Source organism: Puntigrus tetrazona, chromosome 4 (genome assembly GCF_018831695.1).
Source record: "Puntigrus tetrazona isolate hp1 chromosome 4, ASM1883169v1, whole genome shotgun sequence".
Taxonomy (NCBI): Eukaryota; Metazoa; Chordata; class Actinopteri; order Cypriniformes; family Cyprinidae; genus Puntigrus; species Puntigrus tetrazona.
In genome coordinates, this window is record NC_056702.1 from 16,367,114 (window position 1) to 16,428,061 (window position 60,948).

At 38.3% G+C, this 60,948-nt stretch overlaps 3 protein-coding genes across 10 annotated transcripts; all 3 read left to right on the plus strand.

Moving 5' to 3' along the window:
- The first annotated feature begins 7,462 nt into the window (after positions 1-7,462).
- Positions 7,463-10,828, plus strand: LOC122342595 (tripartite motif-containing protein 16-like). The gene is given in 7 exon segments (XM_043236533.1): positions 7,463-8,130; positions 8,387-8,482; positions 8,564-8,797; positions 9,247-9,406; positions 9,937-9,984; positions 10,090-10,128; positions 10,131-10,828. Coding segments are annotated over 7 exon segments (1,638 nt in total). The 5' UTR covers positions 7,463-7,551; the 3' UTR covers positions 10,613-10,828.
- Positions 10,829-11,519: 691 nt separating this feature from the next.
- On the plus strand, positions 11,520-31,386 carry LOC122342597 (RAB3A interacting protein (rabin3)). Of its 7 annotated transcripts, none has more exons than XM_043236536.1 (13): positions 11,520-11,818; positions 16,454-16,559; positions 17,183-17,480; positions 18,800-18,962; positions 20,473-20,568; positions 23,502-23,579; positions 24,204-24,407; positions 26,403-26,531; positions 27,490-27,602; positions 28,072-28,092; positions 28,324-28,423; positions 29,062-29,131; positions 30,872-31,386. In XM_043236536.1, the coding sequence occupies exons 3-13, from the start codon at positions 17,218-17,220 to the stop codon at positions 30,952-30,954; spliced, it is 1,320 nt and encodes a 439-aa protein (XP_043092471.1). In that variant the 5' UTR covers positions 11,520-11,818; positions 16,454-16,559; positions 17,183-17,217; the 3' UTR covers positions 30,955-31,386. The 7 variants fall into 7 exon arrangements, with proteins under 7 accessions (XP_043092471.1, XP_043092474.1, XP_043092470.1 ...); XM_043236539.1 differs by having other exon boundaries at positions 11,521-11,818; positions 17,210-17,480; positions 24,204-24,389; XM_043236535.1 differs by having other exon boundaries at positions 11,522-11,818; positions 17,210-17,480.
- Positions 31,387-31,518: 132 nt separating this feature from the next.
- Positions 31,519-60,073, plus strand: LOC122342594 (myelin regulatory factor-like protein). Of its 2 annotated transcripts, none has more exons than XM_043236532.1 (26): positions 31,519-33,350; positions 33,768-33,865; positions 35,099-35,186; positions 35,293-35,354; positions 35,440-35,809; positions 35,895-35,998; positions 38,129-38,276; positions 38,522-38,717; positions 38,799-38,875; positions 38,960-39,070; positions 42,406-42,496; positions 42,620-42,820; positions 42,978-43,086; positions 43,171-43,280; positions 43,376-43,536; positions 44,106-44,172; positions 44,242-44,330; positions 53,730-53,792; positions 53,981-54,036; positions 54,141-54,326; positions 54,409-54,456; positions 54,590-54,674; positions 55,158-55,232; positions 58,022-58,130; positions 58,350-58,424; positions 59,520-60,073. In XM_043236532.1, exons 2-26 carry the CDS (start codon positions 33,820-33,822, stop codon positions 59,604-59,606), a joined length of 2,814 nt encoding a protein of 937 aa, XP_043092467.1. In that variant the 5' UTR covers positions 31,519-33,350; positions 33,768-33,819; the 3' UTR covers positions 59,607-60,073. The 2 variants fall into 2 exon arrangements, with proteins under 2 accessions (XP_043092467.1, XP_043092465.1); XM_043236530.1 differs by lacking the exon at positions 31,519-33,350 and adding an exon at positions 34,114-34,186.
- Positions 60,074-60,948: the final 875 nt, after the last annotated feature.

The following is a 60,948-nucleotide window of genomic DNA, read 5'->3' on the forward strand; positions in this document are numbered from 1 at the left end:
GATCTGTCATTAAGTAAACTAGAACATTTACATTTACATTTAGTCATTTAGCAGACGCCTTTATCCAAAGCGACGTACAAATGAGGTAGGCATATAGAAGCAAATTAATATCAGTAAAAGGGCAGTAGTGCATAAGTGCTCTTGAGTGGGGTCTTGTCTTACCTAACGCAGACACAAGGCTTTTTTTTATTTTATTTTTTTTATTAAACAAGAAAAGGATAGGAAGGAGCAGGAGAAGAAGAAGAGAGTGCTATCAATGTTGGGTCAAGTGCAAACGAAAAAGATGAGTTTTGAGTTGGTTTTTGAAGACTGCTAGTGACTCTGCTGCCCTAGTGGTAATGGGCAGATCGTTCCACCAGCGAGGAACAGACCAGGTGAAGGTGCGCAAGAGTGATTTTGCACCTTTTTGTGAAGGCACTGCAAGACGCCTTTCGTTTGCAGAGCGTAGGCACCTGGAGGGAACATATGATTCAATTAGTGAGTGTAAGTGCGAGGGAGCGGAGCCTGTGATTGTCCTGTAGGCCAGCATCAGGGATTTGAATTTGATGCGGGCATCTATAGGAAGCCAGTGTAAACTAATGAAGAGGGGTGTGACGTGGGCCCTCCTTGGTTCATTGAAGACCACCCTAGCCGCTGCATTCTGGACCATCTGAAGAGGTCTGGTTGTAGAGGCTGGGAGGCCAGCAAGGAGGGCGTTGCAGTAATCCAGTCTACTCAGGACTAGTGCCTGGACGAGGATCTGTGTAGCGTGTTCTGATAAGTACGGTCTGATTTTCCTGATGTTGTACAGCACAAACCTACAAGATCGAGCAGTTTTTGAAATGTGCTCAGTGAAAGTTAGCTGGTCGTCAATGATCACTCCAAGGTTCCTAGCTGACCTAGACGAGGATACAGTAGCCGAGCCTAGCTGAAAAGATAGTTTGTGCTGTATGTTGGGATTGGCGGAAAAAACGAGGAGCTCTGTTTTTGTGAGGTTTAACTGCAGGTGATGATCCTTCATCCAGACTGAGATGTCGTTTAGGCACGCAGAAATACGTGCAGAAACAGTGGGATCGTCTGGTTGAAAGGAGAGATGGAGTTGAGTGTCGTCAGCATAGCAGTGATAAGAGAAGCCATGCTTCAGAATGACAGAACCCAGTGATGTCATGTAGATGGAAAAAAGCAGTGGCCCAAGTACTGAGCCCTGAGGCACTCCAGTATTGAGGTGATGAGACTCTGAGACATCACCCCTCCATGATACCCTGAAAGACCTACCAGAGAGGTAGGACTCAAACCACCGAAGGGCTGTTCCAGAGACACCCATCTGCCTGAGGGTTGATAGGAGAATGTTATGGTTTACAGTGTCAAAAGCAGCAGACAGGTCCAACAGGATAAGCACTGAAGATTTTGATTGTGCTCTTGACCGTCTCAGTGCATCAATGACCGATAGAAGTGCAGTTTCTGTGGAGTGGCCGCTTTTGAAACCTGATTGGTTGCTGTCCAGGAGATTGTTTTGTGAGAGATGGGAGGAGATTTGGTTAAAGACAACACGCTCTAGTGTCTTAGCCATAGCCTTAGAACACACAGCACTAAATGTGCTCGCTGCTGGATTAAAGGATCCACACTATAAACTGGAGAAACTTGCGTAAGATCTTTCTGAAAGTCACACACCTGCAGGAAATCACAAACAAATATTCATTGGACACCTGATTATTAAATAATAATGCAAATAATATAAAAAAATATGCTAAACATTGATTCCAATGATCTGACACACTACAAGATAATTGGGCTAATTTGGGGCTGATTTCTCAGTTTCAGACAATCAGACTATTTTAAAATAAGTGTTTTCTGTTTTAATATATGTTAGTGATCATAATAAGTAAAAAGGCTCATTTAATGATTCTAGGCTTTGCTTTTTTAACATAAATGAAAACACAGCATTGGTTCTGACACTTCTCACACTTTTCCCCCAAAATTCTCTTTCAGAATTTTTCTTCAGAAGAACACCCCTTTAAACACATGAACAGAACAGAGAGGGCTTAAATCCTGACAGACAGAACATGATATTGTTTATATTTTATATTCCTGTGATTAATAATTATTCCAGGGATCAGTGTCACATGATCCTCCAGAAATCACTCGGATATGCTGATTAGCTTCTCAAGAAACATTTATCATTATTTAATAACTTAATCACAGTTGTGTTGCTTAATATATTGGTGTAAATCATTATGCGCTTTTTTATCCAGGGTTCTTTTAATTGATAGAAACTTCAAATAAACAGCATTCATATGAAATAGAAACATTTTGATCAATTTATTGCATAATAATTGTTTTTTAATTAATTATTAACAAATCAATTAATCAAATAGTGTATAGAAATACATCTGCAAGTTATAAACAACATTCAAATATTTTAAGTGCCTAATGTCATAAAAATGTGTTGAGTGGGTTTTGGTATACTCACAAAAAAAGGATTCCTGTATTATTTATTAATTAAAATTAAAATTAAAATGAACATATAGAGCTGGTCTTAGTATAGCCTTCATGTACTATTAATTAAGTGTATCTTTCTGATTATCTAAGCTGTGTATCCTTTTTAGAGACTGAAGAGTGTTATTCTACAGGTTATGGAAGTCTAGTGTGACAGGTGAAGGTTGTGCTGTTCTGGCTTCGGCTCTGAGATCAAATCCCTCACACCTGAAACATCTGGATCTGATCCAGAATAATATTGGAAACACAGGACTAAGTCTGCTCTTTGCTGGACTAAAGGGGCCTCACTGTAAACTAGAAGAACTATTGTAAGATTGTTTAAATTGTCAGCATCCTCTGTTTATGGTAAATAATGAAAAAATATATTTCTCTTATGTCACTCTGACAGAATGAACAGTGTCATTGATCTTTACAGATTGACTGATTGTGGTGGCACAAGCGAAGGTTATGCTGCTCTGGATTCAGCTCTAAGATCCAACCTAAGAGAACTTTGTCTGTCTGGAAATAAACTAAGATACTCTGATGTAAAGCTGCTCTCTGCTGGACTTGAGGATCCTCAGTGTAATATGGAGAAACTTTGGTAAATAATCTTTCTTAAATTCACACTATTTCTAATCTCTCTTCTATTATATGTGCTTAACTGCTTGCGATTGATGCATGTCATGTTGCGTGGCCCCACAGAATGCGCTTTGGTGTTGATAAAAATGCGAAGCGAGCAGAGGAATAGAAAAATGTACAGGATAATGGCAGCTAAACTGCTCTTAACTGCTCTGAAATGTGCCTGTATTTAAAGAGAAAAAACTATGGAAAAGCAACGCAATCAAATAAAAAATCCTGTGAGAAACTACTACTGCATGTCTGATATTTATATCTGATATAATCTGCTGTTCATTGTTTTCAGAGAGCGTTTACTATTAACAGTCCACTGGTTTTATACTGTCAATAGTCAAAAAGAGCTTTATTAGTATGTTTACACAAACAAGGAATTTTACTTAATGACAGGAGATTCCAGGGCAGATGAAAGTGCAAAATATGCAGCAAGCATAGAAATTACACAGTAGGAATGGATTATAACAGAGAAAAAGATCAGTCCTTTGATATCAAAACACACTACACAACACCCATCAAGTTGGGAGGAAGTCTCTCACTGTCATTTGTGCCTACAGGGCGAGTGGCAGTGCAGAGTACCCGGTCTTTTTGGGGTCTCTGGCGTTCTCTGACGTTCTGCTGGGGGACATCAATGCTAACATGGGGGCAATGCTAGTGACACCTGGAGGGGCACCCCTCTGATCTGAACACGAGTGATGTTCTATTGTTGGACTTCTGCTCTAGTCATAGTTTGTCCATGAAGAAAACCATGTTCAAACATAAGGGTGTCCGTCAGTACACCCTATGGCAGAGGTTGATGATCGACTTTGTGGTTGTTTCATCTGCCAACACTGTATACAGTGTTCTATACACTCTTTAAAAAGGGAGACCGAAGGGTGTGCTCCAACTATAGGGGGATCACACTCCTCAGCCTCCCGGGGAAAGTCTATTTGTAAGAGGTAAGAGGAAAGCCTCTTGTCTCTGCTTTTTGTGGATGATGTTGTCCTGTGGGCTGCATCTAGCCAGGACCTACAGCGTGCACGAAAGTGGTTTGCACCCGAGTGTGAAGTGGCTGGGATGAGAATCAGCACCTCCTAGTCTGAGGCCATGGTTCTCAGCCGGACAAGGGTGGATTGCCCCCTTCAGGTTGGTGGGGTGTTCCTCCCTCAAGGGGAGGAATTTAAGTATTTTGGTGTCTTGTTCACGAGTGAGAGAATGAGAGATCAGCAGGAGGATGCAGCTTCTGCAGTAATTCGGTCGATGTAGCGGTCCGTCGTGGTGAAGAAGGAGCTGAGCTGCAAGGCGAAGCTCTCGATTTACCGGTCGATCTATGTTCCTACTCTCACCTATGGTCATGAGCTCTGGGTCATAGCCGAAAGGATGAGATCCCAGATACATGTGTTTCCTCCATAGGGTGGCTAGGCGCTCCCTTAGAGATAGGGTGAGGGTGATAGCTCAGTCACTTGAGAGGAGCTCAGAGTAGACCCGCTGCTCCTTCACATTGAGTGAACAGCATATTTACATGGCCATTCCAACGAGAAATGAAAATAGTTTCACAGCCTCAAGTGTTCCCTGGTGGTGGAATGGCCTACCCAATGTGACCCGAGCAGCTGTGAGTCTTTAGTCATCTTTAAGAAACAGCTAAAGACACATCCCTGCCATATACACTAGAATTATTTACTATTTTATATTCTACTATTTTAATAATAATAATCAGAATCAAAGTGACATTATTTGTTTTTTGTTGGTTTGATTGCTTCTATTGTTTTCATTTGTCGCTTTGGATAAAATCATCCTGCTAAATGACTGAATGTAAATGTTAAAGTAAATAGTAATTAATTTTGAATCAGTTTTTTATGCCACAATTGTATTTACATTTAAAAAGAAGCTGTATATAGTTATAATAATGTATAGTTGTTCTCCAGTTTGCATCACAGTCTGGGGTCATTGTTGGGTCTGGGTGCCCCTTTAAGGTTCTTTACCGCCGAAGTCACTCTTGTTAAAATAAAGACACAACATTTTGTTCAATTTAAGAGCTCGCAAGTGGCGTCTTCAGTTGCAAGCGAGAGCAAAACCGTCCAGTCTGCCTTGGTTTGCATCTGCAAGTCCCACCAGAAAACCTCCTTTTTATTGTGAAAAGATAAGAAAACACACCATGTCACAAAGTGGAGCATCATATCATCATAACGTGAATTGTCCAAGGTTGAGTTCTGAGATTAAGACTGTCTTCCCAAAACTTGCAAGAAAGCGGCCTTGGTATGCGATAAGTGGGAACTGAGTCCAAGATATGAGAGAACAAACAATCCTTGAAGATATGCACACACATCTGCTCTGGAAATTTCCATCAGGCAGTCACTTAATGTCAACATTAAATAATAGAACATCATAGAAAATCATGTTTCATCTAACGGTCATACAAAGGCATAAATAAGCAGTAATTGTTCCTGATTCACTGAATTGTTGAAAAATAATACACAAAAGAGGTGGAGCAGTTCTAATAATAATTAAGTGACCCATTATCAATTATTTATCAATTGCATTATTTTATTTCTGGAGTCATTCAAATTATGTTTTCATAACTGTGTTAAGATTTTGAAGGATAAAGATAGAATTATGACATTTATTAATATCAAAATGAACAACCTCTAATTCTTTTCAGGCTGTATAATTGTGGTTTGACAGAGGAATGTTGTATCGCTCTGGCTTCAACATCAAAACCCTCACATTTGAGACAACTGGATATATCTGGAAATGAACTGAAAGACTCGGATGTGAAGTGTCTCTCTGATCTGAAGGATGATCCACTTTATAAACTAGAGACACTTCTGTAAGCAATTACTATTATTATTGCAAATAACTGATTAATTTAGGGAACTTGAGGAAATAAGATGCTGAAACAATGTATCTTGAGCAGAATGCATTTAGATTAACAAAGTTATGTGCTTCACAAATTGATTCAATCAAATTAGAATTCTATTAATTGAATTTGTGACATTAATAAAGCAGTGATGTCACATACATATCCATACACACTGTGCTTTACTTACAGGTTTTAGATGTTAATCTGACCTTCCCTGGATCTGCTGATGGTGAATAAAGGCACTGAGGACATGTAAACAGAATCAACAGATACAAACCTCTAGTGATGGATAATTGTGTTTGCGTAATGACTCAATCCTTTAAACACAGCAAACAAAAGAAAAAATCTTTAAATGGTGTAAAAAAACAGATGCAATGAAATGGAAACCTTTAAAAACAAGCAAGACATACCAATCTAAAATTAACAATTTTTAATGTTGAATTTAGTTTTTACTGATTATTTAGCTTAATAAGGTACTGAAAAAAATATCTGAATTTGATGCTTTATCATACTGGCCTCAATATGAACTCAATATGGAAAAAGACACAAAACTGAGAGAAAATATATAGCCCAGGGCATTTCTGACAGTGTTGAGTTGTTGGAAAACAGACACATCAAATCACATTGTATTCTGTAAAGAAATTGTATTCTGTAAAAGTAATTTAAAATGTCTACCCACAAACCCTAGCACCTTTAGCAATACAATTGATTGTAAATGAGAATTGTTGACATCTAGCTACCACAATTTCTTGCACTCAGGCTGTTTGGTGTGACTTGCTTGAACTCTTCAAAGTTGTGAGTTTGGTTTGAAGTCATGATTTATTGGCTCACAAATCTGCCCGGAATGAAGCATAATTAACGTGAAACATTGGGCAGTCATGGACTAATTGTTAGAAAGTCACAGGTTCAATTCTCGTAGTGGAAGAAGTTGAAGGTGGGGATTGTGAATGAACAGCAGTTTTTCATTCTCAGTACTTTGACTGAGGTGCCCTTGAGCAAGGCACCAAACCCCCAACTGTTCCTCGAGCACTGGAGCAATAGCTGACCACTGCTCAGGGAGTGTGTTCTCTATGGTGCAGATGTCTTCTTCAAAAGTTTATTGGATTTGATAATTTTCTAGGGGAAACTGTCAATTAGATACAATTGACAAGCCATACAATTTAAGCATCACTAATAAATTCACATTTAAAAAAAGGCCTTTTCAATTCACTTTAGCATTACAACTCATTAATATTTGATATGCGCCCCCTTTGTTTCCACTTCAGCCTCTGTTGAGGTGTAGAGAAGCACCTGTCTGCAGCGCATTCATGTTACATAAGGGGAAAACATTCATAAATAATGAAATTAACTGTAATTCTTTTATACAATCTGGTTTTCTGCCCTACAGTATAAATAAAAATTATTACTGCAGTTTCTAGTATGTCTTGTGTCTGTGTAAGTCTATTTTATGGGGTCTGTCTGAGACTGACATCTAGTGGACATCTAGGGACTTTGCAGACTTGCAGATAAACCAGTTTTACACGTCATTGAAACACAGCACCAGGAAACAGGAAATTATTTTAAGGAAGTAACCTTAAGTGTAACTGAGTTGTTGCCTTTCTCACTCTGCATATAGCCTAATCAGTAACATGACAGAAGCCAGAATTTCAGTGGATGAAAATGAGTTTATCTGTCCAGTGTGTTTGGAACTCCTGAAGGATCCAGTTGCCATTCCGTGTGGACACAGTTACTGTAAGAGCTGTATTACAGGCTGCTGGGACCAGGAGGACCAGATGAGAGTCTACAGCTGTCCTCAGTGCAGACAGACCTTCAGCCCAAGACCTACTTTAGGTAAAAACACCATCCTGGCTGAAGTGGTGGAGAGACTGAAGAAGACTAAAATTCCTGCTGACTGTTACGCTGGAGCTGGAGATGTGGAGTGTGACGTCTGTACTGGAAAAAAATACAAAGCTGTCACATCCTGTCTTGCATGTCTGAGCTCTTACTGTCAAACCCATCTTGAACAACATGAGAGCTTCTTTAAAGAGAAGAAACACACTTTAACTGAGGTCACCGGACGACTTCAGGAGATGATCTGCCATGAACATGACAAACAGCTGGACATGTACTGTATTACTGACCAACAATGCATTTGTGTACTGTGTACAAAATATGAGCATAAAAATCACAACACTGAATCTGCTGCATCCCAAAGGACAAAGAAACAGGTATGAACTAGTTGATATTTGAACAGTTCAAGTGTTCAGAGCCCAAATCAAATATGTTAAAGGTGTCTAACCTGGGGTCTTGACATCCTACAGTTTTGACTAAGTGGTCATAAAACACATTTTATGTTAATTCATAATCCCATTTCAGAAAAATCAATCATTTTGACTCACCATTAATACTGAATTAATATCAGTTGTTTCATTATGATTTCGTGATAGTTGTTTTACCATTTACTGTCCTTTATTTGACCTAAAGACACAGGTAAAGAACATGCAGACAACCTTCCATCAGAGAATCCAGCAGAGAAAGAAAGATCTTAACCAATTGAGAGAAGATGTGGAGTCTTATAAGGTGCGTGTAAAACAGATAAGATAACGAAAGGCCTCACGTCCACTGAAGCCCACTGTGTGATTGTGATTTGTTTACTAACAGCGCTCTGCAAAGACAGCAGTAGAGCACAGTGAGAGGATCTTCACTGAGCTCATACGCTCCATAGAGAAAATGAGCTCTGACGTCACACAGCAGATCAGAGGTCGGGAAAAGGCTGCAGTGATTCGAGCTGAAGGACGATTGGAGCAACTGGAGCAGGAGATTGCGGATCTTAAGAGAAAACACACTGAGCTGGAACATCTTTCACATACACAGAATCACATTCATTTCCTGCAGGTAACCAAGATCTAGAAGAACTTCCTGCTATGATAGAAGACCAAAGCAGAATGAGCTGCTGACTGGAGGTGAAGTTGTCTATTACAAATGCTTTAGTGGACTGAAACCAAACAAAACCTGATGTTGAAACAGTGCTCTTAAAGTTCTTGTGAGGTTTAAGGACATTGCCACTGACCAACGAAAAGACATAAATAATGATCACTATATAGATTTTAAACTGATTTTCCATTGCAAATCTACTTGGCCTGTTACATGGACATTTATGTTCCAAGCAGATGTTTTATTATCTAAACTACACACATGTAGTGTTTAGTAAATGCTAAAACTTGTGACCCTAATTTCACATAATGAAGATTAGAAGTGCTGGACTGTGGTGAATTATAACACAAATCTGATGGTAATGCAGGTTATTAGATAAAGTGTGCTGATGAATTGTATCTGTTTACTAGAGTTTCCAGTCTCTCTCAGCACCACTTGAATCTACAGACGTACCCACAATTCCCTTCAGTTCTCTCTTTTCCTTTGATGGCATGCAAAAATCCATCTGTCAACTCAGGGACAAACTTGAGGATGTCTTCAAGGAGGAACTTAAAAAGATCTCTGAAACAGGTAAAGATTTGGAGATTCATCTTGAGTTCAAAAAGGTTAGTTCAAAGGGTTACTCTCACTGATCTTTGGAATACAGATTAAAATATTTTTGATGGAATCTGAGAGCTCTCTGACCCTGGATAGGCAAGAATGTTCCCAGGTCTAGAAACATAGTAAGGATATAAAAAAAGAGTTTTAAAAATGCTATATTTAGCAATATACAAAGCAAAGAGAATATCTTTTGTGCGCAAAAAAACAACATCTTTGTTTAACATCTTTGTTGAGACATTGATGTAACATGGGCTATTTTACCAATGACCGTACTACGTTTCTGGCCCTGGCAACATTGCATTTGCATTGCTGTCTATGGGAGGGTTAAAAAGCTCTTAGATTTAATCAAACATATATAAATGTGTGTTCCAAAGTTGAATAAAGGTCTTACAGGTTTTGAACAACAGGATGGTGAGTAATTAATAAAATAATTTTTATTTTGGAGTGAACGAACCCCTTAACACGACAATGACACTGTTCATGTCTGTTGATTTCCATAGTCACGTCCACCAACATGATTCCCTGGACCAGGAATGATTTTCTTCACTGTAAGTCAATAAGAAAACATGCAGAATTTCTCACTGAGCATTAAATGTATTAAAAGATGAAACAGATTCATAATCGTTGCTTCGTATGTGTTTTCTCTCTATTAGATTCTCATCAGCTCACTCTGGACACAAACACAGTGAGCAATTCTTCTGCTTAACTGAGAATAAGAGAGTGATTACAGTTACTGACACGGCACAGCCGTATCCTGATCACCCAGACAGATTTGACGTGTGTCAGGTGTTGTGTAAAGAGAGTGTATGTAGACGCAGTTACTGGGAGCTTGAGTGGAGTGGGATGTGTGTGTGTGTATCAGTCTCATATAAGAGCATCAGCAGGAAGGGAGAGGGCATTGAATGTGTGTTTGGAGGTAATGAGCAGTCTTGGAGTTTGTTCTGCTCTCCTTCCAAATGCTTGTTCTGGCACAATAACTTAAAGACTGTTCTCCCTGCAGTGCCCAGCCATAGAATAGGGGTATATGTGGATCACAGCGCAGGAACTCTGTCCTTCTACAATATCTCTGACACAATGAGCCTAATCCACACAGTCCAGACCACATTCACTCAGCCACTTTATCCGGGGTTCTGGGTTTATTATGAATCATCAGCAAAACTTTGTGATATTTCATGATAAAAGAGTAACGGTGATATGGTATAGCCACTTATTTTCTTTTCATTACATTCATACTACGGCTTAGTATTTGTTATTAAAATGACATTTCAGAAAAGTCTAAATGTCGTGTGATAAATATGCACGTGCTTTTCTCAAGTTCTCTGTGTGTCAACAAAAATCATTTGGGTTTTTTTTATTCTTTATTATCGAATAAAACTTTTTAATTATTAAAAATTCCTTTCTGTTGAAATTATTACACACTGGCTTTAATAAAAAAAAAAAAAGAAAAAGAAATTAATTTTCCATTGTTGGGTGTAAATACAGGTTAAATGGTAGCTCTATTGTTGTAATGCTGTTAAATCAGACAATAAATATAAATATAAGTGGAGCCATGATTCTGGTGTTAACTTAAAACTGTGGGTTTTACAAGGGATTAGGTGTTTGTGTCGTTTTCAGTGCAAAATTACCACTAATTAAAAAGCCAATGTTGTCCAAAACCTCACTTTTCTATATCTTAATTTTACGTTTTAAAGTAACCCACTACGCTGCTGCCCAAATGATAATCCCAAACAAACGGCCACTGCGTCGAAATATTTATTTTATTATTATTATTATTGTATTTAAATTTAATCAGTAACTTTTGTTTTATAGTTTTAGGTCATTAATATCTTTTCACGTTTTGTCACAGAAGCGGTTTAACCGCGCTTGCGTGAGCCGGTCTGAGCCTCCGCCTAATCTGACAGGACCGTCGGTACTATGGCGAACGCCTGGCTAAACGAAATCATTAGGCCTTTCTGATTGGCTGAAAGGCAGGCGTTAGTAGGCGGGCCCGGTGCAGCAGACGAATGAGCGAAGCTAAGCACCGTCTTATAAATATTAATTAGATTACGTGCCCGGCCCCCGAACGAAAGTACCTGAGAAGCGTCAGCGCGATCTGATTAATATTCACGAGCGAAACCGTCACAATAGTAGGAATCGTATTTTTCAACAGCACAATCATGAAGTGGGATGGTGGCAGCCGGTGGCTCTGTTGTGTCTTTGTCTGGCCATGGTTACTGTCGTTAGCCGAAGACTAGTCCGTTACGAGAAAAAACATGCGTCGTGAGAGGAGAAGCGCGAGCTGTGTGACCGTGCAAGCGTTAATGTATCACTGTTAATCGTATCCGTGCATTTTCTTGAAGGAGGAGCGGGATACATGACGGACGCACAATCCCTTCGGGACATGTGAGTATACTTGCATTAGACAGCCATCTTGCGCTTTTAACAGCGATTGTTGCTTTTTATTCACTGCGTCGACCCCAAACGAAACGTATTATGTCATTATGTTAATGAGGGTTTAATGCATTATTCATAAGGAGCTCGTATCTATGGCACGGTGGCGCGGATCACACTCGCGGTGCTCTAATTACAACGAGTCTTCAGGGCTGTTGAAAGCATAAATATAAAAATATGACAGTTTGTTTCCAGCAAACACGCACGTGTGAAGACAGCAGGGGTATTTTTATAATAACATGTTGTTGGTTCCGCATCCAGGACTTCTGGTCCACCCTACTCTGAAATCCTAATATAACCTCATGACAGCATGTATGCATTATACTACAGTCTACTAGATTTATTAGCTATATGGAGCTGCTGAAAGCTGCATATAGCTGCACCCCGACTTAAAACAATGAGCCCTGTGTAGTAAACAGCATGTGGGGGTCGAATGCCTTCAGGTCAGGCTGATATCTGATCCATGCCCCGGTGACAGTGGAGTCATTGTGCACTTACTATAACCTACTGTAATGTCCACCGCATCTCACATAGAAACCACAGCTCAAAGGCGTTAGCTCTCCGGGTAGTTTAGGAACACACAGCAGATCCTAAGTGTTTTCGGACGGATCTGCAGAACCTTGGGCCTGCTCCTGGGAGATGTTTCCTCACCAAAGCTCGGCTGTTCATGAGGAAGTTCACGTGCCAACAGAGAATCAAGCATATGTCTTACATTTCACCATAGAAATTTTGTGCCTCTGCCGGAGGTTTGGGCGTCGTGGGTGCTCCCGACTAGTTAAGCATGGTGCTCGAAACGCTATGGACATGGGTTCAGTTCCCAGAGAACTCGCGTTGTAAAGTTGCCCTAGATAGTGTTTGTTAAATAAATGTTAATAGTGGCCAATGTAGTAATGGCTTGTAATGGTCAACCAACCTTTATCCAAAAGTTAAGCAGTTTATACAGGTTTTTATTTATTTATTTAAACTTTCATTTATTGTTAGCGTGCTGACCTTAAACTGGAAGACTGTTAGGTACCATTAGCACAGAGCGTGTTTTACATTCAACTTTTCTATTGTTTTCCTATGTAAAGATGTGCAGTTTGACTAGAGTGCTTTTTTGCATCCTTTTTAGAGCGTCAACATTCAAATTAAAGACTTGCTCATGGATTTGTGTGAAAATGTGTTCCCTGCGTCTCGTGATTTAAGTGCAAAAGCACTGTCTGTGCGAACGGCCCCTAAAACTGTCCGTTTAAGGCAGTGCTGCTATAGACGCAGATATTTAGTAACTCTTATATTTCCGACCCTTTAAGTTAAAGCAGTCGAGTTTTTATTAATGTATCTCAAGACTGTTTCATTCGCCTGTTTGTTTCCATTATTGATTGATTGGTTGATTTATGGACTGCATGAAAGTGCCTTTTGTAAACGCCAAGAATGCCCCATTATTTGGGCCGCTTTAACAAAGAAGGGAAAAAACAAACAGAAAATTACACTGAATGCAAAAGGAGGCTTAAGATGGTTTTAGCTTATTAGATCCTGAACCCATGTGTGATGAGATGCACATTGAGAACGCTGGAAAAGAATGTGTCTCACGGACTTGCAATGTTAACATATCGTGGTGAAAATATAGTCGTACATAAAATATCATGCTTGTATGAAATCAGCAAAAAAAAGCCTATTTAAAAGTTTTACGTAAAGTCAGTATTACAGAAAACATATTGCTGGAGTGTTAGTGTCACGTTATTTGAAGAAAACTGTTGCAATTTTTATATTAACATGCATGCGGTTCTTGTTTTGCTTTGATCCAGATGGTCCAGAGTTGCCCGAAGGGTTTTATTTTAGCGTATCTCTATTAAACACCCCTAAACAATGAGTCAGATCCAGGATCAAGTCTAATTATACAGTGCTTTCGTGAACCCACGGCTAGTCTGTTTTTAATATACTGGCGTATCCCTGACATCGCTGCGCGTTACCATGAGGGTTGCTAGCGCGTCAGTGGCGGTTGCCGGGATGCTCCTGTGCGTTCGCAAGGGCATTTGGGGTACTTTACGTGCAATTGACGTGGGTCTGTGCAGTTTCTATGTTCCTACACACAAGCCACCTGAACAGTAACCAACATTAAGCTCCTCAACCAGGACTGGGCAATATAATGCACAATATTATCATGCGTCAGTAAAGCCGTAAACCTCCATCACCAGGCAGTTACTACCCAACAAGCAACGCAAATATCACGTTCAGATTCGCAGGTGATTCATTCGCGGTACTGAACCCGTAGCTTGTTGAGCCGCACACACTCGGACGCAAACAGCCACATCGTTAATTTAGTCTCAGCGTTACAAATACTGTCTGTGTCCGTCTTCTGGAGAGATGAACTCCTCTATTGTGCGGTCAGACGTGTTCATCTGACATTGGTTACCATAGAGGATGACCTAATGCCACCCCGTGACGATAATAAACAGACCCTGTTAGTGTGACTTGCATATGCTCCACGGTCGCTACATGTGACACCACCAGAAGATGTGAGGGAAGCTAACTAACTAACATTTATCTGATAACTTTGACCGTTAGTTCTTCAAGGGCCAGATTCATGACAAGCTTAAGAAAGAAGTTAAAGGATTTTTGCTATATAAATGAAGGAGCGTTGTTTACAATATTGATCATCGTTTTAAAGATTTTTATAGTTGTAAATTCGTATTAGGAGCAACGTTAAAAGGTCATTGATGCGATTGATAGTTTTTCTGTATTGTTATTGTTGTTGGTCACTGAATGGTTTTTCTGAGGTAACGCAACATTAAGTTTACAATCTGCTTCACTGGCGTCTTTCAGAGATTGATGGATTGAGACAGGATATGGATTTCGATGTAGAAGTTGTACTGTATCTTTAACATACCTCCTGCTGTTCATTCATATATTCGCTGCTATGTGACTTATTTTGCTTATTGCGATTTAATGGATAGGATGCACTCTGCAATGTTCTGTTCATTCATGTCATCCTATATGTTCGTGATTAATAATGAAAAGGTGAAAAAAGCTAAGTGTCTTAAAATCATTAACATATGAAAATTAAAAGGATGGGTATGAACTGATGGAATATTTACCATCTAGAATGACGGAAAATGCAGAGGTCTAATGCGACCTTTGTTGCGATTGTAGAAATTTATATGAGAAAGGCCTCATTTGGTCCTCAAAATCAGAAAAATATCCTGGAAAATCAAAACCATGCAGAATTCTTGAACTGATGTATGCATTACTATAGAGTGCTTCCAGCATTTATGTACATCATCTGATATTGTTTCATTTCAAGAACATCCTTATAACTAATTATAATCAAAATACAGGTTACCACCAGAAACCAATTACCAATGTTTAAAGTACCCTTATTATGGGTTATGAAAAGTTCATTTTTTTGGTTTTGGAAGTCCCAGACAACAGGTAGTTTATACATGCAAGGTCAAAAACCACTTTTATTTTCATTTCATTTTTACCATATTTGTTTAAAGAATCGATTTGTTCAACGATGAAGCCGTTTAATTTCTGCCCTTTCGCATTTTTCACTGGTGTGAAGTGTTTCAAATTCGAAAAAGGAATCCGGTCACGTAATGATGAAGGCCGCCATTGTCCACAGAGCGACACATGATCCATTTGAGAGATCATAAACCCTCGTGTTACAGATAATTTAGCAATTTTCCACTGTTGAAAGTAAGAGCTTGCGTAGATAAGGTGGACTGGTTCCAGCCCCTGAAAGACTCAATATTTGATGAGTGAACAGATCCAACCTATCAGATATCCCTTCGGTTTATTAGTGTTCACGAGTACAACGCACACCCAGAGTTTGAACGGTAATGCCTGGATATATGCTTATGCGCGTAACGATATCTAAATACCGAGTTTTTCTTGATTCGTGGCATACTTGATTGGTGGAAACGTTTTAGTTTCAAACAGTTTGTCTTGATCTTACACCTTTACCAACCTTACATGGAGAAGCATCAAGAATTACTTATCCCCGCGTTCGTTATTCGATAGTATTTAAACGCATCAATCGTCGAAGATGACCGATGAATGTCCAGAGTGAGCGGGACCAGAATCTCTCTGCGTCGCAAAATTTCATCACTGCATTCCCATACTTCCTTCCGTGTCATGGTTGTGTAATTCCTCTAATCATTTACTCGTCCTCACACTCCAAGCCAGGAAGACTTTCACGTGTCTTTGAAACACAAATGAAGGTGTTTTAATTAGAACGTGACATGAGATTTCTGTTTCTCCATTGTAATAGTAACCCATGTGAATTGAGGCGATTAGAGACATTATTCTATTTATCAAACGAAGTTATACATTTTGTTACTCATACAGCATAAACGTTCATCAAATGCGGTAAACGGAATCTTTTCTAAATTAGAGTTAAAATTTCGTTTTAATAAAACAAATTGTGCTTTGAAGATGAACAGAAGTCTTATTAGTTTAAATCAACATGAAGGCTATTATAAAATTGATGAAAGAATGTTTATTTAAATCCGAGCAGTGTAATTTACCTTCATATTTCTTTTATTATCCTGCTATTATTTCTGAGACTTATTCATCTCTGGTTTTTATTCCCGTTTTGTGAGCCTGTAGGTGAAGACAAATCAGGAACCAGACGTGGTTTTATGAGGAGAAAAGTTTGTTCTGCGCTTCCTGTTGACTTGAGTTCTAAAGCTTTACACATCACTTCACCACAATGGTATGTTCACATTTCTCTGCTGTTGTAATAATGTGTAATATCATCTCTTAATATTTAATATTTTACTGGTAATATCTTTTACAGTATTTCTAAACTTGAAATGTTTGCAGTTTTTTTTAATGTTAGTTCACAGTGTCTTAACTGATGTTATCTAACACAGCTTTTGACCTTAAAATGTTCTAGTAAAATTTAGATTATATGAAATATGTGAACCGGTGGAGATTTTGGACTATCGACTTTGCAAGTACCCTTGTTAACAGTAATTTAGGTCTGAAGTGAAAGCCAACGCCTGAAAAGAAAACGTGTAACAGTATATTGAATGATCCAGGCAGCTCTTAAAGTGACAGCATTCTAATATTCCTGCTGTCTGTCAATCATACAACAGAAGGGAGTAAATATCTGTTATAACTTTAATATGGAATAAATATATACTTAATGTACACCGTGGAGAGTATGCAGTGTTTTTTTTACATTTGATTGCTTTATAATGTACGTAGAATTTGTTCTGCTGTAGACTTTTTACTTGTATCATGAAATAAACCATGAATTACCATGAAATAAACTAAAACAAATCTATTAGAACTTTTATTAGGTTTTTGCTTTTATTTCCTCTCGTAATTCAGTTGCCTATCCTCCTGATGTTTGCACAGATCACTGTATGAAGATATCTGCGGCTATGGCCAGTGAACCACTCGAAGGGTTCCATGAGGTGAACCTGGCGTCACCCACCACCCCGGATCTTCATGGCGTTATAGACCCAAGCCCACCAAAGCACAATGCTCCCCCCAGCACACTGTACCGCACACACTCTTTGACCTCTAGCCAGAATGCGCCCAACGCTCTCAGAGCCGATCAGCTGCCCACCCAGCCCGTGTACTCGACCTCCTGTCACCTGGGCACGGAGGACACCCTCAATGGCAGGTAAGACTCCGGGAACAGCAGGTCAATCATAAGCGGCGTCTACACTCAAGGTTGCTAGGCCTGAGAAACAAAACCAGCTCGATCACTATTAAGAACAAGCCCAACACACATTTTTTTTTTCCACTCAGTGAGGGGTCTCCTTCATCAATTCAGTGAAAAGACGTGGACTTAGCAAAATTGTCTATGCTGCATGTATTTTGACAATCTTCAACAGTCAGTTGATTTTAATAACCAACTAATATATATATTACACTTTAGTTTTTTGCCCCTACTTTTCATGAGCCAAGCTCAAAAATCTGATGTTTTTTGGACCACATCTGACACAGATCAGAATTTGATGCACACTCTCTCTTTCTGGCTGCAATATAAGAAAGAGTGAAAAATTTAAGGGGGTCTGAATACTTTCCGTACCAACTGTATGTATATATATATATATATATATATATATATATGCATGTTGTATGTGTGCATACACCTCGCTACAAAGCTCTGTGCCTTTTTTCTTCTCTGGAACAAAAAAACAAATCGCTAAATAAAACATCGGTTGTTGTTTTTTTTTTACCAGTATTGTTAAAAATATCTTCTTTGTATGCTTCAGTGTAGAAAGTTATGTTGTACAGGAGTGGAATGATCAAGTGAATGTCATTTTGCGATGTGACCAAAATACAAAAGTGACTTGACACTGTGTCCCAACCTCATTTTTGTTTCCTGCCAAAAGCCAAAAATAGTATCAAAAAGGAAGTATTTTGTATTATTCTGAGGAGATGCCATCAAAATTTTGTGCTTTAGCAGCGGTACATGATATACAGTACTTGTCAATGATTATATTGTCAGCTATTGAATAAAAATAATAATTATTATTTTTATTTATTTAATTGTAATGTATAAAATGCTGTTTATTCCTGTGGTGGCTGTACATGATTACTTCAGTCGTCAGTGTCACATGATCCTAATATGCTGATTATTTTTTATGAATTTAATTCAAATACGTTTTTCAACTTTCTATTCAGCAATTAACCCTGAAAAGAAAAACCAAACAAATCTACAGAATATTAAGCAGCTGGCACCAATATAACTGAGCAGCAAATTGGTATATATTAGCGTATATGTTAAATAATATATAATAATTGTGTACATTAGAAATCATAATTTTTTTTGTTTTGTGATGGAGTTTGTCATCATGAAATCCAAATGGACAATTCTTATCTTTATGAAAGGTTATCTATAAAATATCCATCGCCAGTTACACTCAAAGCTCTTTTGAGACTGAAGAGAAAGTTTCATCAAATCGAATCAAATCGATGTCTGTGTTTCCACAGTGGAAACGATGATGCAGTGGATGGCAACGTCCCGTCAACTGATGGAGAGGACGTTCTGGGCTTGAGCACGGACAGTCTGTCTCGTCTCAGGAGTCCGTCGGTTATGGAGGTCCGAGAAAAAGGCTACGAGAAGCTAAAGGAGGAGCTTGCCAAGGCACAACGGGTGAGACGCCAAACCGATGGCCTTCACTGATCTGATCTTTTATTAACATTTATTCATTTAACAGATTATTCATTAACCAATCGATCATTTAGTCCCAGCTGTTCGGTCGATGCACGCAGCGAACAAAACTTCGCTAAACATTATTTGCAGCGTGCCTGCTATCCAGTGAATAAGATACTTGCTATTTGGGATTTGAAACAAAGTCTCGACTCACAAATTCGGTCAAAATTATTATCAACTCTTCAATGCAGCAGCGCGTATTGCACATTAAAGGGTTAAGGCCCAACGATAACAATAAAGATAACGATATTAACGTAATATCAGCGCACAAGCCTTTGTCGCTTTAATTTCTCGAGCTCATGAGAACAAGGATGGATTCTGATTGGCCGTCAACGTTTATATTGTTCATCAGCTGGAAAAAAAAACGTTATCGTTTTGGTGTCGATTTTGCTATTCGTTATTATTAAAAACCGATTTTTAGAACTATATCTTTATAGTCATCTTCATCGTTATTGCGCTTTATGGAGATATCATGTCATATCGTCACCTCTCTCTATTTTTTTTTTTTTTTACACGCACAATGTTCAGCGGAGAAAGTTTATTAGGTTATTAGTTTGAGTTCTGGACTGGACCGGAAAGATTTATGTCAGACTAATGATTTACATGACATTTTCCAACGAGATAGCGACAAATCATTGACGTACGTTTAATTCTGATAATCGCACATGACGAAAGGGGGACTCGATTCAATAAATTGGTTGTTGATTGGACGGGGGAGCATCCGAACGTGAGCTTACAGTTGATTATAAGAAAAACGTGGGTTTTATTCAAACTAAATAGTAGGAGTCCGCTATAGATCACCAGAGAGAAGTCTGTCGTTTCATTAGAAAATGAAGTGATTTATTTATTTATTTATTTTTAGAGCGCTTCTACATTAACAAAACTTTAGATTAATACACATATCTTGCATTTTCGAAATACATTTTTGTTCATTTTATGCCCACTTTAAATTGTTGTCTCATTGACTGAAGTTTTCTTACATTCTATTTTTAAAATGCCATTTTTTCATGTAAAGGCAATTTGAGTGTCACACAATCCTTCAGAAATTGTCTTGATTTGGAGCTTAATTATGCTTATTATTTTGTCTTTACTGGTTGATTTGTTTTACCTTTTTTTACATTTCTAAACAGCAGTTTATTTGAATAATAAAATTTATTTAATGCTGAATAAAATAGTTGCATATAATGTACTGCAAACAAACAAACATATATACTGACCCCGATCCATATTACCGTCTTTTTGTTTTTTTTATACCCAAAAAGAAACCATGAATTTATTTATTTCTTCCAGTAGCACTTATACGTTTATTTTTTAAAACGACACTATAGCGTGTGTTGTGTCATCCACCCTTTTACATTGACGTCGTGGCTTAAACGAGCCATACATTCCCTGTTTTTCTGTTCTGTTTTTCATTTGTGTATTCTGTTCATGTCATTGCATGTGTCTGAAGGAGCTTAAGTTAAAAGACGAGGAGTGTGAGAGGCTTTCTAAAGTGAGAGACCAGCTGGGGCAGGAGCTGGAGGAACTCACTGCTAGCCTTTTTGAGGTTTGTTTGGTTTCTTCTGCCAAATGACAGAGCAGATCTGTTGTGTGTCTGGAAGCACTTGATCGTCCGGAGTTATTCTAAACACTCAGCACCGTGACGGCTCAACTCAAACAGGCGGTATATTTCTCTTAACCGTATTAAATGCATTCATCGTCTGTTTTTTTATTATTTAACAATAACGCCTTAAAATGAATCGTATCTAATTATAAGGTTGAGTTCACTGTTTTAATATTCGTATTTAATGTGAAATGTTGGGGAAAATGTAAAGATAAGCTACAATGGAAGCCGACCGCCAGTAGGTGGCAGCAAATCTTTATTAATGAGTCTTCGAAGCACGCGAACGTTTTTGTTCAGACGGCTGATTCCTTCGAGAATGAAGCAAGTTCCTGTCCTCGTGAACGGACAACTGAATCGTTGACTCAAAATTGTAACTCAAAACAGTTTTAATAGTAATAGTAAATTTTCAAATTTGCAGTGGTTTTCGGGGAAAACTTCGCTCAGTTGGCCGTGCCGCGGCTGTATGCTAAAAATGTACCTTTTGTATTATTTTTATATGTTTCTTCTGTGCGCAGTTGCATTCATTTGTTTTGATTTCTACACAAAATCCTCTCACGTAGGCAGATCACACACACGATTGCAATTTAAAAGAAAATATTATATTATAGAATGTAATTTATTCACGTGATTGCAATTAAAAAAAAGTCATTACTCCAGTCACATAGTAATTCTACGCTAATTTCACGCTCGAGAAACATATTATTATATTGCACATTTATTATTATTATTATCAACAGTTTTGTTTTTATTTGAAATTGAAAGCTTTTCTAGTATATACGGACATGAAAGTATTAATTTCTTTCAAACTTGGCATAAAAAAATTGATTAGTGGCGTGTATTTGTTAAAACTCTTTAGATAGTTATTTATGTACTTTAGAAAAATGAACTGGAATTCACAAACGGGGTTCACAAAGAATGGAACATACTAAATTTGCTGTATAAAAGCAGCCAATGGACGAAGGCACATTCAGAACAGTATCGATTATATATAGTATAGCAAATGATAGTCCATAAAAACACACCCAATGAATATGCCTCTATAAAGCGCGTGTGCTATCAGGATACTCCCAGCGTTGACCTTTCAGCAAACTTATGTAACAATCCCAGAAATTGATATTGAGATTGTTATCTAGCCAAAATGATTTACTGCATATTTTGCTTTTAGGGTTCGATGGTAATTAGAGCACAGCCCGTGTTAGTCCAGTTCTCATCGCTTTAGCTGTTTTTAAAATTAAAAGTGAGGAAAAAACCCATTTAGCCTTGTTTTAGCATTTAACATGTTCTGCCTTTTTCAAAACAGATTTAAAAAAAAAGGATTATGTTGTAGAATAAAATGTGACCCTGGTCCATAAAACCAGTCATAAGTATATAGATAGACATAATCATAAAGCCGAAGAAAGAAACGATGATATAGTTTGTTAGGATAGGAAAATATGTGACGGCTATCAATTAGACAACTATCAACATCTGGAAAAAAAAATCTTCTCAAATTAAGTTCTATTTATTTACTGCAAGAAATACTAAAGCAGCACTAAATATCTTCGTGGAACATGATCTTTACTTAATATTCTAATCATTTTTGGCGTTTAAGAAAAAAATCATTTTGACCCATAAAATGTATTGTTGGCTATTAAAAAACAAAACATAAAAACATTTCCAGAAAAGTTAGGACATGTTGTTAAATGCGAAATCTAAAATCATCTTCAAAAAAATATTTTTTCCAATATTTAATTAACTCCAATAACTTAATTGTATTTTGTACATATAAAAAAAATTAGATGTTTTTCTTTTATTTAACGACTGCAACGAACTCCGAAAAAAGTCGGGAAAGAGAAATTTTAGCAACTGCGTTACATCACCTTGGATTTTAATCGCATTTTTTTGTTTTTGAATTGAGAATGTTAATTTCTCCAGTTTTGAAAATGACTTAAGGCCCTTGCACACTGACTCCAAAATTTCCGTACGTGTTTTTTTTTGTTTGTTCGTTTTTCACCGTCCTTTCCTTTTCAAAATGCTTGCTACGGATGTGAAAATGCAGAAAATCGAACCCGATCCAATTGGTTTTATTACGGCCAGAAGTTTCGGAGGCAGTTTGTAAACTGCTGTTGTACATGCATGTAGAAGCGTTATTAAATATATTAAAGAGTTTTTCACTGTATTTATATTTTTTTCATAACGTATAGATAACAATCACGTTATTATAGGCTAATTGGATTTATAGATCAGATGAAGGAATCTGAAACAAACGATTTCAAGTATCAGTGAGATTAATGGAAATTGTCCGTTAATATGTATTATATATAATATTAATAAAGAATGTGCAGATTTATGACACAGCCGATAGAAAACTGATGAGAATATTGCTTCAGAATAAATCATAATTGCAAAACACACACACACATACATATATGAGATATATATATATATCATTTCTGAGAACTTATTAAATTGACCAATTTATTAAAGAATCTTACTTAATTCAACAAGTGTCCACCTCCAAATATTGAGCTGAAGCTTCTCTTATCGTGTGGACGTACATATGAATAATACATACATATATGAACAAATACGAATCCAGATGTGCTGAGTGTTTAGGTAACCTGCTCTGAAGTTTCACTTCCCCTTCTCTGTTACGCATTTCATACTGTCCTCATTTTCTTTTTTTCCTTTTTCATGTATTACTTTCTGTTTCCCCTTATCTTTTCTGTTAGTCAAAGTCCTTAAGTGTCCTCATCCTTTCGTAGCGCTGCTCTGCCAGGTGCCTCTGGTCTGGTCTGGTCTGGTCTGGTCTGGTGTGCTAGAAGTGTCTCTTGGTGTGGGCTATTCTCAGATGAGTCCGTGTTTAATGTGGATCTGATCTGTGATGTTGCCAACAGGAGGCTCATAAGATGGTGCATGAAGCAAACCTGAAGCAAGCCACTGCTGAAAAACAACTGAAGGAGGCACTGGGAAAAGTGAGCTACGAGACACGAGACAGCACTTTCTCCACGATCACAAATAAAGCAGCTAAACGGGAGATTGTAGTCAAGTTCAGAGAAGAACAAATTTACAACAAGCGAACCATTCAAATTTGTGGTTTGATTGTTTTTACCGAAGCATGAACCTCAGCAAAATGTGTCCCAGTATTAAATATTACCAATAAAATATTTAGAGTAACTCCTTTTGTCAATCTAGATTCTGTATACTGATCTGGACCACAACCGTAGAAATGGATTGAAATTGAAAAAATGTGAAATTGTAAGCGATTTAGTTCACTTTGCTGGTCATCTTTAGCTTTTTTAAAATCTAACAAATGTGACCCTCCAGACTCAAAAGTCTCAAAATCAAATTTTTATATAACAAGCATTAAAGTTTGATTTCAACCATTGCCTTACTTGATCAATATTAAATATATAAAAGTTACATTTTCATTTTTTACCGTATTTTTTTGTTGTAGGTTTTTACAGAAAGGGTCACAAATTACACAATTAATCAAATAAGGCTTTTTTCAGTATTTTGTGAATCTTTGCTTTTATGAATACCTGATTTGAAACCCCTGGTAAGTCTGAAATCTCACCGGTCGTTCCCTTTGGTTTCAGATTGATGTTCTGCAAGCCGAAGTAGCTGCTTTGAAGACTCTGGTCCTCTCGACGTCTCCCACATCCCCATGTAGAGAAATGCCCCCCGGACCCAAAGCCCCATTTAAGAAAGGCCACGCTCGCAACAAGAGCACGAGCAGCGCCATGTTAGGCAGCCAGCAGGAGGTCGCAGTGACGCAGCCCATTGTACGTGAGTGTAAAGAGGTTTGTATCTAGTGGTGAACATCCATTTGTCTAGCATCACTTCCGCACCTACAGAAATTCCCCATATTCCCCTGTGTTTGTTTCATGTCAGCCCCGATGTCGAGCAAATGTATTTTAGGAGTTCATATGTCGCTGAAGCTCTCTAGCACATATTTCTGACTAAACGCTGAACTGAATATGATGGCCAAATAACACATTTTTTATACTTCGTTTATAAGCATTTCTAATAGAAGGAAAGTAACAAATAACACATTTTAAAAGTAACCAAAATGGTACAACATGAGCAACAGTTAATAACTTCTACAGTTTAAAGTTCCTACATATTATAAGAAATAAAATAAACCTAAGAATAAAACATATACTGTAGTAGATGGTCTTCATATTTGAAAATGTTGCATTGAAAACAAATACTTGAAATTTAACAAATAAAGGGAGACCAACGATAGAGAAGCACTGACCTCTCAGTCACATACCTAATAGAGGTGGACTGAAGTTGATTGCAATAATTCACCCTTGAAGAAATAAAAGCATGCATATGATAACATCATTAGCGTTTTCATTTTTGCATTGGCCCACATTAACTTATAGTTAGTACTAAACACGGCTACTTTCATTTTATCTTATTTAAGTTGAAGAAATTCTACAGCTGTTTATATATCGGTCTCACTTTGATAATCCTGGAAGCAGGTTAATGCAAAACTATCATTGACCTTCAAAGGAAAATAAAACTTTGTGTCATCATCATAACAGTGATAAGTGACATTGTGTTTTCGACAAATAGGACCTAGAGGTAACATATATGGAAAAACAAGATGGGACCTAGAATAAAGCCTTGAGGAACCCCAAAAACACTCAATAAGCGTAATTTCACAGTTCTAAGGCTTTTTCAGAAGCATTTACACCACGGTGTACTTAAAACATAATAGAACTATACCATTTACTAAATTGTTCGTTAAAGCTGACAAAAGACTGTGATCATCAACATCCAAAACCTAAAAAAAAAGAAAGAAATGTATCCTAAAATGTCCACAAGTTGAAAAAGAGAGTTCAAAATTTGAGTAGTAAACACAGCCAGAACACAGATAGAAACGGTTCACAGATAGAAATACTTCTAATAGTCTCAATCTTCAAATTTGAAATATTTTTCTAATAGTCTCAAACAAAAAAAAAAGAAGGCCAAATCAATAACACTTTATTTTAAGTGGTTCTTGTTACATGTAATTATGCACAGTTTATTGTTATTATAATAGTAAGTGCATGTGACCCTAAGCCAAACCCTAATCCTAACCAGATAGTAAGTACATGTAGTTTATTGATATTTATCTGTATTTAAATGTATAATTACACTGTAAAAATGACACCTTAAAGAAAAGCTTAACCGTCAAGTCAAATGTATTTGTAAAGCTCTTTTCATAACACAATGTTTCAAAGTAGTAAATCATGATGGTAATGTGTATAATAATATCCTAATGTCTATACCTTGCAGTCGCATTTAGCTGGTATTAGAGACATCTACGGTTATCTACCTTCACATAAATAGCCTGGTGATAATATAGGTGCACTTTGCTATGATATATAACAATCAAGCAGATTTTATGTATCGCATATATGGCTTAAACTATACTGTATATAAAGTTAAATGCATGCATGCATGTAAACTCGCTTATTTTGCTCAAAAACATGATCTATTTGAGTCCATGTCATACTAACAAAAAGAGCTGTAGTGAAGTGTAAAGACAGAAATGACTATCATTGTCGACTAACAATGCTTGGTGGAAATGCACCCTTGTTTGACGTTCTTCTGCGTACAACAAAAGAAGATTTTAAAAGATTACGCATTGGACATTTGTTTCCTATATAAAGAAAGTGAGCCATGATTGAAGCCAAGTTTTATGACCATCTTCCCTTTATCCGACATTGTGGACTGACATTGTGTAATCATGGATATTAAACAGTATGTGTGTGGGTTTTTGACTACATGTGTTTTTTTGATAGGTGGATTCACTGCTCTTCAACGAGTTCAAAATGTGGAAAGAGGAGCCAACCCTAGAAAGAAGCTGCTCCTTCCTCAAGCGCATTTACAGAGAAGATATCTACCCATGTCTGACATTTTCTAAGAGTGAGGTATGCTTCCGCTGTCATCCGTCAGTAGAACTTAGGAGCGCCTTCTTCTAACAATACTTTACAGATATTAGTTTCTGTGAATGATCACCTCGATACGAGTTTGATAAATCATTGAGAATCTTGACTAATAACAGATCTCCAGCTGCTCTCTGCTGGTTGAATATACTCACGAATTGCTAAAAACATAAATATCGACTATATATGACTGGCTTACAGTGCTATACGCTGTTTATAATGTAAATTGGTTAACTAAAGTAAAGGTTACTAAGTAAAAACGTAGTACGCTACACTGCATGTAACTAACGGAAAACTTGCTAAATGCTTTTAGCTGCCGTAAATGATAAGATTGTATAATTGACATTTTCAAGCTTTAATCTAGCACAAAACTTTTGAGCGTATCATTTGAGGTGGCAGAATATGCAGTGAATCTGAATGAAAATGCTTTTCAGCAGTTTTGGCCTACTTTATTCAGGGTTTGTAACAAGTCTTAAATTGAAGTTATACATTTTAAGAGTTGATAAATTGAGGGAAAGAGAAGATGAACGAACTGCAAGGTGACTTAATGTGATTATTTAACTTCAAAAGTCTATGACTTACAAATAGACATAAGTGCTGCACATTGAAGATAAAATATATTTTAACACTTAATAAACTAGTGTTTTTTGAGTCCATGTTGCTAATGTGAATTTCCTGACTCGGCAGCTATGTCATAGACGTGCCATTTAAAGAGAAGTAATTTTTACATGATTATAAGGAAAGAGCTTTAGTTTTCAGTTTTTCTCTTTTTTTAAGCTGAGTTTCAGGTCATTTTTGTCAAGCACTCCTGTTCAAGACGAGAATGCAGAAAGCGCACTGTGTTAGTTTTTTACAGTTCCGAATCATATGTCACTGTTACCTTCATCACTTCTTTAAATGTGTATTTTGCGCGTGGCTTATGTACGGTTTGTGCGATTCGCAGCTCGGGTCGGCCATCTTGGAGGCGGTGGAACAGAACACACTGAGCGTGGAGCCGGTAGGATTCCAGCCGCTGCCGGTGGTCAAAGCGTCTGCTGTTGAGTGTGGAGGACCCAAGTGAGTCAGTCACTCGAAGTACCAAACCAGTGTCAAGGATCAGAATTTGTTTCGTGAATGTGGAACGCTCCTAATATGAATGAAATGTGTATCCTGCAAATATGACGGCGAAAATGATAATGTAATTTTAATTCAGATGACTGTCCGCAGTTTATTTTTTAATTAGCACCAAAGATCAGGAACATTAAAAAGTACTGTACAGAAGTAAAGATGAAAATATTACTAGAGTATTTTTTTACAAATATGCACTTTCTCTTATACATAAACCAAAGTGTTTTTTGTTTTTTGTGTATCTAATGCTCTCTTTCTCTAATATCACTGCTTAATTTTATTTCACCGTTCTTGAAAGTGTTGTTTATATCGTGTGTACTGAACAGCCTGTGAGCATGACTTCCTTTTCGTCATTCTTTCTTTCTGTATCTGTGTCCTTTTGTTGATTTTGTTTTCCGATGGGCTCTTCCTGTGGCAGCAGGATGGCACAGACCCTCGTGTAAGTGAATCGCGACCGGACCCTTAAGTCCTCCTGATCCGACCCGTGCCGCCCTGCCTCCCAATCCTTGTCTTGATTTCCCTAGTGTCTGATTCAGGAAGTTCATTTCTCAGTGCCTCGTGTCTATTTTCATTATTCACCCAACTGTCCTAAATCACTCCTCAGACGTATTCATCAAGTTTGCGGTATCGTGTATTTCTAAAAGCCTTCCACCTCTTTCCCGCTGTGCAGGAAATGTGCCCTGTGCGGTCAAACCAAAACCTGCAAGCACAGAATCAAGTTTGGTGACTCCAGCAACTATTATTACGTATCTCCGTTTTGCCGTTATCGGGTGAGTATTGCAGGATTGCCTTGTTATGGCTTGTGGAATTAATGTTGTAAATGTCAAAATTGTAAACGTAAGTTAAAAGCTACAAAAGTTCATAACATTAATATGAGAAAAAATATGGCAAAGCTTCTAATATGAGACCGTCCTACCAAATCAAGCAAGGGGTTTAATAAGTAATGAGAAATTCTAGTAAAAATTGAAGACTGATACATGACCAGCAAAAACTAAAAAAAGTAAAATGCTGTGCTTAATGAGAAAGTAATTTCTAGAGAAATCATATTTGATTCGCCACAGCTCTTTATTGGACGAGCGGTTCTTAAATGTAATCAAATTTGTAAAATATTTCGATGCACAAAAAATGCAATATTCAAAAATCTACTTTCCCATAAAAATCTGTCTACCCATATCTTGTTTGGAAAGGCTCCTCCCAAACCTACATTTGCAAGTGAAAACGAACTATTATTAAATAGTTCAAAAATTTTTACTGTCCGAGTAAATTTCAATCTACTTGATCTTTAGATTTTTGAAATACTTTTTTAGATTCACCCGTCAGTGTTTTAGTATTCGGTTATATTGCTTTGAGTGTTATTATATTTATTGAGGTTCGTATAAATGTCATTTTTCTTCTCTACCTACATCAGATTACGTCTGTCTGCAACTTCTTCACCTACATTCGTTATATCCTCCAAGGACTAGTCAAGCAACAAGATGGTAAGCTAATAATTCGTCTCTTGTATAGTCACTAGTCACAAAACTATGTATCGGTGTCCAAGCTTGATGCTGTTCTCCACGTGGATTTAATGTGGTTGATATTTTAGGGTTTAAGGCCGATGAATGCGTCATTTAAAATTCAACTACTTCTTTCTACTTCTTTGGCCAAACGGTCAATGATTCTCCCAGTGTCTCCAATAGTAAAGCACATTATTACATATGTTCTATAAACAACAAGCATAGAAATTCCAATTTTTGTTAAAATGTTAAGTTGGAAAGATGTATTTGCACAGAAAAATTATTATTTTTATTATTACACACTTAAATCATATAAAACTGATATTATAGTAGGCTGAAGGTTTATGGTTTGATACTGAAGGTTTTGTTAATAAAACATTTTCTTATATTACAGCAATAAACGCATCTTTTTTCATCAATCTTCCGTACTAATTGATGAACTCTGTTTATTTATTTTGTATCTTGGTGGGAAGATTGGTGAAAAAAGATGCGTTTATTGCTGTAATATAAGAAAGGTTTTTATTACCAAAACCTTCAGTATCAAACCATAAATCTTCAGCCTACTATAATATCAGTTTTATATGATTTAAGTGTGCAAACAAGAGAAAATAAAATATGCCATATAGTATTTAAAAATAAAGAAAAACTAAATGTGTGAATTGCTTCAACGGGTTCGTTGATATTTATGAGTCAGACTTTACCCTGGAAGAGGGTGTTATTACTTTTCAGTTTCAAATATTGAAGAACAATATGTTTCACGTAATGTAGTTGACTTAAAAAAAATACAGTCTAATTAGCGCTGTCAAATCATTTATCACGATTAATTAACCCACATCCAAAATAAAACCTTTGTTTAAATATACTCTCATACAATATATATTTTGAAAACAATTGTTTTTATATTTATATATATTTATTTTATACACAAATATAACATATTTTGCTCAAATATTTATATGCGTGTATATTTATATTTACATAATACATATACACAGTATACAAACACACATAAACAGAACTTTTGTTTTGGTTGCGATTAATCATGAATAATCATATGACAGCGCATACGTTGGAATGTAGTTGAAGTAGAAGTTTCCAGAGATAAAAGTACAATAAAAAAATTACTTTAAGTAAATTAAAGGCATAGTTAAGAAAAAAAAATTAATTACCCTATAATTTAATGTATATGACTTTCTTCCTTCAGGTGAGTTTTTTTTTTTTTTTTCGTTTTTTATTATCCTGCCTCTTCCAAACTTGGCTCCATAAATCGGATATATCTGTTGTATATAGAGGTCAGCCAGGAAGCCAGGACACTCTTGTGAATGCACAGCAGTTGCTGGAATCAGTGCTTGAGTTATAATTTTCAAAATATACATTTTTTTTGTTACAAAAACCCATTGATCTGCTTCAGAAGACGTGTTAACCCCTTGGAGGCATATAGGCTAGTTTTACGACGGATATACATTATTAATGGAGCTTCAAAATAACGGCCACTATCCACCAGAACTGCCAAGCTCGGAAGAGCCAGGATAAAGTTAAAAACTGGTAGTAAGTAAATCATGGGGTAATTTTCTTTTTTGAGCGAACCATTCCTTTAACGATGTAACGATACTCACACCATTATTTGTTACTGCGACAGATGTTTGCAAATGTAAAAAATGCAGAACTTTGTCGTTATGAAAATGTTCCTTCTAATACGTCATGGCGCTGTGTTCTACCAAGCAGAGCAGATGTTCTGGGAGGTCATGCAGCTACGGAAGGAGATGTCCAATGCCAAGCTGGGGTATTACAAAGACGAACTGTGAAGAGAGCCATTACCGTCATAGGGAACGCCATCGTCTTAACCCGGCCGCTCCTTGACAAGACGTTTACCAATCCTGTCTGAGCGGCTTCCCTGGGACCACCACACCTCATTATATTTATTGAAACCGAAGGAGAAGATGACACTAAAGCATGAACTGTAGCTGGAGGTTGCGTTCTCTCTGAAGAAGCTGTACATTGAAGGATGAATCACGCTCAAATAAACGCGTCTCGACCTCTCTTAGATTGATATGTTCAGTGCTGTAGCTAGCTGTGTGCTGTTGTGCTGTTGTGTTTCTATATCTGGAATGTTCTGTGCGTATCCTCTCAGACCACTATATGTATTTCCTCCCGAGTCTCATCTAGCCTCCCTCATTTTGATTTTAGTGCCTTTCTGGAAGCCTGAATAAAGTTGTGCACCTCCAGAGGAGAATTAATGCTGGTGTTTGTCCTCGTGTGAAGATACATGAAGACTTGTAAATGGCCGTGGATGATTTATATAATGATAACTGTAATAACAAATGTGGCAATCTGTTAGTGTTTTACTTTTCAAAAAAGGATGGCTTAAAGGGTTAGCTCACCCAAAAATGTTAATAATTTCTCACCCTCCTGTCATTCCAAATTTATATGACTTAATATGATGATATCATAAGTGAAACCTGGGAGGTTTCTGCTCCAGCTTTGAAGGTCTAAGTACCCAAAACGTATGTGCAAGAAATTCCAAAGCTTAGTTTAATCAAAGCTTAGAAAAAGCATTCAGCCTTATGAACGCTAAAAATACTAAAGACTTACCAGACTTTAAAGATCTCAAGCATTTAAATAGACAACAGAACATGACTTTTGGTGTGTGTTCCGGTATAGTTACATTTTAAGTTATTGGCCTTAGACCTTTAATATTTAAACATCATGGTTAAGTAAAGAATGCAATGTTCATCACTGCAAGTTTTTATGCAATGAGATCAAAATATAAAAATATAATTCTAATCAACACTTCACGATTGATTGATTTTGGCAGCTTTAATAGTAAAAACATGTTTATCATATATAAAGGTTTTCAGAAGAATTGCACATTTATTTATTTAATATCCATACATGTTGGTCAATCTTAATCAATTTTTTTAAGAAAATCAAAATGGCAGGCCAGACGTTTCCCTGTTTATAGTTCATTAGTATCAATGGTTAATTAATAATTAGTATCAATGTTATAGGCATGATCCGAGGATTCTTTTAAAAGTCAATATAACATGTAGAAATTGACTGAACCATGTAATAATATATCATAATTTTTTTACCACAAGTTGGCACTGCCCCAAATGTTTTTGAGCATCTTTAGAACATGTTTCGATAACTATGCAATGTGTTTGTTAAATACACATTTTACTCCAAAATTAAAAATGTCCGACACTAATCATTTTGACTTCATGTCACGCATTAAATCTTGTAGTTACACATTTATTTAACACTTTACATGTACTTACTATTTAAGTTTGCATAATTGCATGCAAGTATCCCTGATCCTAAACCTAACTGTATAGTAAGTACATAATTAGTAGTTAATTAATATTACTCTGTACTTGTAAAAGTGTAATTACACTGTAACAAGCACACCTGAAAATAAAGTGTAGCTATAAATTTAGTTCACTCGGCAGCCATGCTTTTAATGTGCCCGAATGGTGCTTGCTTAAATGTAAGTACTTCTCTGAAACATCTATAAATATCAAAAATACTTTTATAACACTTAAAATCACAACATCATTGTAATATTTTCTCTTTTTTTTATTAATTTATGGGCAAGCGAAATCTGCTGTTTTTTTAATTACCAAACAACTACACGAATGATAAACTACAGTAAAATGCCTCCCGGTTACAAAATAACAAACTCTATAACAACTAAACAGCTGAACTATGTGACTATGTGGCTTCTGTCTTAAATTTGGTGCAACCACTATATTTTATTTGTGACCTAACTGTATTGTTAATGCTGCTGTGGTAAATTTTTGCTCTGGTATTTGTTCCGGTCAAACGCACAAGGTGTCCAGGATGTCAATGATCTATTTGCACGTAAACACACCCATCAATCCCTTCAGCCTTCGAAGCATGTCTCTGCGCGATTACCTCATAAAGCAAAGCTTCCTTTATGGCCTCCTGCAGGTGTTTGCTTGGCGGCGGGTGGATTTTGCCTCTAGGGTCAGTGAACAAAGTACACACGAGTCCGCACGACGACTGCCATTTTCATTGAATAAGAACCTCTTTTTTCGGATTCTGTATACATTTCTAATTATTTCATTGTAAGAATACATCTACCGACGGTGTATGTGAAGTTACTGATGGATTATACTTGAGCTGTTTACTTGGATGGGTCGAATCCAACAGAAAAGAAGTCTGCATTTTGGGCGGAAAGGTAGAAGCTTTTTCGTTGGCGTTTTTGAGGAAACCCAATCTAAATGTATTGCTATTGGGATCAACTCAAGGGGACGGGCGCTTTAATAATATTTGCATTGTACTAATTCGTTTAAAGCGGGTTGTAGTGATGATTTGTTAACCTAACCTACACTACATTAAGATGATTATATAATATCGTCATTTCTGTTAATCTGATGTGTACGGGAAGTTTTGCAGACGCGCAGATCGGCTAAAATGGCCGCTGCTGTGGTCAGTTTGAGCTTGTGTCAGGAGGAATCTAATGTGGTCGTGTTCTTGACATAACAAACTGACTGTTTTTTTTTTTGCTGGGAAAAGGTGAAGCGATTAGTATTTGGGTTAGTTCATGCTATCTTTCCATGTCAAAGGTACAGCCTGTCCCATTTTGTTCACACAGTGCTTTTATAGTAGAAAGTTTTGACAAAACTGGAACTAATTCGGAAATTTCAATGGATGTTCTTGGAGAAAATGAGGCACTGCAGCAGTTTTTTAATGGTAAGACATCTAAACAACACTTACTTGACTTACCTTACAATGTTAGTTAAACGACTGCTTTTGCTGGTCAGGTGTATTGTCTTTGTTTTAACCTCTTTATGTATGTTACTATCAGCTATTGTTTCTGTGAATTCTATGAATTATATTACAGGTAATTCATTATGCTGTGCAAACGACACAGATTAAGGACTGTACATGTTAAGATTGTATGGAGGCTGTGTTTTAGATGGTTTTCATATCTAATACAGGTGGCTTGTAATCTATACAGTATGAAGGTACAGTTTACCATCAATAGTTCAAGGCCACGGATCTATAAAACGGGTAAGAGGAGCTAACAGATCAAGGCCATACATTCATCTATATGTTCATCGTTTCATCTGTGTAATATATTATTTTTATAATTGGTTTAAAATGGTTGATTATTGCAGTGTGTTGGTTTTATTATGTCCGCTGAGAAACCCATTTTAATTTCTGGAGCCATTTCTTGATATTATATTGATTATACATTTAGCCTGTTTGTCTTTCCAAGGCACCTCGAGTTTATTATCTTCATTCTCTAGGGATTTTGCCTGAAATTTGTTTAAAGGTCCATGTGGGCTGTTTGTATGGTAGTGTAAGTGGATATTTTAGATATTTTAGCTATTTCCAGCAACCTTTGGAAGCTGGTTTCCGAACCAGACTGTCTGTGTACTGTAGGTGGTTCTCAACATCCCTTTCCTTTCTTGGGATTATTGGGGTGTCCTGGTATTTGGTGGTTGGGGGGACAGAAAGGTATTTGTCAATGCTTTGAAATTTTTCAGAAATTCATTGTCTTGGCTCTAGAGGTATAGAAAGCTTGCATATTCCATTTTAATCGTCTGTTAAGTTGCAATTGCATCAACAAAGGTCCAAGTATTTATATGTGAGCTGCATTATATTATACATATACTACTCTTTTATTAAACAAGCAGCTTTCTGTTTTTCAATACAGCAAAGTCATGTGACTAACTTCAAAATAGGAACTTCTTCACCTTTAAGTGAAATCTTGCCAAGCGCAGGAAATGTGACTGCGTATTTAATTTGGTAACTTGTTAAATTTGGAGGTTAAGTTAAATCTCAAACTACTTTAAAGCAAGAGAATCAATGGATAAAACAAATTGACTAAAAGCCTAATTTCATCAAACCTCCTTCACAAAATCCATCATATGAGGAGAAATTTAATTTAATTTTAACGCTTTTTTTTAATTCCATCAGGACAGGATGTGAGTGGTGTGTTAGAGAGTGCTGTGGTAGACACCAGTATTCTGGAGCAGTATTTGAGCAATGAGACAGATCCCACTTTGTGAGTTCTATCAAATATTCCAAGTAAAAACATTTCAAGTAAACTCCACTTAACCTAAATGACAGGTTGGCACAGCATTTTTTTGCATGTTTTTCTCATTTGTTAGTATGTTACCCGACTCGCCACCAGATTCAGGATCAGAGCGCAGTTCTCCACCACAAATACCAGGTGAAGTCTTCTCTGATCCGAAATTCCAACCTCAAAGTTCTTATATTGCTGCGTGTAGTTATTAAACAACACATCTTGTCGCCAGATTCAAGAAGGTCACCGGAGCAAAGCAGCAAGAATGTGTATAGACTATCAGAAGAGTCCTTCCCTCTGTCTTGTCCCTTTAAAGACAGGAAACATGATGTTGGCATACCCCTTGGGAAACAAATTAAAGACATTTCACCTGCTTCACTCCCTCAGTACAGTCTCAACACAGCTGAGAGTTACACACAGGCAACCACATCCCATAATGCACCCATCCATGCTGTCCCACTATATGCTCAGTGCCCACCAATGGGTCTTCCGACAGGACACATGCCAGCTAATGCAGCTGCTGCCTCCTCATGTGTGCCCCACGCAATGTGCTCAGAGACAATGTATCCTCATATGCCCCCAAAACATGATCAACGTGTAGGGTAAGGATGTGTGCTGCATGTGCTGTTCTGCTTATTTTTGCAGTCCATTCAGCATATTTACAGTCTTTAGTACTTCTTTTAACAGAAATATCTTACATGAGAATAAGAAAAGAAGAAGGTCAAACTCTTTTGAGGGGCACACAGAGCGGCACAGGTGTGCTGACCCAGTTTGGACCAAACCAACATTCTGTAAGTATTGCATCACGTGCAGAATTTTTTTCTATTTGCCCATCTGCAAATGTTGCTTTCACGTTGTACTTTTGGGTTCGTAACAGTTTTAAGATCAGGTGCCCATACCCAAATTTGCTTAAATGTTTTCCTGGTTCATGTGAACCAGGTGTGGTTTGCTATCGATGAAGTGCGATTCAGTTTGTGTTTACTCTTACTCACAGAATCTCTTTGGACTCCTATGTACTTTTCATCATTTTCAGTACCTTCGTGGCAGGTAGACACAAATCCTGTTTTGTGGCGAAAGAAAGCCAAACATTGAAAAAACATTGAATAAATTATAAAAGCGAGACAAGCAACAGTGCATTTTTTGCATTTGTTTGCATTGTCATTATCTACTAAAAGACATAAAAGGTTGTAAACTGATGGTGCAGCCATACTATGATTTGGCCCCAAAAATACAGTGTGTACCATAAAACCATAAAACGTTCATTCAAACAACAAATGTGTAAAAGCTTTACCTTCTTTAGTGAACTTTGCTATGCTAGGTATTAGCAGGAGAAAAGAGTTTTGTGACCTTAGAGGGAGCATGATGAATTGTAGTGTGATAGAAGACTAGTTAGGGACATAAATAAGATAATAGAAATACTCTAGCACCTGAATTTTGGACTACCTGTAGCTTGTTTATTGGAGATTGAAAACAACCACCTAGCATTGCATTGCAATAGTCCAGTCTAGAGGTTATAAGTGCTTGAATTAGCTTTTCCGCATCAGAAACAGGCAATTTTTCAGCAGCTTGGCAATGTTTCTAAGATGAAAAATGCTGTTTTTGTAACATGAAAAATATTTTCAAAAGAAAGGTTGCTGTCTTATAACAGAGTAGATGAGGTAACAGGACAAACAATACAAATGTTGAGATGCAAATTGTATTTTTTTAGTCTAATAAGTATTTCTATTATGGGTCATCAAATATTTTACATTTTTAACACACTCTGTTAGCTTGGATGATTAAAAGTTTTAAAAGTTCTTTTAGAAATATATAGTTGAGCATCATCAGCATAACAATGAAAACTAATCTCCTATTTTATTGATATTACTATGAGGCAACATGTATATTGAAAATAGCAGATGGCCTAGGACAGATCCCTTCGGCACTCCATACTCATACACATATCACATATAATACATTCTAACAGTTATTAAGTGGAATTTGGAAACAATGTTAATTGTTTATGTTAATTGTATTACCTAATATTTTTCTTGTTATCCATACATGTTGTAATTTGTCAAATGAGCACCAAAATATAAGTAAATTGTAAGTTAATTGTGAGCAAAACTTCCAAAAGTACTGAACTGCACACACATCTGCCAGTAACTTCAACAGGCACATAAAACTATATGCTTATTCGGTTCTTTTTATATTATGTAACATTATGTTATTCATTGCTATTCACTTTCAGATGTTTTGCATGCATGAAATAATTAACACATATATTAATAATTATTATTATTACTATTTTTTGTTTGTTTCATTATTATTAGCAGTTTATCAACTTCTTATTGCATTCCTACTCACTACCCCTACTAGAAACAGTAAAAATAAAATACATTAACATGTCACAGGTTGACAAAATGAAAAAGAAGATGAAGAGAAACATTCTTTAATTTTCCAAATGTTAATTCCAAAAGCAAATCCTAAACACAAATAACGATGGAGAGCTGAAAAATTTAGTGCCAAACAAAGGAACTAAGGGATAATGGGATACGAACACAAATGGAAACAAATTTACTAATCAAGAATGAGGAATGGATCCGAAAGACCGCAGTGGAGCTAGAGCGACAGAGCACCAAGGATGATCCTTACGGAGCCAAACTGATTGAGGGACGAGGCAAAGCCAGAGGAGTGCAATCCTGTAGCAATAGAGGTCCACTATATGCTTTTTAATACTAGGCATCCCACACTTGCTCTACGTATCAAACGGTTTGATCTCCTTGAAATGGATGGACTCACACTGTAAAGCCAAAGAATCTGAGTCTTTGCTCATCACACACAAACCGTTTTTTTTAAATCTGTTAACTGTGTATTACTGTATATTCCATCCTTTACTTATAATTCTGTGTGTCTTAACTTAATGCTTGTGTTGTCTTCAGGTCCAGAAGGTGGATCATATGAAGCACAGTGTTATGACAGTGACACAGCTGGTGTAAGTCCAGTGGGCAGTGTGCACCAGCTGCTCACTTGGGACCAGTATCAGCCCAGTCATTGGTGCTCACTCCACAACAGTAGATCTGAAAGCCTGTAAGTAACTCTTTGTAGATCAAAGAACACCATAGGATTACCATGGTACATGTCCAAACTTATAATGCTATTGTACTTTTCCTTTAATGTATAAAATGTTTCTTTATATGTCATTTGTACAATGTATGCCTACTACTCTAGAAGAAGGAATTTGAGGGCCCATAATTCATGTAGAAGACATCTTCTTCCATTTACCAATAAAACCCATGAAGCTCATGCGTTCATGTCATTTTTCTTTTGAATAGACCACCTCCAGGTTACCATGTGGATGCTGATAAGGGTTTCAGCTACTCCACAGCTGATGAAGCCTTTGTGTGTCAGAAGAAAAACCACTTCCAGGTGACAGTTCACATAGGGATGGTTGGAGATCCTAGATTTGTCAGAACGTCAAGAGGTCTCATACCCATAGAGTGCTTCCACCTGAATGTGTTTGGGGTCAAGGTAGTAATAACATGGCTCAAAACAGAAACATCTGTGTTCTGAATGTAGATTATTTATTTGACACTTGAATCCATTTTGTAGCTTGAAGCACAGGACCATTTCATCACTATAGAGCAGTCGCAGTCAGACCGCAGCAAGAAGCCATTCTTACCAGTCAGGTAAGTGTCAGGATACTCAAAGCATGTGGAAAAACATTTAGAATGTGTCATTTTTACAGTGTTTTGGTTTAACATCTCTTTCAGAGTAAATCTGCCAGGAGACAAAATCACAAAGGTGACATTAGGAAGGTTACACTTCAGTGAAACCACAGCAAATAACATGAGAAAAAAGGGCAAGCCGAATCCTGACCAGAGGTTAGTTACAAGCAGTCTCTGAATGCTGGTCCAACGTGGTCCAACGTGTGTCCAAATGTGTATATTTTTGCACCCATTTCATGGTAATTCGTACATTTTGCTTATTATAAACACCTAATTCACTCCTAAATGTACCCCTTAAAGAAATAGTGCAAAATCATGATTTATAGTTCATATACACATGCATTTTCTGGGATCAAACTCATGATTGCATAACAACATACCATATAATATAATGCAATGCACAAACTACTAAGCCACACTAAACCTGAATTATGACGTACATTACATTACAATTGAATTGTCCTGTTGCTCATGAGGGCGCAATTGTAGCATACGCTCTGATAGATGTAACATTAACCCCCACCAATCCGCACCATACAACACCGAAAAGGGAGAGTGGGTGGGCGCCCTGGAGGCCAATACGTCACATATGTCATAATGAGTCACAGGAGGTCTCCAGGGTGAGTTAGGAGACTCGGACGGCCACAGTAGTGTGAACAGTTCAGGCGGCCGTGCAGACAGTGCAAACAATTTAGGGGGCCATGCAGACAGTGCAAACAGTGATCCGGAAGGCCACAGTGGAGTTGAAATGACCAAGGACTGAGGTGGAACCAGAGGGAAGAAGAAGCCTGTTAAAGCCAGAGGACTAGAGGGGCGAGGCAAAGCCGAAGGAGTGGAATCTTGAGGCGGCAGATGGTTTGACGACTGACCAAAGTGGAGCCAAAGCGACGAGGGAACCCTGTGGAGCTGATGGACTGCCAGAGCACGGCAGAGAGGACTAAGCTAGGAGCCATGGTAGAGCCGATAAGTCGAAGGGCCAATGGGGAGTCCAGGACTCAGAGGCTGGAGGCAGAGTCATGGGATCCCCAGCCACTATGCTGATGGATGCTGAATAGGGCTGACAGGATCCAGAGGTGGAGACAGGAACGGGTGAGAAGGCTGGAAATCTGAAATCTCCTTTAGGCTTAATACTGCTATGGCAGCGCAAGCTCAGGAGGGTGCTCTGGCAAAGCATGCTCAGGACGGAACGAGCAGAGTCTCTGGGCAGCTGGACAGAACGAGAGGACGGAGGCAAGGGGCCTTACACTGGGGGGTGGTCAGGTCCATTAAATCTCCCTGAGTTTCTTGAGGGTTTGGCCAGACAGTCACAGGAGTTCGTCACTCTGGCAAGGCTGCTGGTGCTCATGTCCTCATTGCATAATTCCTCCATTTACTGCTCCAATGACCTGTGCTCTTGGTGGAGGTTGGAAAGGAAATCCTCAGCCTAGTCCATCTTCAGTATAGGTCGGTCCCTCTGTCACGTATTGTGGTTGTAGTGAAACTTCTCATAGGAAGTAACAAAATGATTCTTTTAATATAGGAACTTAGCATCATCATACAATATACATTATTCAACATTAAGGACCGACAAAGGAAAATGCAAGAGACAGGGTATTTAAACACAAAGACATAATTGGGAAATCAGAAACACAGGTGGGGACTAATTAACTAATAATCCAAAAAAAAAAAAGGGCAAACAGAAAGACAGGGTAACACATTAAACACAACACACGTAACATTTGGACTCTCAATTAATAAATTTTTTAATCTTAATAACTCCATTATTTTAATTTATACAATTAGTTGTAAATAATTATGTAGCAATGTTTGCTGAGAAAAAAAAGAAAAAGATTTATTATCCTTTTAGACAGTGAGGTAGATAAAAACAGTGTTTCAAAATATTTTAATTCTGTGACTCTCCTCATTTATTCATCCCATTCTTGCATCCTGTTTGGAATATGTTTCCAACCTTTGCATCAAATTGTTATTAAAAGTTCACCCAAAAATGTATTCTTATGTTGTCCCAGATGTTTATGACTTTCTTTCTTGATGAACACAAGCAAAACATTTTAGTCTGTATTATGCAATGTATTATATTCTGTATTATGCAGGACCACTCCAGAAACCACATAAGGTAAACATGACAGTCAAGTTTAAAATATTACTGCTATATCCATTTACTACCCCTTATCCATGGCCAGGTCGCGGGGGCAGCAGTCTAGGCAGGGACGCCCAGACTTCCCTCTCCCCAGACTCCGAGCTTCTCCCGAATGACTGAGCTCTTCACCATATATCTAAGGGAGTACCTAGCTACCCTACAGAGGAAACTCATTTCGGCCACTTGTATCCAGGATCTCATCCTTTCGGTCATGACCCAAAGCTCATGACCATAGGTGAGAGTAGGAACGAATATCGACTGGTAAATCGAGAGCTCTGCCTTGCAGCTCAGCTCCTTCTTCACCATGACAGACCGGTTCAGAGACTGCATTACTGCAGAAGCTGCACCGATCCATCTGTCGATCTCTCGTTCCATCCTCCCCTCACTCATGAACAAGACCCCAAGATACTGAAACTCCTCCACCTGAGGCAGGAACTCCCCACCAACCTGAAGGGGGCAAGCCACCCTTGTCCGACTAAGAACCATGGCCTCAGACTTAGAGGTGCTGATTCTCATCCCAGCCGCTTCACACTCAGCTGCACCTTCTCTAAATTCACAAAGCACATGTGGACTGGTTAGGCTCCCAGGAACCCTCCAGTACCCTGAAAAGGGCATAGTGTTGGTCCAGTGTTCCACGCCCAGGACGAAAGCCACATTGATCCTCCTGAAAATGAGGTTTGACTATCGGATGTATTCTCCTCTCCAGTACCCTGGCATAGACTTGCGTGAGGAGGCTGAGGAGTGTGTTCACCATATAGTTGGAGCACACCTTTCAGTCCCCCTTCTTAAAAAGAGGAACCACCACCCCAGTCTGCCAGTCTAGAGGTACTGTCCCCCACCTCCATGCGATGCTGCAAAGGCGTGTCAGTCAAGACAGCCCCACAACATCCAGAGACCTGAGGTACTCGGGGCAGATCTCATCCACCCCCGGTGCTTTGCCACCGAGGAGCTTCTTAACTACCTCAGTGACCTCAGCCAGGGTGATGGTTTTGCCTCCACATCCAAACATGCTGCAGTCCGCTTGGCCCACCGGTACCAATCAGTTGCCTCAGGAGTCCCACGAGCCAAAAAATTTAATACTTGAGTACAATTAAATTTTTTAACTTTTACTCAAGTATGTCTTTTACTTGAGTAAAATATTTCAGTACTTTTTACACCTTTGCGATCGGTTCACAGATTGGTTCTGTTCCACAGAAATGATGATATTTTAAATGATAATAGAGAAAGAGTTTCATACTTAAAATTACATCAATAAAATCATCTATATGAATGTAGTGTTAACATTGATTAATGCATATTCAAATATGGTTAACAGCAATAAAACTAGTTGTATGTTTTTTCTTATGTTTCATAGGTACTTTAAGATGGTTGTTGGTCTGTATGCGACTGTGAAAGAGGAACGTTTTCTGCTGGTTGCTAATGTTTCTGAAAGAATCATTGTTAGGGTAAGCTAAAATATTCTGTTATGAACTCCCTATTTGCACATATTTTTCTCAAGAACTGCTGCTTCAGAAATGGAAGCTTTCTATTGGACTTAACAACAACTTTTATCATCTCTCCATCTAAAGGCCTCCAACCCTGGTCAGTTTGAGAATGATAGTGACGTGCTCTGGCAAAAAGGACAGATCCCAGAGACCGTTGTGTGTCACGGGAGGGTTGGCATTAACACAGACAGCCCTGATGAGGCTTTGGTGGTTTGTGGGAATGCCAAGATAATGGGCAATGTCATGCATCCCTCAGACAGAAGGGCCAAACAAAACATTCAGGAAGTGAGCATTTATCTGCTTAGACAATATAACGACAAACTATCAAAATGGCATTCAAATAAGCTTTCTCAAATAAATGGCCTCCCAAAAGTTATTCTATATATTAACATCAGATCCAACCAGCGAAAACCACTAAAATGTTACGTCTGTGACATTGCAGGTGGACTCAACGGAGCAGCTCAAGAGGATTGCTCAGATGAGAATAGTGGAATACGATTACAAACCAGAGTTTGCCTCAAGGATGGGAATTGATCAGTGTCATGAAACGGGTACAGGCTAAATTATCATACGCGCTGTATTTTTTATATTGTTCTGAAGACAGATAATCACATATCAGGTGTCTCTTTGATTAGGAATCATAGCGCAGGAAGTCAAAGAACTCCTGCCTTCGGCCGTGAGGGAGATGGGTGACATCACGTGCATAAACGGGGAGACGATTGATCATTTTCTCATGGTGGACAAAGTAAGTCTCTCAGATATTTGTTAGTAATAGCATTGACCTTCTCTAGACATTTGAGGATGGTGTGTGAAAATAATTTTGGTCGTTATTTCCTAAAGGAGCAGATTTTTATGGAGAATGTAGGTGCTGTGAAGCAGCTGTGTAAACTCACAGATAACCTTGAGACACGTATTCAAGAGCTTGAGGTTTGGAACACTCGCTTGGCCAAGCTGAAGAGGTTGGGTAGCATGCAGTCCAATGGTGGAACTTCTGCTAAAGGGTCTGGTTCGATTTTCTTCACTTTCCACACTGCATTTCTCTCTATATCCCTTTCATCAAGTTTGTTACACATTTTCTCAACAAACAAGGAGACCCATGAATCGGTGTTTCCTACAGTCAAGCACTGAACATTTTCTAAGTTACCTAACCTAGGTGAAAAACAAGTGCACTTCCATAAATTAAATACATTATGGAAATGTACTTGTTTTTCACCAGGGAAAATAGACATTGGTTTATATACAAAGGTAGCAAAGAAAACATTTCTCATTTTAAACTTAGTTTAATTTAGGGAGCCCTGCCCAAAACAAGCAAGAAAACAAAATTTTGTACACTATTTAGCCTACCATTTTATTCCTGCATGTCATGCGCAGGGCTTCGTATTAACTTGATGCGCTAAAATAAAGTAATAAAAGTTACAAATTTACAAAATTAACGAATTTACATAAAATGACTGCAACTTTAAAAATATAGAAACTAAACTGTTAATAAAAACTCTCTTTTACCACCATATGTGTATGTATTTTATTTTCATCTGAAATTATTTGTTTTGCTAAAATCTTTGTTTCACAGGAAAATCCACAAAAACCACACACTCCATTCAAAACTTCCTCCGCCAACACCACCGCAGTCAAGCACAGTATGTAAAAATCGCTTTATTTATCAATTTGTACAATATATGTGACAAATATAGATACTTCTCTTTCAGAACTACTTCTGTGGGAGATATCACAACTGTCTTCAACACAGAGTATTCCAAGCTAGTATTATCATGCTAGTAACAACCATGGCTCTTTGGTAAGACGTTCTTCTTAAGTACACTTTATCTTAAACGTTCTATTCATATATAGTATCAAATTAGAGCAAAACTAAAACTAAAAATAAAATTGGAACCTCCCGAATGGGTCAGTAATGAATAGAGAATTAAACTGTAATTTTTTGTTTTACTGTAGATTTATACAATTACAATTATAGTAAAATGTCATTTAAATAATCTGAAAATGCTGTTATTTAATAGGTATTTCCTGAATGAAGCAATCACCTTCATGGTTTTTGCATATCTTTTGTATAGTATATATATATATATATATATATATATATATATATATATATATATATATATATATGTAGCACCCCCTCTCTCTTTCTGATGTAGAAATTTATAAGGGACTGCTCTTGGTTCATAAATAAATGCCTTGTGTTGTTGGATTAAGGCCCCCCTCTCTCTGATCTTACCTTTTTATATGTTATTTCCGGAGACAATACCCTTGAAAACAAACAAGATGTTTCACGGATAGAAAAAATATAATTTAATGAAATAGAAAAGAAAAGCAAGATACTTCAATTAAGAAAAATACTTCCTAACTCCTAATTTTCTCCAAACCACGTATCTCCCTCCCTCTTTAGGTTATAGGAAAACAGACAATGTAATGAATAAATAAATCAAATCAACGTAACAAACAGCAACAACAGTGGGCCCACAAAATCACACACACACACACACACACACACACACACCTCCCCGTTGCAGGCCTGTGTCGTGGCTAGTGTGCGTTGAGGCCTTGAAAAAAACTGAAACTGGCCGCTTCACTCGAATGAGCAAACGAAAAAACAAACACACAGTACCCTTTCTTCCCGTTCCCGATCGCGATCTCAATATTCCACCGCGTCGATCGTCCACGATGCCGGAGGAACACCCAACGTTTCCGGTAGCTGGAGCGCGCTATCCGGAGGAATAAAAGAAAAAAAGTCCTGCGATCTTGAAATCCAACGAAGAAACGCGTCTATCCACGGTACACGACGACAGCGATCGTGTGAACGTTTTGACACACGAACACTATAGTACAGCTGATGGTCGCGGCGCGGCGTGTCCGTGAACGCGTTCTTGAGAAAACGCTGATAAACTCGACGTTAATATTAACTGTATGTTAATAATCAATACAAAAGGAAAAAAAACACACGGGTAACGACAATTGAACGAAAAGCCCAATTTTTCCCCTAATCTCTCGCAAGTTCGTTCGACTCACGACTCTCCTTTTTTCCTTCTCTTCTATTAACCAATCGGATTCCTCTCACCTACTTTGGGGCGGGTTTAAATTACAGGATATCCAATCAATGAAAACCAAACAAGTTAGATTGTATGCACCACGTTTTCCCCTGTGCATTTCTACCTAACTTTACGCTACATAACGTAATATGCAAAAAGGTAACTTTAAAAAGAAAAAGGAAAAGAGTAAACATTACAAATATAAATTAAAACAAACTGAATAAAATACATACTTAAACCCTATCAGAGATTTATTTTCTATAGGGTTACACTCTCCCCCTTCTAAAACATCTCATGCCCCCATGAGATTATTTTCTAAACTGGGACTACTACTCTGGGTATTAGGGAATTATTTAATAGAGCACACCAAGAACACTGAGCTAATGGGTGACACCAAACTGTATTACAGAATGGTTTCCTCAGCCCTATATTACCCCCACCAGTTATTACCATCCCTCTTAGAACCGAATTTAGAGAACGGTTAGTGGGCTGGCCTAATCTGTCGTAGCTCAGTTTGACCACAGGCCTTATTTCTCTTCTGGGGCGTAACTGGACTGGCTCTACTGGATCTCTTTGGACACTCCTATTCCGACTCACTCCCCTTCTAGATTTGATTCCCCTGCTTCAGCTAGGTTTGATTCTTCTAGGAATTCGTCTTGGAGCAAAGGTACAGTATCATCAGTAGAAGGTTCAAGTAAGTAATGTTCACCGTAGATAGCGTCCTTTTCCACAGAAGGCGTAAAAGGGTCACTACTCTTTGTTTGTGGCTGGTTTTCCACCCGGTCTGGGTAAAAGTAGCACAACTCCTCTTCACTTCCCAGTCACTCTCCTGGTTGTTTACTTCCAGGGTCACATTTGTTCCTCCTGATCCATTTCCTTGTTTTCTCTTTACAGATCGTGCTCTTGTTTCAGGTTGTGCCAGACGATCCACTGATGCTGGAGGAGCAGTCAGTCTCACATCATCCCCAATTGGTAAGATATGATCTCGATGCAAAGTTCGTACACTTCCCATACCACTTTCAGGTTTCAGACGATACACTGGTAAATTTGTGAGCTGTTCAACTACCAGGTAAGGAATGGAACTCCACTTGTCACCAAGCTTATTCCTCCCCACCATAGCAAGGTTCCTAATCAACACTCGATCTCCGACAGCCAAGATCTGGTGTTTCACTTTCCTGTCATACAACCGCTTATTTCTTTGTTGAGACTTTTGGGCAGTTTCCGTTGCTAGCTGATAGGCTCTTTGCAAGTCCACTTTCATCCTTTGCACATACTGATGATGGTTGTTGACTCCTTTCCATCTGGTACTGTTCCAAAACATACATCCACTGGCAAACGAGCCTCTCTTCCGAAAAAGAAGATAGTATGGTGAGTAACGGTTGCTTCATTTTTAGTACAATTATAAGCATGTACCAAGCAATTGATGTGTTGACTCCATCGGCTTTTCTCTGCTGGATGCAGTGTCCCAAGCATAGATAAGAGAGTTCTGTTAAACCTTTCTGGCTGTGGGTCCCCTTGTGGATGATACGGTGATGTTCTGGATTTTCGAATTCCAAGCATCTTCAATAGCTCCTTTATAAGACCACTCTCAAAATCTCGACCCTGGTCAGAATGTATACGAGAGGGTAAACCATAATGAATGAAGAACTTGTCACACAGGGTTTTGGCGACAGTCAGAGCTTTTTGATCTTTACAGGTGAATGCTTGTGCATAACGGGTAAAATGGTCTGTTACCACAAGAATGTTACCAAATCCTTTGGAGTCAGGCTCAAGTGACAGAAAATCTATGCACACAAGGTCAAGTGGCCCACTGCTGGTTATGTGGTTCAATGGAGCAACCTTCTTTGGCAAAGTCTTTCTTGCAATGCAACGTCCACAGTTCTTGATATACTGCTCCACATGCTGAAACATCCGTGGCCAATAGAAACGATCTTTTAAGAGTTCAGCTGTTTTCTCCACTCCCAAATGTCCTGATTCGTCGTGCAAAGACCGCAGTACCTGAGTCCAGTACTTTTCGGGAAGGACAAGCTGCAACTTTTCTTTTCCAGAGGAACTCTGGGTAATTCTGTACAAAAGTCCATTCTGAATTTTTAGCTTAGAACCCTGTCTCTGTAACAGTGTAACATAAGGGTTGGGACTCTTAATAGAGGTAATTATTTTCCCTGACTCTAACACTCGCCTAATGTCACCAATTATAAGATCCTCCTCTTGTGCAGTCTTTAGCTCTGAACTAGTCAGCTGTTCCATTAGACTTAGACTCAGCGTGGTTGGACAAGCATAGGCCTCAGGAATACTCTGGGGAGGAAGACCCAGTTGATCTGCCAGTCTTGACTCCTCAGTCTCAGAAGCGACAGCTAACTGACAGATAGCTCTTACACCTGAATTGGGTATTTCCTTCCAATCTGAGGACTTGTTGGGTTCCCAGGGATAACGAGAAAGGATGTCTGCATCAATGTTATGACGCCCAGGTTTATACTTTACATTAAAATTATAAGTAGCCAATGCAGCTAACCAACGATGACCTGTGGCGTTCAGCTTGGCACTGGACAACACATACGTAAGTGGGTTGTTGTCTGTCATTACTGTGAACTGGGCACCATATAGGTAGTCATGGAACTTGTCCACCACTGCCCACTTTAATGCCAAGAATTCCAACTGATGAACTGGGTAACGTCCCTCTGAATCACTCAACTTCCTGCTTGCAAAGGCTACTGGCCTGAGCCCTTCAGGATGTCCCTGATTCAGGACAGCGCCTAGACCATTCATGCTGGCATCCACGTGTAGTATGTATGGCTTCGTGGGGTCTGCAAAAGCAAGCACAGGAGCATTTGTGAGGCAGTGAATGACTTGATTAAAAGCTGTTGTACAGGTGTCATCCCAACGCTCTCCAAAGGGTTCTGATTCTTTAAAATAGCACCGGCCATCTCCAGGTTTATTAGTTCTTCCAGATGTTGGAGGGTAACCTTTTGTAAGTTCCGTCAAAGGCCTCACTATGGCAGAGTAACCCTTTATGAAACGTCTGTAAAATCCACAGAATCCGAGGAAAGATCTCAAAGATTTTAGATCAGTTGGCATTTTCCAACTCGTTACAGCTTCAATCTTTTTGGGATCAGGGGACACTCCAGCCGCAGACACTATGTGACCTACGTACTGCACTTTAGGCTGACAGAACTGACATTTGTCAATCGACACTTTGAGACCACATTCTTTGAGACGATCCAACACTTTCATCAATCTCTCCTCATGTTCTTCAAGTGTACGTCCAAACACTATGATGTCATCAAGGTAAACTATGACTTGCAAAGGTGCATATCGCCAACGGCTTTCTCCATCAGCCGCTGAAACGTGGCTGGAGCTCCAGTAACACCTTGTGGCATCCGTTCAAATTGGTAAAAACCCAGAGGGCAGATGAAGGCTGTCTTCTCTTTATCTTCTTCAGCCATGGGTATTTGATAATACCCACTACGAAGGTCCAATACTGTAAACCACCTACTACCTGCTAAACAGTCCAAGGCATCCTCGATTCTGGGTGTGGTGTACTGATCTGGGGTAGTCCTTGCATTAAGAGTTCGGTAGTCAATGCACATTCTGATGGCCCCACTCTTCTTCCGTGCAATTACAATGGGCGAAGCATATGGACTCCTTGACTCTTTTATGATTCCAGCAGCCAGCAGTTCTTTGATGTGGCGCCTCACATCATCGATATCCGCAGGAGCGATTCGTCTGGAGCGTTCTCTAAATGGTCTGGCGTCATGTAAACGAATCACGATGTTCAACCCCTGAGCTAATCCTACATCCCATTCTTGTTTGGAAAACACCTCTCCCCTGGCCGACAGCTTCTGTCTCAATCTCTGTTCCCAGGCCTTAGGTAGTGCTGACTCACCAAAGTCAAACAGCTGAGGGTCAATTACAGTTGAGCTCTGGCTCTTTGAGGTGGTAGTGATTGTGTCGGTGGAATAAACATTGGCAATCACTGTTCCAGCTGGAATGGAGATATCTTTGGAGGTTTCATTGTGTACCAGTACCTTGACATTCATATCTTCAGCAACAGAAGGAGGCAGAATCACTGGAGTTATGAACAGTCCAGATGGCAAACTATCCTGCACCGGTCCGTCCACAACAAAGATCTCTCTCTTCATTGGTTGGTCAGTCTCCATTTTACACACTGTGCATATCTTCCCCTTAGATGGAACAATACAGTGTCCAGGCCCCATCCACTTAAGATTTCCTTCAGGTTTGTCAGCGAGGTGATCAGTCTCGGACATTCGAGGAAAGTGGGTCTCTAAGGGCTGAGTCTGGATTCTCAGGAATGTGCCACACTGGATCCTTCTAGCTCTCGACTCAGGGTAGCAAGACGTTTAAAGAAACTTGCGTTGGTACCAATTATAGGACAGGCAGCTGTGAGGACCTTGAGGGTCTGGGCATACCAGTGCCAAGATGGACAGTGGCTCTTCAATCCCAGTGACCGAGGCAGGAAAAGTGACATCCACTACAATGTAACCTCTGTAAGGATAGCTAGAAGAACTGAGGCCCCATATGGATAGGCTAGTTAAAGGGTGAATAGGCACATCACTCAGGTTCTTGGAATACCAGCTTTCAAATACTATGGTTACTTGTGACCCACTGTCTAAAAGAGCGTGACATAAACAGCCATTGAGCTTCACTTCTACAGTTGATGCTGGACCGACCAGTCCTTTGGGCAAATCACCTGACCAGCGTACCTCTGTTTGGCCTCTTTTAGAAACATACTTGATTAAAATCTTTTTCTGATCGAATACTTCATCATGCTTTCCACTCCTGGCCCTTCGTAGAGAGCGAACCAGCTTCTGAATCACCTGATCAGCATTTGGCGGAGCTTGACACTTGGTGGCAATATGGCCATCTTCGCCACAGCGGTAGCAGAAATAATCATCTTTGTTCCTACTTGTCTTGAATCTAAATGAGGCAGAAACGGTCGGGGACTGGAAGGATTTCGGTTGCAGTTCAGGGACTGAGGGCGTCTGCTGATTGTTGCTAACACTCATAACTGCCAATTCGTGTTGCAGCTGTTGAACTTGCTTTTCAGCTCCGCGCCGGAATCATCAGTCTTATCAGTACGCTTGCATGTTTCTTCTCTTGCTTTCAGCGCCATGGAAGACGTGGTCACGGCTTTAAACTCACTTCCACATATGTGTGTTCTCAGCTCCTGAATCTCTGACTTGAGTTCATGAATGACTGAGGGGCTAATTCCCCCATCGTCATGAAGACGTATCGCTTTGGCTTTAGCAGTCATCCTGTGTCGGGCTGCTTCATTTTCCTCAGCCTCTCGTATCTCTTTCAACAGACTTAGAAATGAGGGCGGGCGTTCCCTTCGTTCACGAAGTCCTAACTGAAGTAACATCATGTCGGAATGCACAGCACCTCTTATCAGCTGTTCCACACGAACCTTATCCACCAATCTAGGAGACAGTCCATCACGTTCCACTACTTTGTGCAGGGTTTTATCAATACGTCTTAGAAACTCAGACAGAGCCTCACCTGAATTTTGACGCATCAAACGAAACTTAAAGTACAAGTCCTCCCCAGACTCAGATGACCCAAATGTGCTCTCTAATGCCTCCAAATATTGCAACGCACTTGCCTCAGGATTGGAGAAACGAACTGCTCTTATTATTTCCAATGCCGGTCCTTTGACACTTTCAATAATTCTTCGTCGTTTTTCTTTTTCGGTGCATTCACACTCTGTTATCATTAAGCGGGCCTGTTCCATCCAGTTCTCCATACTTTCCTCTCCCATGGGTGTTGGCATTATGGCAGAAAAGGTACGTAGACGTCTGTAAGCACTGCTTTCTCAGAGGTTTCACAGTCTTTTCCAAAATCTCACCCACGGCCCGTATGATGGATTCTGGGGACCCATCGGCTGAACTGCGGGGAGAAAACAAAGCTTGTACATCCGCTAATGACTTTCCTTCTCCCGTCAGAAACTTTGTAAGCTTTTCAGTAAATCCATCTGATGGAGTGTCAGGTAAGGTGTCTTTTGTAGAGACTACTACAACTGTCCAGGGTTCACCTGTTTCATCAGGCGTCAATTCTGGTGGTATCACGCGTGACATCAACAGTTTGTTTGCATTCACACAATACTAGCATAGAATGTGAGGTAGGTCCTTCTCTGGTGTCTCTTACACGAACTCTTCCTAGGAATTTTACCCCTTGCATTACATCTTCAATAACTGCCACTTCTGTGCGTGTGGGTACATTCAACAACATCACAGCATGCGTCTCGCAGATGCCCACTTCTTCACACCAACTGGTTAACTCTGCTTTTAAAGAAGGGTGTTTTCCCAAAGCCATGTTGAGGGTGTATTTAACCACTGTCACTTAGAATGCCTGTTAGTTTGTGCTTAACTGTGCTCTTTTTTCCTTAAAGGATTTGACTTATGAGAGAGGAGTGATCCCGGACGAGCCCCCACTTTGTGTAGCACCCCCTCTCTTTCTGATGTAGAAATTTATAAGGGATTGCTCTTGGTTCATAAATAAATGCCTTGTGTTGTTGGATTAAGGCCCCCCTCTCTCTGATCTTACCTTTTTATATGTTATTTCCGGAGACAATACCCTTGAAAACAAACAAGATGTTTCACGGATAGAAAAAATATAATTTAATGAAATAGAAAAGAAAAGCAAGATACTTCAATTAAGAAAAATACTTCCTAACTCCTAATTTTCTCCAAACCACGTATCTCCCTCCCTCTTTAGGTTATAGGAAAACAGACAATGTAATGAATAAATAAATCAAATCAACGTAACAAACAGCAACAACAGTGGGCCCACAAAAACACACACACACACACACACACACACACACCTCCCCGTTGCAGGCCTGTGTCGTGGCTAGTGTGCGTTGAGGCCTTGAAACTGAAACTGGCCGCTTCACTCGAATGAGCAAACGAAAAAACAAACACACAGTACCCTTTCTTCCCGTTCCCGGATCGCGATCTCAATATTCCACCGGAGCGTCGATCGTCCCACGATGCCGGAGGAACACCCAACGTTTCCGGTAGCTGGGTGCGCTATCCGGAGGAATAAAAGAAAAAAAGTCCTGCGATCTTGAAATCCAACGAAGAAACGTCTATCCACGGTACACGACGACAGCGATCGTGTGAACGTTTTGACACACGAACACTATAGTACAGCTGATGGTCGCAGCGGCGATGTCCGTAAACGTTCTTGAGAAAACGCTGATAAACTCGACGTTAATATTAACTGTATGTTAATAATCAATACAAAAGGAAAAAAACACACGGTAACGACAATTGAACGAAAAGCCCAATTTTCCCTAATGTCTCTTAAGTTCGTTCGACTCACGACTCTCCTTTTTCCTTCTCTATTAACCAATCGGATTCCTCTCACCTACTTTGGGGCGGGTTTAAATTACAGGACATCCAATCAATGAAAACCAAACAAGTTAGATTGTATGCACCACGTTTTCCCCTGTGCATTTCTACCTAACTTTACGCTACATAACGTAACATGCAAAAAGGTAACTTTAAAAAAGAAAAAGGAAAGAGTAAACATTACAAATATAAATTAAAACAAACTGAATAAAATACATACTTAAACCCTATCAGAGATTTATTTTCTATAGGGTTACATATATATATATATATATAAAATATCAGAATGTACACAACAAAAAATAAATAAGAAGAAAATAAATACGTTGTCACAGAATAAGAATATGTGAAAAATGTTACAAAAATATCAGATAGAATTATCTTATAATTTGAAGGTAACAGTGTGCCTCTTTTGTGTAATATTATATGGTGATATTTTAACTATATTTATTTTTATTAAAATGCCTCATGCATTTTTAACATAACATTTAAGAACATGTGTAAAACAAAATATTGTCTTAATGAATTGTTATCAGTCATGGGCAACATATGTTGATATTTATTAATGTAAAATTTGAACATAGTTATAATGCTCTATTGGTCATTACCACATAAAATAATAAAAATTGTACATCTGGAAGGGCATTCTTATTTTAAAAATGTTCATGGCTCAAATAACAAAGTTGTATTTAAGGTGGAATCTTGCTTAAGTTAAAGCTACTTGATCTTGATATTTCAATATACATGACAAGATTGATCATTTCTTATTATTTTTTTTAGCGTCATCTCTATTACTGCACTTTATATGTTGACATTACAAGAAGACATGGACTTCAATAACAGGTACAATGTCAACGTCAGTGATCAGAATCAGTACACACCAATGTACTGGGCGCGCAGAGACTAGGTTATGCCGGTTATATCACATCACTTGGCATGCTTGTTACATCACAGTTACTTCTACTTAATGAACTGTTGTTTGGTGTAAGATTTAACTTCTTTCTTGCTATCTACTTTCTTGCCATGTATAGTTTCAACAACAGCAATGTTATGCCAACTTACAGCACGACAGCATCGTCGACTACAGGTACTGTATGTAGAACTTTAGGGAAACTACACACGAGTCGGTTTGGCTGTATATTCTATCCATTGTTTATTTTATATGGTGAATTTCATTTTGACTGTTTGCAGTGTTCTCCACGACCTCTCCTCGTCCCTGGCCTCCAGACATCGATGTCTCCAATGTGTTTTATTCAGATGAAGTCTACTGCTGTCCTTCAAATTTAATTTATAATCATAACGCTCAACTGACGGACACAACTGTCCCCTTCGATGCTCTTTCGCATGGAGTCATCAATTCAAGGAAAATGCAGAGAGGTGGTGGCAGTCTTCTGTCTGCCAATATGCTTTCTATATATTTGTGGCTGTCTTCGTGTCATTTTCACTTATTCCCTTTCAGAGAAGTGGTTAGAAAAACTTCCGGACAAAGTGAAAAATTCTACTGACTGTAAGTTGATGGATAACCTCAACTAAAAGCTAGTTTTCATTTACTTGATGCTTTGATTTATCGCTATAGATTTTTCCCAAAGAATAACTTGCACAAATATCGGTTTGCGAATTGGGTTATGTCTTCTTTACAGGGACAAACACAACTATACATTCCATCCTCGTTACGCAGAATCAACAAATTATAGATAAGCAGTACTGTCAGCAGGAGAATTGTGGGTAGGTATCAGATTACATCTTTAATGTGCGCAAACATTTAACGGAAAGCTTATTTGGTTACGCTTTATTCGATAGTCTGCAATAGACATTCTACTTACTATAAGTAACTTTGTTACTACATGCCAACTAATTCTCATTAATTTGCATGTCTACTCTCAGAATAGACAGAGTAGGTTTAGGGTTATGTTGTGGACCATTCGAGAAGATATTTAGCAGTCGACTACTACTCTAGTCTACTCACTAGTTGACATGTAGTTGCAAAGTTACTTATTGTTAGTAGAATGTCTAAAATGGACAAAATAAAGTGTATGTTCCCTGTTATGAAAGTGTTATGTTGCATGAAAGGGGAGTATATTGTACAACTCTGTACAACAGAGTTTATAGATTTAGATTTTTCCTGAAAGACTTACAGCACTAAAGTCATCAAAAATATTCAGTTGTAATAACATGCATTTTACTAATTGATGTACATGTGTTTTGTAGGAAAGGAAACTACACCTACCTCATTCCCCTCAGTAAACACATCCCACCCAACATGCCCATAACCCTCCAAATGACGTGAGTGAAAGACATGCTATCGAACACAGTCTTCGTTATACTTCACTCCAGGCTTCATAAGAGTTTAATTTTATACTCATTGAGTTTAAATAATGGAGCAAAGCCACAGAGCAGAACATTTAGCAGTACCTCTCACGTTGTTCCAAACTTGTATGCTGTTGTTTTTCCTGTGGGACATGCAGAAACAGAACAAACCGAGACAGACTAGATCCAGAAAACTGTGGCAATGTCTCCAAGATGCTTCAAGAAACCTACCTGCAAATCTGGAGCACAAGTTTTAAGCACTTGAAAATGAGCAATAAAATGAAGGATGTTGTCAAAAATAATGTAATAAATAGAAAGACGATATCTTTTATTAACTAAATTAAATCAACATTTGCTATGTCCATTCTTTAAAGCGACCTTTGCCTTTGGTGCACTTGGTGTATCTTTGCAGGGAGGTTTCTTGAAGCATCTTTGAGATGTTGCCACAGTTCTTCCTAATTTAGTCTTTCTCAGTCTATTCCATACGGATTGAATGATGATTAGATCGGACGCCTGTGTGGAACACTGGCTGTTGACAGACTCCTTGTGCAAATGATTACAATTAATGCTAAAATAAATGTTTGAAAATGTCAACTGATACAGTATTTCCATTACAGTGAAAGACAGAAACAACTGACTTAAAGGAGTAGTTCGCCCAAAAATGAAAATTCACCTATATATTACCCCGAAGCCATCCTATATATATATATATATACAGACGTGGACAAAATTGTTGGTACCCTTTGGTCAATGAAAGAAAAACTCACAATGGTCACAGAAATAACTTTAATCTGACAAAAGTAATAATAAATAAAATTCTATAAATGTTAACCAATGAAAGTCAGACATTGTTTTTCAACCATGCTTCAACAGAATTATTAAAAAAATAAACTCATGAAACAGACCTGGACAAAAATGATGGTACCCCTAACTTAATATTTTGTTGCGCAACCTTTTGAGGCAATCACTGCAATCAAACGCTTCCTGTAACTGTCAATGAGACTTCTGCACCTCTCAGCAGGTATTTTGGCCCACTCCTCATGAGCAAACTGCTCCAGTTGTGTCCGGTTTGAAGGGTGCCTTTTCCAGACTGCATGTTTCAGCTCCTTCCAAAGATGCTCAATAGGATTGAGGTCAGGGCTCATAGAAGGCCACTTTACAATAGTCCAATTTTTCCTCTTAGCCATTCTTGGGTGTTTTTAGCGGTGTGTTTTGGGTCATTGTCCTGTTGCAAGACCCATGACCTGCGACTGAGACCAAGCTTTCTGACACTGGCTAGTACATTTCTCTCTAGAATTCCTTGATAGTCTTGAGATTTCATTGTACCCTGCACAGATTCAAGACACCCTGTGCCAGACGCAGCAAAGCAGCCCCAGAACATAACAGAGCCTCCTCCATGTTTCACAGTAGGGACAGTGTTCTTTTCTTGATATGCTTCATTTTTTCGTCTGTGAACATACAGCTGATGTGCCTTGGCAAAAACTTCGATTTTTGTCTCATCTGTCCACAGGACATTCTCCCAGAAGCTTTGTGGCTTGTCAACATGTAGTTTGGCATATTCCAGTCTTGCTTTTTATGATTCGTTTTCAACAATGGTGTCCTCCTTGGTCGTCTCCCATGTAGTCCACTTTGGCTCAAACAACGACGGATGGTGCGATCTGACACTGATGTTCCTTGAGCATGAAGTTCACCTTGAATCTCTTTAGAAGTCTTTCTAGGCTCTTTTGTTACCATTCGGATTATCCGTCTCTTAGATTTGTCATCAATTTTCCTCCTGCGGCCACGTCCAGGAGGTTGGCTACAGTCCCATGGATCTTAAACTTCTGAATAATATGTGCAACTGTAGTCACAGGAACATCTAGTTGCTTGGAGATGGTCTTATAGCCTTTACCTTTAACATGTTTGTCTATAATTTTCTTTCTGATCTCTTGAGACAACTCTTTCCTTTGCTTCCTCTGGTCCATGTCAGTGTGGTACACACCATATCACCAAACAACACAGTGATTACCTGGAGCCATATATATAGGCCCAATGGCTGATTACAAGGTTGTAGACACCTGTGATGCTAATTAGTGGACACACCTTGAATTAACATGTCCCTTTGGTCACATTATTTTCAGTGTTTTCTAGGGGTACCATCATTTTTGTCCATGCCTGTTTCGTGAGTTTATTTTTTTAAATAATTCTGTTGAAGCATGGTTGAAAAACAATGTCTGACTTTCATTGGTTAACATTTATAGAATTTTTATTTATTATTACTTTTGTCAGATAACAGTTATTTCTGTGACCATTGTGACTTTTTCTTTCATTGACCAAAGGGTACCAACAATTTTGTCCACGTCTGTATATATATATATATATATATATATATATATATATGACTTTCTTTTTCAGACAAACACAGTTGGAGTTTTAAAACAAATATCCTGGCTCTTCCAACGCTTGCTAATTTTTAAAACTAGAAATAGTTTGGGGCAAACTATTTCTTTAAAACCATTTACAGCTGTAGAAAATATTAGGGTTCTAATAATTTTAGCCACCGCTGTATTGTTAATATGAAGAACTGTGGCTTTGTGCTGATGTCTGGATTGCTCTGCGTTCATATAGCATTATGTTGCAATCCTGCTTGTGTAATATTGCTTATGTATAACAAATAGACAAAAAGTACTGTATATTAAAAAAATAGTGAAAACACTGTCTTCATATGTGGTTCACATCATCTTTAAAAAATGTTTTTTTTTTTTTTTTTTTTTAAACCTGAGCAGCACAACTGAGTTGTTGGTGATTCACCTGTGCTCACATGACGAGAGTGAGCAGTGCTCCTCAGTACTTGACTACGATGGCTCAGAGTCAAACATTGCTCTCAACACACAGGTACTTTAGCGCTTACACTCTACGCTAAAATGTGTGTATATATATATATATATATATATATATATATATATATATATATATATATATATATATATATATATATATAGCACAGAGATACGCATTAAAAGTTAATCTGACAGCTTCGGTATGTGCATGGACTAGGTAAAATGTCATTTTTAGTCAAATAGGTTTTGATATCATCCTTTTTCTTTTCAATAGGGCTACATACATAAATGGACACTGCCAGTGGCAAATCACTACCACGCATCATACCATTTCCGCTCTTCTGTTGCTGTGAGTGTATATTTGTTTGTTAACCTTGTCTAAATGTCTTCTCTTTAAATGAAAATTTTTGTCTACTAAAAAAAAGAAATATATATATATATATATATATATATATATATATATATATATATATATATATAAATGGACATTCCTCAAAACTAAAAATAAAAAAGCACAACATAACTCAATCAGGAAAGCAAACATAACCTCACAACGAAATGAAGCCACAAAACAAGGGAAATGCTTCCCACCACAAGAGGGCAGTGTTGTCAGTAAAACACCAGTACTTCCTCGAGATGCCACAAGATTTATCTTAACGTGTAGTTGATTGTTAAAGGAACAGCTGTTTTTTACTGAATGTATTGCGGTATGCGGTAGCTATGGAGATAATACCATTGATAAAGTGCAATGCTGAAATCACCATGAGCTTCACATGTGTTTGAGTTTGTGTAGAAAAACTGTGCTATTCATATAAACAGAGATATGGGGAACATGCAGTCTTACAAGACACATGCATGCATGCTCTGACTGGCTGTTGTCACGTAAAAGCCTTAACATCTTATGCTGTGGGTGAAACTCATGTCATGTAATAGTGACATTCGTCTCTCCATTCTTAAGTTGACAGGTATATATTTCAAGTATTATACACATTTGTTTAAGGACCTATCTTTAGTTTAGTTGGCAGTGGTACATTGTAAAAGTAGCCCAAAAAAAATGCAACCTGTGTAATTTTACCCACAAATGAAAACCGCAACACTTGACCACTCCAAATACTTGTGGCTAGTAGTTCTTGAAAGATTGTTTATTTTGATTGGCTCGTACTCAATTGGTTAAAGCTTATCGTATGTTAGGGAAGTGACACCCGTGATTTGCTAAAAATTAACATAATGTAAATTCTTATTTTCGTGTTTTGAAATCAGAAGGTAACATGCGAATGCCAAAGAAAAGAGTAAAGCAGGTCTTAAAATATGATTTTCAATAATGCCAAATGAAATGTGTCTATGGCAATGATGGTGAGAATATGTAAATATATATATATATATATATATATATATATATATATATATATATATATATATATGTGTGTGTGTTCTTTTCAAACAGGGTTTGGCAGATTGTAACACTGATCTGAACTTTGCAGAAGTTTACTTTACTGACTACCACTTCCAGTTCTTCCGTCGCTGTGACTGATCAACCTTCAAAAAGCAATATCCAGTGATTTGACTGCACTAGTTAAATGCAGGCTGTAAATTATATACCGTAAAGAGTCTTTTTATGGGCAGATGTTTGTGTTGTTGCTGGAAAAAAAACTTTGGAAATATGTTTGATATTAGTTTATTCTTATTTTCATGTTTTGAAATCAGAAGGAAACATATGAACTCCAAAGAAAAGTAAAGCAGGTCTTCAAATATGATTTTACATGTATATGTTTCAACAATGAAGAGATGATTTTGTACTGAACTACATAATGAGATAATCTGATACTCATACTGAATTCATATCTCTACTGAACTGAATGCATTATGTAACCTGTGTGCAATGATGTTGACCAAATGAACATATGATTGTTTCAGAAGTCCAATTGTTTTAACAAGTTATTGAAGTTTTTTCTAAATATTGAACACTGCAAATAAAGGAAGATTTATTCTTTAAAAGTGCTACTTTGTTGAGTCCTTGCAATACTTTTCTGGTTTCAGAGATGCTTGTGAACCTCAGGCCACAGCAATTTGGTACAAGGCTGAGATAAAGGAGAAGTTGCTCAAAGTGAGTCAGATTTGAGGCATGGGAAAGAAAATACGATTGTTCAGGTCATAATCTGTCCAGAGAAAGCCATGTGCCTTTCACTGGGTGATCTGCGTTCACTCCCTCTGCTACTACTTCCTCTTCCTGGACTATAAATTCAGTAGCAGGCCACTCACCTGCAGGTTGCATTGTTCGCCTGTTTCTATTATTATTCCCGAGTTTCCGAGTGTTTTGCGAGTTATAGATTCCCTGGTTTTGACCCTGCCTGTCTTCTGATTCTGTGATTGTTTACTGCCTGACCTGACCTCTGCCTGTATTTGGATTTTGTTGTTGCTTTGCCTCTGATACATCTGTTTGCCCTGTTTGACACCTGCCTGCTTTGACCATGCCTTCGTTTAATAAAAGCCTGCACATGGATCCGCACGCCTCAGCCCCCTCATTCGTGACAGAATGCAACCTCGCACCAGGATCCAGCGGCTTTTCACCCGAACCATGGCCAGGTATGCACCTCGCAATGTCTTTGCTAACCCTCAAGCAGGGCACCCGATCACTTGAGGATTACACCCAAGAATTTCTAGACCTGGCTTACCTCTCTGACTTACCGGACTGTTTATTGATTTAATTTTTTTTTGTTTATGAGGGAATAAATCAGCCACTCAAATCAAAACTTGTTCGCGAGGGTCCACGTGAGTCGCTTGCACAGTTTATTGAGTTCAGTTTAGTAACTGTGGGGTCAGCTTTCACGTTGGGTGTTGAGGAGGAAAAGGACACTGCATCAACTCCTGTAATG

Coding starts and splice junctions, on each gene's coding strand:
- LOC122342597 (XM_043236536.1), top strand. CDS start 17,218: ATGAAGATATCTGCGGCTATGGCCAGTGAACCACTCGAAGGGTTCCAT. Junction 17,481..18,799: donor GAGGACACCCTCAATGGCAG/GTAAGACTCCGG, acceptor GTGTTTCCACAG/TGGAAACGATGATGCAGTGG. Junction 28,424..29,061: donor CTCCGTTTTGCCGTTATCGG/GTGAGTATTGCA, acceptor TACCTACATCAG/ATTACGTCTGTCTGCAACTT.
- LOC122342594 (XM_043236530.1), top strand. CDS start 33,824: ATGTTCTTGGAGAAAATGAGGCACTGCAGCAGTTTTTTAATG. Junction 34,187..35,098: donor GCCACGGATCTATAAAACGG/GTAAGAGGAGCT, acceptor TAATTCCATCAG/GACAGGATGTGAGTGGTGTG. Junction 35,355..35,439: donor TTCTCCACCACAAATACCAG/GTGAAGTCTTCT, acceptor TCTTGTCGCCAG/ATTCAAGAAGGTCACCGGAG.